At 49.0% G+C, this 53,587-nt stretch overlaps 3 protein-coding genes across 6 annotated transcripts; 2 read left to right on the top strand and 1 right to left on the bottom strand.

The window, feature by feature from the left end:
* Positions 1–17,646: 17,646 nt before the first annotated feature.
* Positions 17,647–27,597, top strand: FUS (FUS RNA binding protein). Of its 3 annotated transcripts, none has more exons than XM_065892910.1 (15): positions 17,647–17,726; positions 19,279–19,303; positions 19,395–19,549; positions 20,293–20,437; positions 20,607–20,788; positions 21,005–21,209; positions 22,810–22,844; positions 24,347–24,379; positions 25,195–25,298; positions 25,655–25,784; positions 26,029–26,130; positions 26,266–26,389; positions 26,724–26,824; positions 26,940–27,087; positions 27,397–27,597. In XM_065892910.1, the coding sequence occupies exons 1-15, from the start codon at positions 17,714–17,716 to the stop codon at positions 27,434–27,436; spliced, it is 1,542 nt and encodes a 513-aa protein (XP_065748982.1). In that variant the 5' UTR covers positions 17,647–17,713; the 3' UTR covers positions 27,437–27,597. The 3 variants fall into 3 exon arrangements, with proteins under 3 accessions (XP_065748982.1, XP_065748983.1, XP_065748984.1); XM_065892911.1 differs by having other exon boundaries at positions 17,669–17,726; positions 20,296–20,437; XM_065892912.1 differs by having other exon boundaries at positions 17,714–17,726; positions 20,607–20,782; positions 27,397–27,436.
* Positions 27,598–33,989: 6,392 nt separating this feature from the next.
* On the bottom strand, positions 33,990–35,316 carry LOC136135084 (apoptosis-associated speck-like protein containing a CARD). Of its 2 annotated transcripts, XM_065892918.1 has the most exons (3): positions 34,994–35,316; positions 34,714–34,770; positions 33,990–34,350 (listed from the first exon to the last, which is right to left on the bottom strand). In XM_065892918.1, exons 1-3 carry the CDS (start codon positions 35,265–35,267, stop codon positions 34,094–34,096), a joined length of 588 nt encoding a protein of 195 aa, XP_065748990.1. In that variant the 5' UTR covers positions 35,268–35,316; the 3' UTR covers positions 33,990–34,093. The 2 variants fall into 2 exon arrangements, with proteins under 2 accessions (XP_065748990.1, XP_065748991.1); XM_065892919.1 differs by lacking the exon at positions 34,714–34,770 and having other exon boundaries at positions 34,994–35,267.
* Positions 35,317–43,262: 7,946 nt separating this feature from the next.
* Positions 43,263–50,110, top strand: TRIM72 (tripartite motif containing 72). The gene is made up of 6 exons (XM_065892913.1): positions 43,263–43,652; positions 46,353–46,448; positions 46,537–46,767; positions 47,579–47,601; positions 48,501–48,619; positions 49,533–50,110. Exons 1-6 carry the CDS (start codon positions 43,263–43,265, stop codon positions 50,108–50,110), a joined length of 1,437 nt encoding a protein of 478 aa, XP_065748985.1.
* The last annotated feature ends 3,477 nt before the right edge of the window (positions 50,111–53,587 follow it).

Raw genomic sequence — 53,587 nt, 5'->3', positions numbered from 1 at the left:
CTTTCCAACGTCCTCTTAATTCTCAAAATGATGAGGCTCCAAGGACCTACAGGGGCTCTTCCCATACTTCCCTTTTAATCAGTTTGGAGAAACATTTCTCCAGATTGGGGATGAATTTCTTCCAGTCCTAGCTGACACCAGAGCTACTCTTGACCCCACAATTATAAAACAGCCCCTGCCTCAGAGTGCTAACACAGTTCAAATAGTGAGGACCTCTAATGAACCTCAAGAGGTTCCTGCCTCAGGGACTTCCCTGGTGGTCCAGGGATTAAGACTCCATGCTTCCACTGCAGGGGTGTAGGTTCAACCCCTGGTAGGGGAACTAAGATCCCACATGTCACACAGCTAAAAAAAAAAAAAAGAGGGGTGTTTCTGTCTCTGAATCTATTTATTTTGTTTAGGCCCTTTGAGAGATACACACCCTTTCATACTTAGTTCCTCCGCTGTTACCCATTTATTAGGCTGAGACTTCTTAGAGAAGCATCATTCAGGAATTTCTTTCTCTCAAAAGGAGGAAATAATTTCAATCAAAGTAACCAACCAGGTGAACCAAATGACGCTTTGACATTCTTTATGCCTTCCATCTCTGACAGTACTAGAGCTGATTCTGGAAACACTAATCATTTGTCCCTATTGAATCAGCTACCACCTTTCTTATGGGAAAAAATCTCCAAATGATGCTGGCAAAAGTCAAAGCACACCTCCCATCAAAATTCAAATAGAGGGCTTCCCTGGTGGCGCAGTGGTTAAGAATCCGCCTGCTAATGCAGGGGACATGGGTTTGAGCCCTGGTCTGGGAAGATCCCACATGCCGCGGAGCAGCTAAGCCCATGCACCACAACTACTGAGCCCGAGTGCCATAACCACTGAAGCCCGCACGCCTAGAGCCTGTGCTCCACAACAAGAGAAGAAACCGCAATGAGAAGCCCGCTCACCACAACGAAGAGTAGCCCCTGCTCGCCGAAACTAGAGAAAGCCTGCGAGCACCAATGAAGATCCAACATAGCCAAAAATAAAAATAAATAATAATAAAATAAATTTTAAAAATTCTAATAGATTCTTCAAAACCTCTTCTCAGAATTAATCAATACCCTGTAAGTCAAGAAGCCCTTCAAGGCATAAATTCTATAACAGAAGATTACAAGGTTCAAGACCTCATTATCCCTTGTATTAGCCCCTGTAACACTCCCAGTTTTACCAGTGAGAAAACCTGAGGGCCAAGGGTGGAGGTTGGTCCAGGACCTCCAATAAACAACATTGACAATAAACATCCCTGGACACCCTGTCATTCCTAACCCTCATATGTGACTAACACCCATTCCTGGGAAGCTAATTCTTTACTGTAATTGATTTACAGTAAAGAAATGTAGTGTATTCTTTAGTATTCCAGTTGATGAAGCTGGTCAATACCTTTTAGCCTTCACTTGGGAAGAAAAACAACTCACCTGGACAGTAAGGCTTCAAGGTTTTACTGAGAGGCCCTACTTCTTGCAAATCCTAAAGGCTGATCTACATGATATAAAGTTCCCTAGAGGTTTTATTTTGTTGTAATATGTGGATGATTTGCTTCTTTGCTCTTCTTTTCAAGCCTCCTCACAGGAAGACAACATCCACTCGCTAAAGCTTTTAGCCTTAAAGGGACATAAATTCACCAAAGAAAAATTATGGTTTGCCCAAACCCAGGTTCAATATTAGCACATTTGATAAGAGAACAAAGGCTACACTTGGATCCAGATAGGACTCATTGTGTCCTAAGTTTCCCCAAACCCAAAACTAAGAGTTAACTGGGAGGTTTTCTTGGGCTAGCTGGTAATTGCTGAAACTGGATTCCAAATTTTTCTCTTATGGCCAAACCTCTGTATGTTTTAGTCCACAATAACAACCCTGACCCAATTTTGAGCCAGACAACATAGACTTCAAGGCCTTAAAAGGAGAGTTTGATGAACATACCTGACCTTGGGAATCCCAATGCTCAGATTCACCTTTTCCTTTTCGTATATGAAAAGGAAGGGAAAAGAGAGCACTTGGGCTACTCACCCGAAAATACAAGGACCTCCATCGATCCATAGGATGTTATAGCCAGTAACTGGACCCAGTGGCACATGGATAGGTCCCTTACCTTAGAGCCATTATAGCCACTGCCCTTTTGGTTATGACCACTGAGAAAATCCTTGTGAGATCCCCTTTATCCATTTTTGTACCTCATGCAATAGAAGTTTTCCTGAATTTTCACCACACTCAATAGTTCTCAGTCAGCCACCTCACCTCCTATGAAGTCCTTGTGTTAACTGCTCCTCACATAACCCTTTTTTGCTGTAATGATTTTAACCCTGCTACTCTTCTCCACTCTGTCACTGATGATTCCTCATGACTGCTTAACACTGATGGACCACCTCCTGACTCCCTGTGATGGTCTGCAGGAAATTCCTTTGGATAACGCTGACTTCTCATGGTTGAATGATGTTTCTTATTTAAAAGGTAACAATGGCTAATATCATGCTTGGTATGCTGTGCTACTCCTTTTGATGTTGTCTTGAGGCAGCATCTTTACCGACGGCTACTTCAACCCAACAGGCTGAATTATATCGTTCTTGTTCGTTGGCCAAGGACAAAATTGCCAATGTTTATTTATTTTTATTTAATTAATTTATTTATTGGCTGTGCTGTGTGGCATGTGGGATCTTAGTTCCCTGACCAGGGATGGAACCCGTGCCCCCTGCGGTGGAAGCGCAGAGTCCTAACCACTGGACCGCCAAGGAATTCCCCCAAATTGCCAGTATTTATATTGATAGTAGATATGCTTTGGGAGTAGTTCATGATTTTGGAATGTTGTGGAAGCAACATGGCTTCCCCTCACTTCCAGTGGAAATAAAATTAAAAATGGCCCTTATATTCAGGAATTGGTGGATGCAATACTTTTACCTGCCACTTTAACTATTATTAAGGTTCTGGGGCATTCTAAACATGACTCTTTAGAAGCTAAGGAAAATCTCTTTGCTGATATTTCCACAAGAATGCTGTCCTTAATGGGACCAAGAGCAGCCAAACCTCTGTCATGGTCCAAAGGAATATTTCCCCCAAAGGATAACTTAGAAAAACTGGCTAGAGAACCCCAACAATTGGCCTCAGAAAAGGAAAAACAAGTTTGGAAATTCAACAACTCTTGGTTTGATAAAAAGAGAAGGCAAAAAAAAAAAAAAAAAAAAAGAGAAGGCTCCGATTTGGGTCAAATAACAACCCAGTCCTACTGGAGACTCTAAAATTCCCACTTTTCACCACTGTACATGCATTAAACCATTGATCCACTAATAAAATAATAGCATTCATGAATCAATATTGGTGAGGAAACATGAACAACACCACAAAAAGTGCCTACCTCACTTGTCCCACTTGTCTGAAGTATAACCCAGGGAAGCCTGTTTGTACTGCTCCTGGACATTTTAAACTACCTAATGGACCATTTGAAATCTGGTAAATGGATTTCATACAACTTCCTCCATCTTATGGGTATAAATGTTTTAGTTATGGTCTACATGTTTTCACACTGGACTAAAAGCCTTCCCTTGTAGATAGGTTACTGCCTCTTCTGTGGCTAAAATCCTTTTAGAAAAAACTACCCCTACTTGGGGAACTCCTTTTGTGTTTCATAGTGATAAAGGAACCCATTTTACTTGCCGCATACTTCAACAAGTCTGTGCTGTTTGGCCCGTTTTACAAAACTTTCACTGTACATGCCACCCTCGACCAGGGATTGAACCCACGGGTGGCCTTTGGCAGTGAAAGCATGGAGTCCTAACCACTGGACTGACTGACAGGGAATTCCCTCGATACTCTTGTTTACTTGAACACATTAATGGCATTATTAAGACTCAATTGGCAAAGTTTATAGAGACCCTCCAAATACCTTGGTCAAAAGCACTGCTGTTGGTCTTTCTAAATCTCAGATCCACCCATTTTTGGAACCCATGAAACTTATCCTTTGAGATAGTAACAGGTCATCCAATGCACTTGTCTCTTGATTCTTTTGACCCACAACTGATAAAAGCAGAGATACTCCAATATTTCAAAGGCATAATTGCTTGTATTAAAAATAGTCATTCTGGACTTCCCTGGTGGCACACTGGTTAAGAATCTGCCTGCCAATGCAGGGGACACGGGTTCGGGCCTTGGTCCGGGAAGATCCCACATGCTGCGGAGCAACTAAGCCCGTGTGCCACAACTGCTGAGCCTGTGCTCTAGAGCCCGTGAGTCACAACTACTGAACCCGAGTGCCATAACCACTGAAGCCCGCACGCCTAGAGCCCGTGCTCCACAACAAGAGAAGACACCACAATGAGAAGCCTGCGCACCATACGAAGAGTAGCCCTTGCTCTCAGCGACTAGAGAAAGCCCATGCAGCAACGAAGACCCAATGCAGCCAAAAAAGAAATAAATAAAGAGAAAGAAAAAAAAAGAGAAAAGCGTTTAAAGAAATAATAATAATCATGCTTTGGTAGAGCAATCTTTTCACAGTGTGCCCTTGGGAGATGAAGACCTTAAATATGACATCTTGCAACCTGGAGATTTAGTCTTTTGGAAAAGACACCTTCAGAAGAACTCTCTTCAACCTCACTGGAAAGGCCCCTATCAGGTTCTGCTAACCAGCCCTTGGGTTGTCAAACTCCAAGGCATAGACCCTTGGATTCATGTGACACACCTAAAGGAAGCACTGAACCCTGACTGGACCTGCACATTTTCTGGTGCCCTGAAAGTAAAGAGTTCCTAGAACTGAAAGAGACAACATCTGATAAGACAGCTTTCCCAAGATATCCAGACCAGGCCTGTTGGATGTTTGTCACCAAACTGTTGACGACAACATAATGTTTCAGATGATCTCCAATATCTATGATCTTGACGACAGGTGGACTTGAGATTGAAAGTGCCTGAGAGTTCTCCCTCCTTTCCCTCCTTGTTACCCAGATGTGACCTCAACAGGTTTCCAATCTGTGTACATTCCCTCTGAAAAGAGACACTATAACCAGGAAAGGTCCTTCCTGGTGTTGTGGGACAAAAAGCTGCTGAAACTAGAAAACCTGACTCTTGATCAGCGATGCATTCAGAGAAACAACTGGATCAAAAGGAGGATCTGTAAAAAAAAAAAAACTTAATAAAGAGAAGCCTCAATTAAATAGAGTTGGAAGACCAGAGGGGAAGCACCATACCCTGGGACCATAGTAGAGTCTAACAGGAAGAAGAAAATTCCTCTTCTTTCCTGGCAAGGACTCAGCCAACGAAAAGCCATATACTCTTTGTTTATTATAGCCTTCCCACCTTCCTTTTCCCCTCTATAAAAGAGTTCTCCTTCTTTTGCTATGTGGGGACTTGCATGTGGCTTGCCATGGTTGCAGACTCTGAATTACAATTCTCTACTGATCCTGAATAAATTCACCTTTGCTGGAGAAATATCTGGCAGTCTATTTGTTTTAGGTCAACACCCTGCTCTCTGAAAGCAGAGCATTCTTATGAAACTTTTCGTAAGCCAAAATGGCGTAAAGCAAAGAAGCAATTACTTCAGAATACATCTTGCTAACGGCTGCACAAAATAAATCCAGCGAAAGCACAGATGCTCCCAGACATAGTTCAAAGCTAAGGGAGCTTGATGTTGAAATGTTGAGTGTAGTTCCCAAGGAAGGAGCTTGGTGGTGCCACTCTCGCTGCTTGCTCACAGCAAACACTGAACACTATTTTCACTTCTTTTTTGTAAAAGCAGAAACCCTCTTTGTATACCTTTCAGTTAGCAAAGACAGGTACTAATGTAGGTCTTTCGTAAAAGTGAGTGGCATAAAGTGAACTTTTGAACAGAAGGAAAGATATACAAAGGTCATTAACTACATGTGGCTATTAATATTAAAATGCATTAAAATGAAATAGAATTTAAAATTCAGTTCTTTAGTTGCATTAACCACATTTCAAAGCCTCCATAGCCACATGGGGTTAGCGTCTGCCACACTGGACAGGACAGATACAGAACATTTCCATCATTGCAGAAAATCCTGTTGTATACCTGCTGTTCTATATCGTTTGTTCAGCTTCCAGTAGCACTTCCTCCTATCTGCTCCCCTGATCCACAGGAGTGAGGCCTTAGCTGATATTAACTCAAATTAAAAAAATGTTTTCCCCTGCTTAAAAGTCTTCCGTGGCTACTCAAGTCTCTTATAATAAAACCAGACTCCTCAGTATGGCCCACAATGCCTGCGGACACAGGTCCCTGACTGCTTTTTTCAATCTCATCCTATCAGCCATTTTGAAAGACACAACCTCACCTCCCTGACCAGTTCTTAGTCTAGGAGAATTGATTCAAGCCGGGCCCATCAGGGTGTTAGTAGGGATGGTGGTCTGTTGGTGACCCTGACTGGCCCTGCTCTCGAACGGATTGGTATTTGTCATAGTTTTCTACAGAGGGCACCTGACCCAATTGGTTAAAACAAGTCCCATTGCTCATTGGTAGGGAAAGAGTCTTCAGTTAGGTCCAATCAGAGGGTCTGGCATACAAGGTCAGTCTGAAGCCACACCTGTTTATTAGTTTCAGCTGGTTGAGATGAACTACAATATTCTCTTAGGCAAGTGTTACTGTAGATGGAAATCTTCCTTTTTAAGAGATATACCCTAAGTATATTTCCTGCCTGTCTCAATACACTATTCGTGATGCTAGTGGGAGAGCAGACCAAAACAAAAATGAGAGGGGAAGACTGTCACAGCCATTCCCCTCCTTCTTTCTTGCTACCTGGATCCCAATTTTGTTCAGCCATTGGGTGGGCAGCAATATGTCCACGGATGTAGGACCCCTACCTCCTGCCCAGCGGGTGCATGAGGATGGGTGTCAGCCACTTGGGGGCAACACTGCTCCTCTTCACCAGTGATTGGTTCAGTTCTGACCCAGGGAAACTCTGCTGGAGCTTCTGTAAAAGACTTTCTTCCACTATTTAAAAGAAAAGTTCCAGGGACTTCCCTGGAGGCCCAGTGGTTAAGACTCTGTGCTTCCACTGTAGGGGGCATGGGTTTGATCTCTGATCAGGGAACTAAGATCCTGCATGCCCTGCTGTGTGACCCAAAAAAAAAAAAGAAAGAAAAAGAAAAATCTCTTCAAGGAGAAAGGATCCTCTTCCCATGGCAGGATTGTACTTCCTGCCCCCCCTAGGGTCATGTGACTAGTTCTGGCCAATAAGCTCTGAGTGGAAATGCCATGGTGTTGGTTCACCAACTGGCCCCATAAACAAAGGGCAAAGAGAGGGCAAAGAAAGAAGCAGACCACTCCAGACTCCAGATTGGTAGATGGCAGGTGTAATAAGCAAGGGAACTTACATACGAGGCTTGTCTTGGGCAGCCACAGATGAGTAGATCTCCACACCTGCCAGCCAGTATCTTACAAGTTTATATAGAGGCCTTAACTGGGTTTAGCCATATATACTGTCCAGATGGTCTCAGCAACACCATACTCTCTCAAGGCTACCTCCTTGTAATAGCTCCCACTGTGGGAACAATGGGCAGAGAGTACATTCCAGGGACGGGGGTGGGTGTGGGTGAGGAGCCTCCAAAAGACTGGGTCCAGCTTTCTGACGTCAGCTGGTGGTCATTTCCTCTCCATGACCTCCTCCAACACATGTGCAACTACCAGGCCAGAATTTTAGTGCTGGGACCTTCTAGCACTGGCTTTTTCCCCTTGCCCCAGTAATGAGCAATGTTTCAGCCTGGCCCCAGAATAAGAATGATGTAGAGCAGAGCCCTCAGTCAGCCCTCAGTGGACATGAAGCAAGACATAAACCTATGTGTGTTAAGCTCCTGAGATACTGGGATTATTACCACAGCATGATAATTTAGCACAGCAGTTCTCAAAGTGAGGTCTGGGGACCTCTGTGGGCTCCCAAACCCTTTCGGAGGGTCGGCAAGATCAAAACTATTTTCATGATAATACTAAAATGTTATTTGCTTTTTCACTCTGGAGTTTTCCAGAGACTACGTAACATGTGATGATGTTATCACTCCGATGGCTAACGAAATGTGTTCTTGTGTTTTAAAAATTTATCAGTTTTAATTTTCAGTATAGTAAATATAGATAGATATAACCTACGTAAAGAAAAGCTTTTGGGGGTTCCTTTCTTCTCCCTTTCTTTGTTTTCATACCTATACACATTTCCCCCAAATATTTGTTTTATGACATGTATTATTACACAAAGTATACATTTAAATGATAGTGCTATGCAGAGCTTTAGCTTTCATTCATAGGGATGTATCCTTGCCCATCTATCTTCAAGAGTACTGATATAATTTTCAGAGGAGGTGGCCAGCAGGCTGTTAAAGCAGTGTGCTGGTTCTCCTCTGCTGTTCCCTTTCGGCTCCTTATGCAGGTTCCAACGGTGCTCCTAGCCAGCTCATCAGACACTTACGGCCATAAGGTCCCTCAGCATGCCAACTGGAGTTCCTGCTGTTGGAATCTATTTTTATATTATCCCATTTATAAAATCACAGGCTCTCCTGTTACAGGAAGTTCCTTGTCATTTCTTTCCCTGTGTTGCTGGGGGGTACTTACATCATTTTTTGTTTGTTTGTTTTTTGGGGTTTTTTTGGCTGCACTGGGTCTTCATTGCTGGCTTCTCTCTAGTTGTGGCACTCGGGTTTAGTTGTCCCATGGCAAGGGGGGTCTTAGTTGCCAGATTCTTAACCACTGAACCACCAGGGAAGTCCCTCATTGTGGGTATTTAAAAAATTTTTTTTAATTAATTAATTATTGGCTGTGTTGGGTCTTCATTGCTGCGCGCGGGCTTTCTCTAGTTGTGGCGAGAGGGGGCTACTCTTCATTGTGGTGTGTGGAGCAGGGGCTCCAGGTGCGTGGGCTTCAGTACCTGTGGCTGAAAGGCTCCAGAGTGCAGGCTCAGTAGTTGTGGCGCACAGGCTTAGTTGTTCCGCAGCATGTGGGATCTTCCTGGACCAGGGCTCGAACCCGTGTCTCCTGCATCGGCAGGCGGATTCTTAACCACTGTGCCACCAGGGAAGCCCCCTCATTGTGTTTTATTTTACCATTTCTATGTAATTATTCTCCAGTTTTCCACACTTTTCAACATCAGAACATGTTTCAGAACATGTTTTTTTTTTTGTGGTACACGGGCCTCTCACTGTTGTGGCCTCTCCCATTGCGGAGCACAGGCTCCGGACGCGCAGGCTCAGCGGCCATGGCTCACGGGCCCAGCTGCTCCGCGGCATGTGCGATCCTCCCGGACCGGGGCACGAACCCGTGTCCCCTGCATCGGCAGGCGGACTCTCAACCACTGCGCCACCAGGGAAGCCCAGAACATGTTTTATCTTTAGGTCTGTGCTCATTTGCACACTGGCTTTTTTTTTCTTTTTGGCCGCACAGCATGGCTTGCGGGATCTTAGCTCCCCAACCAGGGATCAAACCCACGCCCCCTGCAGTGGAAGCAAGAAGTCTTAACCACCGGACCGCCAGGGAGGTTCCCCTCCGGCCTCTTTTTGAAAGATATAGTGTTTCCAGGGAACAGAGATTAAAAATTAAAGGTCTATTCCTTAGAAATTTTAGAGGCTAAAGTAAAAGTCTGAATTATTGAGAACTACTAGTTAAAGTAGGTCCTGCACAACTATTTGCTTTTTGTAATCCAGTTGACCCTTGAACATCACGGCAGGGTTAGGGGCGCTGACCTTCCACTTGTAATTTATGGTCGGCTCTCTGTACACGTGGTTCCTCTGTATACAAGGTCTCTCCATATCCATGGTTCCAAAGCCTGACGATTCAACCAACCGCAGATCGTGTAGAACTACAGTATGTATTTATTGGAAAAAAGACAAAAACCAAAAAACTGCTTGTAAGTGCACCTGCAGTTCAAACCTGTGTTGTTCAAGGGACAACTGTAATTAAAAACTTAGGCTAAAGCTGGAACAAGGGTATCCTAGATCATCCTAAGGTTTTCCTGATAAATTCCAATTACTCTGTGGTACTTGAGTATATTCAAATGCTTATTACGTTCTTTACATAACACTGCTGAATACGAGTTGTAGAAATGAATTCAAGATGACACAGGAAAACTCTCACCCAGAGAGTTTATTTGAACCATCATTGCAAATACTACTTGCTGTCTTGCAGCAGTAAAAGGAAGTTCTGAAATAGACAAGCCCTGGTGAATTACAACCTCATAACTCCACTATAATTAGATACATTTTGATATGATTATCAGCAAATTTCCACACAATTTTGGTACTGGTTCAGAGGGTTTTTCCTGTTGTCATAGAAAAAGTAGCAGATAACAATTACGTTGAGCACAGCTACATTATTTTTCCCTGTGGGCAATAATAAACTATGCCTGTATCTCCAATTTTACACTCAATGGTGGTTAGGTTTCTGGATGACGGAAGATGTGTTTCGTCTACTGCAGAGAAGAAATACATCTCCACCTAAAAATTACTAAAGCCAAATTTACCCATAATGTCTTCTTATTTCAGTAAGAACCATCAGGTAAGAAAACCCCTGAGGACTTCCCTTCTGTGCAGTGGTTAAGAATCCGCCTGCCAATGCAGGGGACATGGGTTCGAGCCCTGGTCTGGGAAGATCCCACATGCCGTGGAGCAACTAAGCCCGTGCGCCACAAACACTGAGCCTGTGCTCTAGAGCCTGCGAGCCACAACTACTGAGCCTGCGTGCTGCAACTACTGAAGCCCGTGTGCCTAGAGCCTGGGCTCCTCAACAAGAGAAGCCACCACATTTAGAAGCCCGCGCACCGCAACAAATAGTAGCCCCCACTCGACACAACTAGAGAAAACCCACGCACAGCAACAAAGACCCAACACAGTCAAAAATAAATAAATTAAAATAATAAATAAATAAAAAAAGAAAACCCCTGAAATGAGAAGCAAATCTCTGTTTTACTATGCCATATTTTTCACACTTTTTTTTTTTTTTAAGCAACACTTTCCTAAGTTGTTTCATATGAAGCTTTCACTAAAGAAAGGAGTTGCGGGACTTCCCTGGTGGTGCAGTGGTTAAGAATCCGTCTGCCAACGCAGGTGACACGGACTTGAGCCCTGGTCTGGGAAGATCTCACATGCTGCAGAGCAACTAAGCCCGTGTGCCACAACTACTGAGCCCACGCACCACAACCACTGAAGCCTGCACGCCTAGAGCCCGTGCTCCGCAACAAGAGAAGCCACCACAATGAGAAGCCCGTGCACCACAAAGAAGAGTAGCCCCTGCTCGCCACAACTACAGAAAGCCTGCGTGCAGCAACGAAGACCCAATGCAGCCAGAAAAAAAAAAAAAAAAAAAAAAGAGGAGTTGCTAAGTTCTCTGGTTTCTAATCAGCTAAGAGGCAGGAGCCTTAGGGCAAAATTCTTAAAAAGAAAAAAAGCCGTCAAAACCTGTTTCGGTTGAAAACAGAATTCATTGCAGTTTGGCTAGGCTCATCTTGTTGACCCACTAGATCTGAAGACATAGCTTGAAAAAATAATAGTGTAAAATATCTCACTGATTCGCTTTACTTCTTAAAATGTGGCCTAGAAAAATTAAAACTACGTAAGTGGATCTTAAGGCTCTAGATAGTTCCTTTGGACATTCATTAGAAACAATTTTTTATACGTGTAGTTTTCATTTTAGGTGCCCCACAAAGAAAGCAAGGAGAACTTTTACTTGTATCTTCCTGTCGAAATATGCAAATGAATTTGAACAAAATATATTTGGAATGTTCAGGTCTTTGCATAAACAACTCAAGCATAAAGTTTTTTCAGATTTTTTGCTTATTTCTCAGGAAGCCCCTGTATTGCTACCTTTTCTCAGCCCTCCTCCTTTTTTCCTTTGTCTGTAGAGCGAGAGACCCTCCCTGACAGGCAATGATGCAGAAATGCCACCAGAGCCTTTCATGTTTCATTTTCATGAACCGGGTACCAGTATTTGGGGCTGGCCAGTTTGTTCCCCTGGGACCTCTAACCCATTTGGAAATGGATGTGCCATTTTGACAGGACAGTTGTGCCCTTTGGTGTCACCATGAACACCAAATTCCTCGCCCCGTGTCCTTTCTGTCTCCTGGCTCTGCTTCCTAGGAGGCTTTCTGCCATTTTGCTCAGACCCAGTGAACTGTGTGGTCCTTTTCTAGCCGGTCCAAGCAGGTTTTCTCTTAGCACAGCCCAGTGAGCTGCCCAGTATTTACTTTCCCAGTTCTGTTTATCATGACAACTTCCCACAAAGACACAGAAACTGAGTTAACCACCAGCCCCCACAGCCAGCACTTCCTGTACTGGGCGCTGCCCAAGGAAATAATAAAGCAATTATTTCTTACTTGAAGCTGTGCATCTTGAAGGACGGGTGAGAGAGAAAAGGACATTTATTCATGCAGTTATGTTCCAGGCCCAGTTACAGGTGATTTGCAGATGGAAATATCGTTTGATATTCACCTTAGACCTACAAGGTCGCTTTCTTTTATTCTTATTTTGACTTATAGGAAGTAGCAGAGTTGTCTTACACCTCAGGGCCTCTGCTTAGGTTGCTATGGGTTTTGTCCCGCAGAAAACTCGTCTCCAAGAGGCAAATTGGGGCTGAGTGAAATTCAGCTCCTGCTCTATTCGCTAAGCCTTGGGCCCTGCTTGGGCCGTATTGGCCTGGAGGAAGGGATGCCTTCCCAAGTCACACAAAGACACACTGCAGGCCAAGTGCCCAGGTCTGGCCCAAAGCCCCACTCCATCCCTGTCAAAGTTCCTGAGAAGAGTGATGTTGCCTGCTCTTCCCCATGAGGCCTGTAGGCAGGGACCCAGCCACAGTGTCTGGAGGACAGGCCCTCGGTCAAGCTGGCTCCTCCTCCTCCCTCAGTTCACGCCATTCTTGGGCTGACAGATGCCTTGTTTGTCTTGTAGACTCCCAGCTGCAAAGTCATCACATCTATTATAGGGAAGGCTGATCCATTCCACTGCTCACTGCAAAACTAATCAAGCTTCTTTGGTCCCACCCTACAACATCCTCTTACCACTTACTGCTATGGCACTCTGTAAGAGTCAATTTCTTTTTGGTCAATATACATTCATGGTAAAAAATTCAAATATAAAGGAGGATACAGGGAAAAGTGAGTTTCCTTCATACACTCAATCCCAAGTTTCTCAGACTCCTTCCCCAGAAATAACCACTGTTACTAGTTTTTTTCTTCTTCTAGAGATATTGTATGCATAAACAAACATATATATATATATATATATATATATATATATAAAGTAACTCTCCCCCCCACTTTAAAATCTAAATAATAGCATATTACACACATATTGTCCAGTACCTTGCTCTTTCCTCCCATTAATAATAGAGATTAGATAGTCTTTATATCTGTGCATTTAGATCCCCTCATTAAAAAAAAATCTCATGGTGTCTGTACACTTAGATCTATCTAATTTTCTTAATCTCATGGTATAGCCGTATCACAGTGGTTCTCAATCTTAGGTGACTCTGTACCCCCTCCCCCTCCAGCCAGGAGACAACTTTGGTTATTACAGCTGGGGGTGGTTACAAACATCCAATATGGGTAGAGGCCAGGAATGCTGCTAAATATCCTATAATACACAGAACAGTCCCCCACAGCAAAGAATTACCTGCCCTAAAATGTCAATAGTGCCGAGACCGAGAAATTTTGCTGTATAATAACTCAGTTAACCAGATCCCCTATTGATAGGCACTTAGGTGGTTTCTAATATTTTGGTATATAGACAGTGCTGCATTGACAATGGTATAAATTGGAGTTCTCAGTTGCAGATGATATAATCTATTTTAGTTTAAGCAGAAAGGGATTATAAAGTGGTGACTAAGTTTTTGAGAAGGTTAAGAGTCAAGTTTGGATGCTTCCCAGCCAGTAATAGATACCAGGCTGAGGGTCCAACAACACCACAGAAAATTTCTAGTGGAAATTCCAGTGCTGTTGCCTCATGCCATTGACATTAGTGATACTAAGGATGTTATAACCTGCACAAGAGCTACCCCTGAAGGACCAAAGGCTTGGGCTGCTATGTTGGCCAGAACAGCTGAATGTACCACAAATGACTGCTGCCTCCAATCCTGCGTGATGCATCTGCTGGACAAAATTGGGCTGGAGATGATCAAGAGACAGGTGTGGAACTCAGGAGCATCATGGCTGGACCTACACATCGGGGAGTTGAAGGCATGATGTGGATGAGATTCTCCAGAGCCAATTTTTAACTTGGAGTCTTTGCTAGGGGTCTGAGAATAGCATCGGGGGGTCACAGATTTGGACAGAAAAGAGTACATTTAAATTTTTACTAACCTCCAATTGACACAGCATTTTTCTCAATCGGCTGTCTATAGGCAACAAACCACAGCAGTGTCTGGGTCTTTAACACCAACAGAAATCTCAGAAATTTTCATATCACATTGCAGCTGTTGCAGGTATCTTAAAACATTTTTTACATTCCGTTCTACTTCAAAATTCAGATATTATGCTATCAGGTCTGTATATTTGATCATGAAGATGTTTTTAAGAAATATTTTGATAACTCTATTTTCACTTAATTGGTTTCCTTTGTATTCTTACAATGTTTGTTTTATGCATTTAAAAATATTCTAAGAAGGGATCCACAGAATTCACTAGACTCTGGCACAAAAAGAGGTTAAGAACCTCTCATCTGGAACTAATCACAAACTCAACTGCCTCCAAGGGCCAGGTAGAGGCCTGAAAACCAGGACCTGCTTTGGTTTCTTACGTTTGAAGGGAAGAAATATTTTCCCTTGCTTTTAATTCCACTCTAAGAACAACTACATTAAACACCTGATATAAATGGCGATTGACTCTGGCTTCCATGTCAGGAATACTAGGAAGTAATGGAGACTCTGGTCAGTTGCAAGCACATGCCCCAGCAGCTTCTTGTCCCAGCTGACCCTTGCCCTGTGGGAAAGTGGGCCTTGGATGGCCAGAGCCTCCAGTTTTCAAGAAAAGCCAGAAGTTTGGATTTTTCTCTATTTTTAGTGTTGGTAAATGGTTGAAAAAATTAAAACCAACATGTTGGCTACAGACAACCTGTCTGCGGGCTGCGTTTCACACCAGGCTGCGGTTGGGGCTTTTGAGTCTCGAGGAGGAAGCAAAGGAGGCTGAAGACAGAACTCTGGAGAGCTCTGCTATCTGCAGGGCGAGCAGAGGAGGAGAATGCAGGGAAGGAGCTAAATGGACAGTGGGAAAGGGGGGAGGGCCCGGAGCAGGGATGCCAAGTAAGGAGACTTTTAAGGAGTGAGAGGCCCCCGTGTTTCATGAGTCAGGAGAGGTTCACTGAGAGAGATAAGCCTGGAGAAACAGTCACTTGAGGTAGCCTTTCACAAGTCACAGTCTGAGCCTATTACTCCCTGCCACGCTGCTGCATGAGTGCCCTTCCCCACCCACGCCTTTGACTTTGCCATTCCATCTGCCTGTTACACCATATCCTCTGCTGCTTGGTGAACTCCTACTTATCCTGTAAGGCCTGGCTTCAATGTCACCACCTCTTTTTCCTCTTCTGTGGTTGTCTACCTGATGGATGACTTGCTCTCCCAGAAGAGTTTCCGCAGTCCTTGATTCCATATTACAGCACTTACCACATTTGATTCAAATACACTTTGGGGTTTGTGGGGTTTGTGGGTCTCACCCACATCTTGCCCACTGGCTATAAGGTCTTGTGGCTCAGGGACTGGATTTTTTTATCCTCTTCTCTCTAGGTCTGCCCCAGGCTTGGTACATATTATGCAGTGCTCAAGCGACGTTTGCTGAAGCACGGGGGTTAAGAGCCGGAACTCTGAGCCAGGCTGCCTGGGTTGGGAACCTGGCTTTGCCACTTTCTGTGTAGCCCTGGGCACAGCTTTTTACCTTTCCATGCCTTTTTGTTCATCTGTAAAATGTAATCCTCATGTCAACATTTTATTGTGAAGAATAAGATTAAACAAGCTATACTCACAGCACTCAGAACACTGCCTGAAACTTAGTAAGCCTTATCAAAGTGTTATGTTATTATAAATATGTTATATATAAATATTATTATTATATGTTAGCTTTGTTATTAAATTGCTTTATCTATTTTGTACACTAATGCATCCTCAGTACCCTGGACAGTCCCTGGAACACTGTAGGTACTTAATAAATATTTGTAGAATCAATGAATGAATGAGTGATGGACTTCACTCTTTTTGCCCTCACTCAAGTGTCACAATGCCCTCCCAGTGGGGGTGGGGTGGGGTGGGTGACAGGGTGTTCAAGGGCCATTAGGGCCTAAGTCAGGAATTTAGTAGAAGTTTGTGGGCATAGCCCACAATTATTTCTCTAGGAAAACGTGTCTAACCTACAAAGGAAGTTCTGGAACCCACATCACAGGTAAGCTGGGAAGGAAAATCCGCATGGCACATGTACCAGGAATAACCTCCTTTGTCTTGTTTTATTCAATACTTTCAAATTTCCTTCTCTAGGCAAGGCTGATTAGAGTGCAAGTTGCAAGTTAATTTGAATTTCACTTTTTGTCCTTGCTCTTATAGGGAGTGAAAAGGCTTCAGAACACTTCAAAGTGTTCGCATAACCAACATAAGGAGTGTTTTGCAGCCACACAGACCTGGATTCAAATCAGGACCCCTGACCCTTAGCTGTTCTATAATCATGGATTGCACTCAGCCTGAGTCTCATTCTTCTTACCTGTAAAATGGAGATAGCTTTACCTTCTTCATAAGACTGTAATGGGAAAGCAATTAATTGTGCATTTTGAAATCACTTCAGCTCTATACAAATATCAGTTATTATTGGATCTCCACATTGGTTCCTCGGTAGGGTTTCAGGAGAATAAAGAGTAGCCCTTTATCAGTAAAAAGGCTGGGAAATCCCTGATCTAATCTCAGTGCTCTTTGAGATCCGGAGGGTTTGGGCTTTCCAGTCCAAGAGCTAGTCAAGCCAAGCTACTCGCGGGCCAAGCCGTGAGGGTGTGGGTGGGCGATCAGTGCTTGACCAGACTGGGACCCAAGGTTCCGGGATAAACTCCATGCTTTCTTTCATGGCAAGCGTCACAATCTACAAACCCTGATAAGGACTTCAGCAGACGCAAGCCTGAAAGACGATGAGTGAATACCTACACGCAGGGAGAGGGTCGGTGTGTGTTGTCGGTGGAGGAACACTAGAGCCGGAGAGGGAGGCTGGCGCCGGAGGGAGGATGCATTTGATGCAGTATAAGGGGAACGGAGCGCAGGAGCTCTCCATCCCGAGCGAAAGTGAGGCCCAGTGAAAGGGGCCAGCCTGAGGAATTTCGGTTCCCGCCCCTCGGCTCCCGGCTTTGACTACAGTTCCGCCCGCAACCGCCCTGGGCCCCTCGCCCCGCCCCCAGAGGGTAATCGGGCTGTACCATTATGCCACCATAGGGGTGAGGGTGAAACGTGGGCTTAGTCCTGAAAAGCAAATATAACTTCTTTGTCAGAAAAACAGAGGATTATATGTATTATTTGCAAGGTTCTTAGTTAATACGCTTCCTTTCTGCCTGCTAGGGTCCTCTATACTCCCTGAAGAGTTGCAGGAGTCGGCCACCATTCCCCCTTTCCTTTACGCAGTTGGTGCGTTCCCCCGGCATGCGTAGGCGGGGAGGCGTACATAAACCTCGACCCAGGAGGCGGGGCTGCTCAGTCCTCGAGGCGTCGGTGCTGTGGTGTTGGAATCTTGCTGATTGTCGGCCTGTGCGCGCGTGCGCGGACATGGCCTCAAACGGTATGTAAGGGCGCGAGGCGGCGGTGGCGCGCCGGCCCCGGGCCTTGTTACCTTCCAGTCGGGCTTTTGTTTTTCGGTGGGACCTGGGCGACGATCGCGTGTAGGGTCTTCTCGCAGCACTGGCGGGAAGCAGCGGAGAGGGGTGGAAGGGGGAGGCCGATGTCGCCATCTTGTTTCGCTCCTCTGGCGCCTGGCGCGGGGCGGGAGGTCTTCCCTTCGCAGCCCCTTTCCTTGAGGTAAGGGTTGGGAGGGACACTTCTTGGTGATTGGAAACGTGAGGCATGGATGGAAATGCCCGGTCCCTGTAGCCTTTTCTCCTTCTCATTCCGAGCCTCGCGCTCGGGCCCGCTTTGTCGCAGTGCTGCATCCGGGCATTGGGAGCGCGCACGCGCTCTGCTGGCCCCTCCCCCCTTTCTGGCGGCGCGAACCCCCCCTCCCGCCTCGTGTCGGCCCTGCTTTTTGTCGCGAGACCCTTCGCTGGAGGCTCCGCGGCGCGCGTCCGGTTTGGGCCTTGCCCCCGGGGTCCCTCGGGAAGGGGCGGGACCGCCTCGTTCCCGCCTCGCTTGCCACGCGGGCGGGGGCGGAGGCTTGGGCCAGCTTAACGGCTGGGGGTGGTCCAACGGACTTGGGGACCCGGCCCGAGGCTTTTCCCGCCTAAATTTCCTCTCTCGGAGGTGGTTACTGAAAGGAACGGCCGCCCGAGGCCACACCTTCTCCCGGTCCTTTTGCTCTTTTCTGCGGGAGGAAGCGCCTCGTTTCCTGTATCGGCGAGACGAGTGGATCTGGCCAGTGCGTCTAACATGTGGCGTTTTAAAAGCGCTTTCTCTTTCTTCGGTTCGCCGAGTCTCCCCACAGTCCCGAGGCAGGCAAGGAGGAGATAAGAAAACGCACTCGTGGGGAGCCACGGGGCTGGAGACTTGAGTACCAGTCGACTTGCCTCCCGAGGCGACCGCTCTTTGATGGTGATCTCTGTTGTTTGGGATCAAAGAGCGCTCTTCTCTTGGTTAGCTAGCTTTGCATTAAAAGCTTCCGTTTCCTGTCTCCAAGATTAGGCAAAGGGTGAAGAGCGGCCTCTTTGGAGACATTCTGGTTTTTCGGATTGAGAAAGTGGAGGCTACGTTCCGAACAATTCTGCCTCTGGCTTGAATTAAAACCTGTTCTGCTGAAGCAGCTGTGTGACTTTAGCTTGATTTTCGGTGATATCTTTGTCTTCGAGCGGGTGTGAGAAGGAAATGTGTGTAAATTTGTGCAGTTCCTGACATCGATTGAAGTTGCAGAAAATTGGAGCTGTTCACCAAGGCTCTTGCTTTTTCCAGTACTTAAGGCTTCTTGGTCTCTGTAGAAATTCGCTGTTTCTTTACTTTTCTTTATTGTAAGAAAACTTGACTACGGTCTGCCAGATTGCTCCTCTCAACTAGGGTTTCATGTGGGAATTTATGCCTCGTTGACTTTCCTCTCTGGGGGCCCCAAAGCTAGCTTGAGTTAAGACTTTTCGCTCTAGTCTACTCTTAGGGATGGTTGAAGGTAATATAATTGTGTTTCTGTTTTTCAGACTATACTCAACAAGCAACCCAAAGGTGAGTGTCATTTTTGGGCTTCCAGAGTTTGTAAAGGGCAAGGGTGGCTAAGGTGTTTTTGTCTGAGAGCACGGTTTGTCTTTTTCTCCAGTTATGGGGCCTACCCAACCCAGCCTGGGCAGGGCTATTCCCAGCAGAGCAATCAGCCCTATGGACAGCAGAGTTACAGTGGCTACGGCCAGTCAGCGGACACTTCAGGCTATGGCCAGAGCAGCTATGGTAGTTCTTACGGACAGGCCCAGAACAGTGAGTCTCTTTTAGTGGGTCACCCCACCTCTTCCTGCTGTTTCTGAATGTTGCTTTTTTTAAACCTAAGCAGTGCTTTAACCAGTCTATGACCCTTAAAGCACTTCAGCGTTTGAGTCCTTTCAAACAAAAATACTTAATTGGTTTGTAATTGTTTCCTATTATTTTCTTTGACTTTTTACTTTTCTATTTATGTTGCACTTTTCCCCATTTCCCCTAAGAGTGAAAGTGAAATGGGAGGGCAGGGTGTGTGGGGGGGAGTATTGCCTAAAGGGAGAAAACTTTTAGATACTTAAAGGGAGAAAATGGCTTCCTTGAAGATGTTTGAAGTCCGACTGCTGTATATATCACATGATACACCAGGAGGTGGAATTTGCCCTGAGGTCCTGAAGTGTAAATAATATGGGGTTGTCTTATTTGTACTGCACACCTTATGGGCAGGTTAAAATGCTGTTAATTAATAGGGATCTCTTGGGCTGTGATTAGTGGTGGTCCTGGAGGAGGCTGGCTTTGGTGTGGGTGGGTGGGATGAGGTTGGAACTCTGAAGTTGGAATATTAAGCTTTAAGGTAAAAGAGAAGGGTAATCTCTGACTGTGAGTTGCAAGATTTCCAAGCATCTTCTAAGAGGCTGACTTTTCAAGTATGGAAAGCATTAGGTGGTATATAATGTTTTCTTCAACACATTCCCTGCCTTTTCTCTTTCATCATAGTTTTTGTGACTTCCTCTTTCTTTTTCTTCTAGCAGGCTATAGCACACAGTCAACTCCCCAGGGATATGGCTCAGCTGGTGGCTATGGCAGTAGCCAAAGTTCTCAGTCGTCTTACGGGCAGCAGTCCTCATACCCTGGCTATGGCCAGCAGCCAGCTCCTAGCAGCGCCTCGGGAAGGTAAGGAGTTGTGGGGAGAGGGGAGAGGACTGAAAGATTAGGGGTGCATGAGTGAGCATGAGGACTAACGGGGGTGGCCTCTGTTGGGTACAGAGAATGGGGTGTACTGAAAGTGAAAGAAGGTTTTGGACATGCTGGCATTATGATTCTGTATTTTCCTTTTCCCTAGTTACGGTAGCAGTTCTCAGAGCAGCGGCTATGGGCAGCCCCAGAGTGGGGGCTATGGCCAGCAGTCTGGCTATGGTGGACAGCAGCAAAGCTATGGACAGCAGCAAAGCTATAATCCCCCTCAGGGCTATGGGCAGCAGAACCAGTACAACAGCAGCGGTGGAGGTGGAGGGGGTGGTGGAGGTGAGATGTCTTCAGCTTTGTCTCATACCTGCTTTTTGTAAGGAATTGTATCCCGCTCGACCCGTTCCCTAAAAGGTTCTTAAAAATGTTGCGCTTTTGTTTCCTAGCTTCATTTTAATTTTTTTTTGTCATTTATCACCTGGTGCAGTTGAACTGCCTTGTGCCACCTCACAGTCTGTTTTGTGTTTCTTAAAGGCATCCTTTCTTTCCTGACAGGTAACTATGGCCAAGATCAGTCCTCCATGAGTAGTAGTGGCGGCGGTTATGGCAATCAGGACCAGAGTGGTGGCGGCGGCTACGGGGGAGGCCAGCAGGACCGTGGGGGCCGTGGCCGGGGCGGTGGCGGTGGTTACAGCCGCAGCAGTGGTGGCTATGAACCCAGAGGTCGTGGAGGTGGCCGTGGAGGCAGAGGCGGCATGGGGTAGGTGTCTTGTGAGCCAGGGAGTAACATCAGTGAGCATTGTGTGGGGGGTTGCATGAATCTCCCTTGAAGCCTAGTCCCTTAGTGCATGGTTAGTCTTATTCTAGAGATTTGTGGGGGCTTTGATTTAGGAGCATTGACTGTTTCTTCTTCATACATCCCCATTTTATTTTTGTGAGAACTTGGGAACCTGAACTTCTACCCACACCTCTGTATAGAGATTTGAGTACTGACATTTTTATTTCTGAAGAAAAAGAAACATGGGTGTATATGGATTGGAGTCATTGATATCCTAGGCAAGAAAAATGGAAGTAAAGGCTTCTTTCTCTGCAAGGGAAACCGATGATCCCACTCCTGGTAATAGGGAAACTTGTTACTTGTATTCCCATGTGTCCTCTGAGGAAGTTGTAAATGGTTAACCTGACTTGAGCTTCCAGGAATTGGCTACTCTCTCTTTCTGTATTCTGTAGTCATTTGAATCCACGAGCACTCATTTGACTGACAGTAATGATTTTGTGTGTGACTTGGTTCATGGGGCTATCTGAAGTGTGCAGACCTTTTGGACAAAATACAGTACGCTTGACAGTGGTATCCCACCTATTTGCTCCACTGTCCCCCTTCCTCTGGTTACTTGTCCAACTGGACCTTCTTTCCTCCCCTTCCTGCTGAAGTTGAAGTAAAACCTTAGATTTAATGTTAAGGCACTTGTCAAATCTGTTGGTAAATATGATTTGAAGGACCCTACTCTGTCTCCCTTGAGAGGGGAGGAATGTCAGTGTGTTACTCCTTTTTGGGAAAAAGTAGGTTTTTTAAAGAGTTTGTGTATGGTAAGTATTCAGAGGTGGGTGGGGGCAATCTCAAAAACCGTACAAAATAAGGAAAACTCTGTTGTGTGCGTGTGTTTAATGCAAAACTTTAAAAAGAAAAGCAACTGTTAATGTGACTGTTAACTTGCTCTGCATTTTATGTGCCACAGGTATGAAAGGTGACATTGCAAAATACTCCGCTCTTCTCACAGTGTTAGAAGGGGTGACCCCGGGGGTGGGGAGAGATCAAAAACAGCTCAGTAGTTAGGGTAGGGCTTAGCCAAGTTTGTCTCGCTTTAAGGGGAAATTGCCTTTGGTTTTGACTTTTTATGGAACAGGGTTGGGTCTGCTTGCTGCTTTCAAAGCAAAAAACCACAAAAATGTGTTCAGGGCTACCCCAGCCTGGTGTGAAATGTCTTCTGGGTAAATCGGGGGTAGGGTTTTTAAACCAACTACTGGGTTGTCATCCACTCGCGACAAGAGGAAAAAACATCTGCTACGTCGGAAGAACGACCAAGGAAAATGGGTCTTTTTTTTTTCCAGAGGAAATAGATATATAATCTTTTAAAGCAAAATCCTTAAAAATTGTGTCTGAGAAATTGCACACGTGTGTGTGACATGCTCAAAGGTCAGACAAGGGGTGGTCAGGAAGGGGAATGTATTTTAGTAGCCATTTGTATTATCATTTTCCCAAAACACCTACCCATGTTTGGGGAATGTTGAACAAAATCAAAAACCGCCCTTTTGTAGCCGTTGGAAGCTTCATGTCCTTTCTTCTAACTTGTCTTCTCCAGCGGAAGTGACCGTGGTGGCTTCAATAAATTTGGTGGTAAGTGAACAGAGTTTCCAAAATTCCCAACTCCCAGCAATGCTTTGTCTGATTGTTCATTTGCAGATGTCTTAGCGTGTTTTAAGTGTCAAAGGTTTTGGAGTGTCCAGAACCACCTCCAGAAAGGGGTGGGGTAGAATGCCACCTGCTGCCAGATGTGTGCTAACCTGGAGGCAGGCAGGGGTAAGACTCAGCAGGCATCTGGTACCAATTGGGTTTGACCCAGGTTAAATAAGAGGTGTTTAAGTAGGCCTCTGACAGGAGTGTTGCCACACCCGGCACTTAGTGAGCACTGTAATGAGAAGCTGGAGAGTGTGCTGGAACACGTGGGGCCGACTTGGCTTTAGGGTCCTTTTGATCAGTGTGTCCGAGGTTAGTGTGTGTGTGTGTGTGTGTGTGTGTGTGTGTATAACAATCTGCAAATGTTTTAATTCTGGACGAGGGATGTGAACTTTTGCCCTGCCCTGAGGATGGTGAAGTTGGTATATATTTATATATTAAATACTGAATGGTGTCAATGCGATTCTACATACACGCATTTAAACTCAAGTCAGATGGGCAAATAGAAACTAGCTCTGGGAAGGAAGGTGTGGACTACTTCCAAGAAAGGTTGGGAGTATGTGTGGCTCATGGGAAATAACCAGGTCTTAAACAGCACAAAACTGAATTCATGGAAAAATGGCAAATTTGAGAAGTCTCCCAGTAAGCTGGAACTTTTCTGGTTTGGTTAACTAACAAAAGGTTTCTTGATTTGTCTCAACATTTAAAGCCAAAGGCTTGGGTTCATGATTTAGGTGTCATTGAGTGTGGGTACAATATTTATTTATGATGAATTCAGATAAACTTTGGTCAAAGATGGTCTCTGGAAAAAAAATAGAGGCTGCATTATGGAAATAAGATTTCTGGTCTGTTCCCTGGGACATGCTTAAAAAATACAATAGCTGTTCTGTATGATTTTTATTTTCATGTGGTTTTGGGGGAAACAAACATGGTTTTAAGAATGGTTTCTAAAGATGAAATTAAAAATTGTTCTACAAGGGATAAGTGTCTTTGGTGTTAAAAGTTTGGAGAAACTGTATGGATGCATATCACATTACTGGTGGTGAGCCCATTTCTCTCTGGGGTGAGAGAACAGGGCCAAGCTATGAGTTGGTTAACTTCAAGGGGTCTCCCTCCTGGCCCTCCCAGTCTGTGCTGAGGACATTTCCCAGCCTGAGCTGGGGGAGGCAGCATTTTCTGAAATGTGGCGTTGTCCCTGTGGGGACTCAGGTTACATACAGATCTTAAGAAAGGGGCCTCTGTCTTCCCCAGACCTGCCTAGGATTTTTCTCTGGGCAGGCAACCCAGGACAGGGTTTGGAGTGAGGCTGTGAGCACTTACCTGGTATTTTGCAAAAGTTTGGATTTGGTGTGAATTTTTCTCCTTGTCTTTCTCAGCCTGTTGACTAACGGCTCCTCTTTCCTTGTTTTTTTGTTTTTTGTTTTTTTTTCATGTCACTTAAGGCCCTCGGGACCAAGGATCACGTCATGACTCTGGTAAGTCCAGAGGTGGCATGAAGGAATGGCTCAAGTGGTATCAGGACTTTTCCTGGATGTTCTTTGAAACTTAAAGGGATGTGAAGAACAGGGGTAGAGAAGAAGGAAAATGTAGGGAAGGGAGTTTAGGTGTAGCTGTACTTAACAGTGATTTATAAATGAGCCATGTATCAGAAATACCTGATGTGGTGATTTCCTCTCCCAGCAATTTAGGAGGTCTGGGAGGAGCCCGAGAATTTGCATTTCTAACAAGTTTCAGGAGATGCTGATGCATCTGTGTGTGGACCATAATCCTGAACTGCTGGTTCAGTAAGCAGTGGCTTTTAAAAATGGGGATCGTAAAAAAAAAAAAAAAAATGGGGATCGTAACCAAATTATTGAACAAAAAGGACACAGAAAGGGAAGCACTTAGTGTACTTTTTGTTTTAATTATGTTTATATACTGGATTTTAGTGTAAAATAGGTTTCTTAACTTGGGGGTCTTAACGTTGACAAACAACTGGTGTACTTACTGTGTGGTTGGGCAGTTAACTCCTGAGCCCTGGTTTCTTAGTATCAACATGTTTCAAAGGATAGTTGTAAAACTAAATTTAAATTTGTGAAGTGGCTGGCATATTGGTACTCAGATAATAAAATAGAAGGGATGGGGATTTCTTTTGTCCGACCTAAACCAAAGTATATTGCTTGCTTTAGAATTTTTCTTTGAAAGCGAAATAGCAAGTATTAAAGTTAGGTTATTAAGAGTCACTGACTTGTTTTACCTTTGCTTGTTTCCTGTCTTCAAATTCATGTTTCTTTCTGCGTTTGACAAGCAGAACAGGATAATTCAGACAACAACACCATCTTCGTGCAAGGCCTGGGCGAGAATGTTACAATTGAGTCTGTAGCTGATTACTTCAAGCAGATTGGTATCATTAAGGTACTTGTGGAGCAGAGTGGGTGCTTTCTATCAGTGCTGCAGGCTTTTGGATTTCACACCTTAGTGAAAAAAAAAAGTCTTAATGGTTGCCTGCTTAATTTGTTGAAGAAAGAACATTAGCCTTTGCCATTTTTTAAAGGGAATCACATTTTAACACAAAGGAGGCACAATTGATAAAGGGAGTGTCTAAAACTTTTGAATTTGTAGTCTATAATCTTTACTTTCATCTTTTAATATTGAAGTGAGAAACAGTTATAGTTGATGGCTTTAATTCAAGTTACGTGAAATAGAAAGGTATGGTTGTGATAGTGCTGTCTTCTTTAAGACTGATGTTACCTCATGTTGATTTTTTTCAGACAAATAAGAAAACAGGACAGCCCATGATTAATCTGTACACAGACAGGGAAACAGGCAAACTGAAGGGAGAGGCAACAGTGTCATTTGATGACCCACCTTCTGCTAAAGCAGCTATTGACTGGTTTGATGGTATGTATGCAGAGGCTGGCAGGGGTGGGGGACAGGGTAACTAGCTTTGGGAAACGGCCTGTGTTTTGAGGATTTCTGTGAGTCTTCCAACACTCCTATTTGGGCGTGGTCTTATTTTTTCTTAGGTTTCATGAGATTGTAAACATTTACAAGAAGGCAGAGTCTTCTCTTGATTGTACCAAGTGTGTTTTTGGACCCACAGGTCTTAATAAAAAGTCTCTTTATATCTCCTTTATTTCTTTAGGTAAAGAATTCTCTGGGAATCCTATCAAGGTCTCATTTGCTACTCGGCGAGCAGACTTCAATCGGGGTGGTGGCAATGGTCGTGGAGGCCGAGGGCGAGGAGGTGAGGAGCTACTTCTGCTGGCGTAAGAGGTGATGGGGAGAGAAGGGAGGGAGGATGGTAAGGGTTTGCATGGGAGAGAAGGTTAGGTTAACCAAACTTGGAAGCGGAGCAGACCTATTCTTGTGTCTACACTAGGACCCATGGGCCGTGGAGGCTATGGAGGTGGTGGCAGTGGTGGCGGTGGCCGAGGAGGATTCCCCAGCGGTGGCGGTGGCGGTGGAGGACAGCAGCGAGCAGGGGACTGGAAGTGTCCTAATCCGTGAGTGAAACTTCTTTAATTCTTTTCTCAGCCCTCTTACACGTGTGCCCTTTGGTACTATGGTAGAGCTTGTGTTTTCTGACTAATAGATGTCAAAGGTACACTTTGACAGGCTTGGCCAGGAGTCACCTAGGTGAGGTAGCTCTAGTGGGAAAGATATTGGACTGGGTTCAATAACCTGCAGTTTTTGTCTGGCTCACTCCTGAGAAACAAGCCCTTTTGCTTTTCCGAGGCCTCATTTTCCTCACGTATCTGTAAGGTAACTGGAGTGTTGGTAATTCTAGGTCTTGTCTTACCGGCCCCCGGCCCTGACTAATTGTCTTATTTTCCTCAGTACGTGTGAGAACATGAACTTCTCTTGGAGGAATGAATGCAACCAGTGTAAGGCCCCTAAACCAGATGGCCCAGGAGGGGGACCAGGAGGCTCTCATATGGGTAAGGAAGAGGCAGAGCTGGTGATATGGAGTTGGGATCAAAAGGAGGCTAGAGGGAAGGTAGGAGGAATTTGGGGGATGTGATATGGGGATATATCATATTTCTTTTTTCCTAGGGGGAAACTACGGAGACGATCGTCGTGGTGGCAGAGGAGGCTATGATCGGGGCGGCTACCGAGGCCGAGGCGGGGACCGTGGGGGCTTCCGAGGGGGCCGGGGTGGTGGGGACAGAGGTGGCTTTGGCCCTGGCAAGATGGACTCCAGGTAAGTAAGACTCTAAATTGAAATGAAAGTAGAGCAGTTGAACAGAGGTCATGGGATTGCAAGGTTTTGGGACAGTGGTTTCATTTTGAGGGCTAGGTTGGAAAGCTGAGACTGTAACCATAGTGGGTAGGGAAGGAGGGAAGGAAGATTATCTGGGGGAGCTAATCTGTAGACTCCCACGTACTCTCTATACCTATAGGGAGATATGAGCTAGTTCTTGGGGTTGGGTAGCAGGGGCAGATAGGATTTCTGGGGTGGGGTGGGTAGAGAGGTTGGTAACTCAGACCTAATGGATACTCTTTCTTGCAGGGGTGAGCACAGACAGGATCGCAGGGAGAGGCCGTATTAGCCTGGCTCCTGAAGTTCTGGAGCAGCTTTCTTCCTGTACCCAGTGTTACCCTCATTATTTTGTAACCTTCCAACTCCTGATCACCCACGGTTTTTTTGTGTCGGACTATGTAATTGTAACCATATTTCTGGTTCCCATTAAAAACCATCATTTTAGTTAAATTTTCTTCCTCTTCCCCCTCTTCACTGTCCTGGAGCATTGATGTCCAGGTCAAGAATGTGGGGAGTTTTCCTCTTTCAGATCAACCTGCCTTATGGGAACTGGAATAATTTGTTTGTTCCCGCTTAGCAGGAACTGGAATAAAGTGTTTGATACTTGTTTCAGGGAGAAAAGGTCAAGTGTATCCTTGAAAGTAGAGATTAAACTTTTCTGTTATGGTAAAAACTAGATGAATGAAAGTGGTAAATGAGAAACATGTGGTGTGTTGGCCCAGAATTGTCCAACCATTTGGAAGTTTTTCTTTTACCATGTTTATTCACATGCTGGTTTTAGTGAGTTTATTATAGCAGTTCTATTCTTTTTTTAAGGCCTCTTGGCTCTTCTGGCACTTTTCTGAGTGGGGCTCAAACAAATTAGGTTGCTTTGGGGGTGGTATTCAAGCTTGATCATGATTGGAGCACATAGTTATTAGCCAGTTGGGTGTTTTGAAGGAAGGAGAGTAACTGAGCACCTACTTAATGGCAGGTGTTCCGTGGCCTTGCTCACTTCATGCCCAGTGCGTGGGTGATGTGGCTCTCGTTTCTCAGGAAATGGTCGACCCCAGGATGGAGTCCCTGTCTGATCACTTCATTTTCATTTCTTGGCATTTCGTTCTGAAATCATTGTTCTGAAGGGGACAGACTTCTATCCCAAACGTTGTTTGCCTAGGCCTTAAGAGGATGCTAAATTTTAGGGAAAGAGACTTGGGAAGGAGAGGAGATGGTAAAGGGGGGAAGGTTAGCTGGGAAAGTAAGGTAGAGGCAGTTCTTTATCTTTCAGGGTGGCTCCCCAGCATTAGTTTTCCTGAAGGTGGGGCTTTGGTAGGTGTCTTTAGGGAGACAGTGGTCTAGCTGGGTCACGTTTACATCCTGCCTATACCCAGAGGGCTGAGGTCATTGATAATTTTAAGAAAGGCAAAGGTTGGGGCCGATGAGTTGAAACCTCAGACTCTAGTGCCTGTCAACCTTAACATGCCTTTCCTGACCCCAAAAATCTCCCCCCCTGCCTTTTTTCCAGCTCAAACTGAGTTTAGAAAACTTGCCCATCCCTGCCAAGCAGTTGAAAATTATAGCCAACAGCAACAGGCTTCTTTGCTGTCAGAAGCACAGCTCGTAGAGTGCCTGGGACCCCTGTGGGAAGTGCTTTTTCTCTTGGTTTAAAATTGTCAAGTATGCTGTAAGTGTCCTCTTCTTAGGAGTTGTTTCGTCTTCCAATCTCTGGTAACTTGAGACGGAAGCTGTGGCTTTGTCAAAAGGAATAGCTGCTTTATCCTCCCTACTGTGTGGAGGTGCTCTACCAAGAGTAGGTGGAGAATGGCTGAGCTGCCCCAGGCAGTGCTTTCCTTTGGCTTACTGAACTTGGTACGCTTGAGAAACCCTCAGAATTAGAGCCGAGGATATGGCATCGTTTCTCTCCCTGGTGTGTTCAGCTGCCTCTGCTTTCTTAACAGTGATGCTTGGTTTGAGTGGCACTGCCCATGTCTCTGAGAAGTTTATTGTGTGTGCTTCACCTGGTAGGGTTCTGGTGTTAGGGTTTGGTTGTGGTTCCTTCATCCCTACTGCTAGCAGTGAAGGAGGTTGAAGCTCTGGGTGAGACCCAGTTACTGACTGGGACTGTTAGTATTTAGTTCTTGTCCTTTAAAGGGCTTCAATGATTGGCTTTGCTCTTAAGTAAAAGAAAATAGAGTCTCAAGTGTCTAGTGGGTAGATCCAGTTTGGAGTCCTTTTCCAGGAGAAAAGAATGGATGACGACAGAACTAGCAACAGAGGGAATGTTGTTGGTTCTGGTGCCAGCTTATCCATTGGCGAGAAAATAGGAGTGAGACCTCAAGGGGGTTGGACTTTGGGCCCTCTGCTCTTGGCTGCATTCCCTTGTAAGCACTAGGCCAGTAATAGCCAGTCATATTTCTCTGATGAGGATCTTAGGCTAGTCCTTAGAGATCTAAAGAATACATTATTACTGAATTATGGAAAATGGCCTGCAGTCTGGAAGCACTTGGGTGCCTGGCTTTTTGAATTGGGACAGGCTGACTAGGGAGAAGTGAGGAGGGTAGGTTGTGGTGGGGAGAAGTGTGCTGCGGGTCTGTTTGCTTCCACTGATTTAGTTCTCAGGCTTTTCACCTTTTCCCCATCACATGCTGGATTTCAGTAACTTGGATATAGGGCTGAGGTTAAGTCATTGCTGGGTCCAGCTCCTGTGACACTCAGCACATTAACATCTTTATTTAGGCATGTTGCTTCCCACTTCCAGTGTCCTGTCAGTCTTCCGCCAGGGGTTTTGTAACCAGGTCTCACTCCCTCTACTAGTCTGTGAGAGGCTCAGCTCAGTGTGAGGTCCCATCTGCAGCCATTCCTCTCCAGTCTTTTCAGAACTCAGACTCCCTTTTCTGCCTTTGGGCCCTCAATACTTAGTCTCTTTCCTTTCATCTTTAACTTTTATTTTGAAATAATTCAGAGTTAGGTTTCCACAAAAATTATCTTGTTCAGCTTCCCATGCAGACGGTAATCTTCCTGGTGCTGGGGGTATTAAGAAACGAGGAAGTAGTGTCAAGTGGATCTTGCCAGCAGGTTTGACTTTTGGGCTTGTAGAAATTGTTTGGCCCTCAATCCTATGATGTTAGCAGTTAGAGCTTTAAGAGACCATTGAATTTAAAATTCCTAAATTTTTTTTTTTGTGTGTGTGGTATGCGGGCCTCTCAATGTTGTGGCCTGTCCCATTGCGGAGCACAGGCTCCGGACGCGCAGGCTTAGCGGCCATGGCTCACGGGCCCAGCCGCTCTGCAGCATGTGGGATCCTCCCAGACCGGGGCAGGAACCCATGTCCCCTGCATCGGCAGGCGGACTCACAACTACTGCGCCACCAGGGAAGCCCTAAAATTCCTAAATATTTTTGAGGGAGGAACAGAAGTATGTCAGAGGAGTTTGGGTCTGGAAATAGTGCTCTGTGGATGGATTGTGCTCTCTCAGCTCTTTGGATTGTCTTGGGGTTGTAGTGCTAGCATGAAGGGCTCCTTTAACATGAAGGATAATTGAGAGCCACCAGTGTGGGGATTGGAAACAGGAAGGGAGCTTGGACTACGTGGTCGAAGATAGGGGATTCCTTGTGTGTAGTGGGGAACTGACCTTTAGGCCATTCCCGGTAGAGAATGCCAAGGAGGGTGGGGTGGGTATGGGAAGAAGAAACTGAAGGGAAGCAGGAACCAGGCTTTCCAGGTAGCATTCTGCATGTGCACCTCAGGGTGGCAGTGTTGCACAATTGCACTGATTCCTTGTAGCTGTTCCGTGCAGGATCCTTAGGGCCTCACTGCAGCCTGCTTGAGGTAAGAACCTGTCAGATTTAGCTTGATGGCTGTTTTTTTTTTTTTTTCCCCTCCCCTCTTAAACCAGAATTTGAGGGGAAGCGGGCCCATCCTGTATACTCTTTCCCTGAGTGAAACGGCAGATCCCTCTGTGAGAAGGCTTCTGCAAACCTGTCACAGGCTGACTGAGGTGGCAGAGCCACATTCTCTCTATAGCAGCGTGTAAGTTGAATACGTACCTGAATTGCTTGGCAACGTGGTTAGCACGTCGGTTCTAACTCAGTGTGTATAGGTCCTGGTGGGGTGCTGCCACCTCTGGCGATGCTCTGAAGTTCTGCAGAGACTCCTTTTCTGCTAATTCCCCCCGTCATGTCTGGAAAGGGGAACTCAGTTTTGTACAAAACTGTTCATGTAGACAGTTTAAGCCAGGAGCTAAGAAAAAGGTCACTCGTGGAAGGCTGGGTCCTGGATGTGGGTTTTTGTTCTTATTAGCACAGGCCCAGTGGACATTACCTGTTGATCAGCTTGTTTTTTTTTTTTTTCAGTCTTGTGACGCTTAGAGGTTTGAGCAGAAAATGTTGTTTCAGACTGAGGAGCCTAAGCCATTGAGCAGCTAGGAACAGAAACATCCTGGAGATCACTGTTGACACCAATGTGTGCTCACTGTGAGCCAGTTGATTTTAGGTGATGAGCTGTGTCCTGTTATCCCTACTTTATAGATGGGATGCTGAGGTACAAACTGGCCTTAAGTCTCATAACTGGTGAGTGAGGTAGAGCAGGGATTTGAATCTGTCCTTTGGCTGCAGAAGTGTGTCCTTAACCAGTATGCTGTGGCTGGTAGAACTCTGAGCCTCACCCTTCTCCCCGCCTCCCCCACCAAATAAAAAGGAAAAAGAAAGCCCCCAAGAAGTCTTTCGACTTCGGGGAGCTGTTTCTTAGAACTGTGTCTTTTGCCTCAGGCTTGCACTAGTTTTTGTAGCTGCTCTGTTTGAGCATCTGTGCAAGGAAGTGTTATGGCTCCATATCATTGAAGCATTAGGTTCCTATGAAGTGTAAAAAAAAAATCCTCTGTTAAGACAGTAGACATACACAGTAACTGATGTTATTTTTCACATGCAAGGCACTGTACAGAGGTTGAAAAGATGTCTTTTTGTGGGGGTCTAATGGGAGAGTCCTGTGTGGAAGTAGATGTGACAATATGGTTTGCTCTACCACAGGGAACCTAGGTGAAAATGCCACTGGAGCCCAGAGGAAGGCCCTCTCCGGGCATGCTAGGACAGGTGGGTTTCAAGGTCTCCAGAGTTGGGATCAGCGTGCGGTAGGGCTGGGTGTATAAGTAGTGTTGAGATCTGGTGGTATGTGAAGAGGAAGGTAGGAGAGTTTGGATGGGGTTATTCAGGATCAGGTTGGAAGCGGGGCTTAGGTGTGCTAGTGTTAGAAGGGAGTCCATTTCCATCATCAGTTTTCAGTACTCAGGCCCTTTAAGGTGGTTGACGAGAAGCAGGGAGATCAGGAGGCCTGTTGTGGTAAGACATGAAGGCATAACGCCAGATGGGGGCAGTGAAGTTGAAAAGGAAGGTGTTTGGATGTAAGTTGGAAGACTGACTAAACTTTATGGAAGGTGCTGGTGTTTCTTGATTTCTGGTTAGGCTGCTGCTGTTGCCATATGTCGAGATACAGGGATAGTAAAAGGAAGACAACTTCAGTTTGGGAAATGGCAAGGTCCTTCAGAACATAAGTGAGCAAACACATCTCGGGGATTGGATGAGGCTTGGTTTATAAGATTTAAGAAGACTTGGTAGAAAAGGGCTGAGGGTAGAATGGGGAGCATCACTTATTTTATGGGGTATTTGGCCAAAGAAGATGAGCCCACGGGATCCTGAGTATTTGGGCTGATTCCCACTTTTGGGGAGGCTCAGTTTTCCTCCTGGAGTCCTAAATGGCATTAGGAGCAGTCCCATGTCACTGTAGCCTTGACAGTGGTCATTAGCTTAGCTTTTTGGTAGCTTCCTCCTGCAGTGAACAACTTGTTTTCTCCTGTTGCTCTGGTGATCTGGTCATCAGAACAGGGAAGTGTTAGACTGTGTGGGGTGGGGGGAGGTGGATAAACACTGCATCTGTCAATTCTTTTGTCTAGGGAGGGTGTTCCAAGTGAAGCCTTCATAAAGCTTTTCCATTCTGTGCTGGTCTATCATTGTGAACGGCACACTTGGTACCCTCGTATCTGGATCGCCGAGTCTGATGATCTGACTCCTAAGGATAGGATATCTGGCCTCCTTGGGGCCTGCCTGTTGCTTTGCATCCACCCCCTGCAGGCCAGAAAGAATTTGGGTGCAAAATGTACTCAGGATGTGGTCCTAGAACTGGTTCCCTAACAGCCTCTGGAAAGGCTCCCTAAGTGCTGTTTTGTGGAAATAAATACTCCTGTTTTCTTTTGTGGGCACAATTTCATCAAGAGAGGGAACAGCTAGTAGAACTCATTTCCTGAAGTTGCTTTTGTGGTTGGCATGTTTTCTGGGCAGGGTGTAACCTGTAACCTCTTGGAGCGGGTGGGAGGGAGCAGAGGGAGTGACGCCTGCTGGTGTCGTGCCAGAAGGAGCCCTAGGGACACTCGGTGGCTTGTGCTCTTCCCTGCTTAGACAGTACTCTTGTCACTTCCCCTGAAAATTGCTCTCATTTTGCAATTTTTTTTCCTATGAAAAAGCGAAAGAGAAGCTTGGCAGACGAGTCTGTTTCTAAATGCATGTCAAGTCTGGCCCCCCACAGTTCCAGGCCCTTTGTACATATTTCTATTTTAATTTTTAGACCTTGGCCACAAGACTAACTTGTGTTCACAGGTCTCAAGGGCAGACCCTGTGGGGTGGCATTAAGGGAGCCACCAAATGGTGAGTGAGGGACCATTCCTTGGTGACTGAGGCAGGAAGGATGAAGTGTTTGGGGAGTCTGCTGCCCCAGGAACAGGCGGAGGCTAGAGCTTCATCTGAGCCACTGCGGCACTTGGATATGTAGCTCAGCTCCGCATGAGCTTCCAGGCTGGAAGTAGGAAGACACACCAAGTACAAGCTGGATTTTCATATGTATATTAAAAAAATCAGAGACTCCAGGTAAGATGGCTGGAACTGCCAGGGGTTGTCTGTGGGACCGCTGCTGGGGAAGATGCCTCAGCTCTGCTCCAGGTCGACCACCAGGTAGGGCTGGGTGTCCCTCAGGGCCTGGAGGAGCAGATCCTTGCAGGTCAGGTTCCAGGCTGGAGCAAAGCTGAAGAGCTTCCTCATCTTGTTAGGATTGGTGCGCTCCGCCCGCACTGCCTGGTACTGGTCCTCTGTCAGGACCTTCCCGTACAGGGCGTCCAGCACCCCATCCACGTCTGTGACCCGCGCAATGAGGGCCGCCCGATGCTGCTCCACAAAGTGCAGTGCTGGGGCGGGAGGGAGGGGAGGGGATGAGCTGGGACCAGGGTGGGTGCTGGAGCCTGTCCCTCTTGAACACTAGGCTTTCTTTAGAAATTGCCCTGAATGCAACCCTAAGTGGTGGGGTTCAAGGTGGGCATGCCACCAGGACTCTACCTATAGTGGGATGAGTTTAACTTTGTCTCCCTTTTTCCTCCCAACCAGGCTCGGGCCCTGGAGGTGTGTGAGTAGGTGGGTGGGAAGGGTTGGCCTAGCTTTGTGCTCTTCAGGTGCTCCTGGCCTTGGGACAAGAGATAGGCTGTGCCAGGGGTACGGTGGGGCGGGGCTGGTGAGGTGCCCTGGTAGGTGAGGTTGGGCGTTGAAGGCTTTACCTGGCTTGGCTGCTGTCTGGGGAGGGGCCTTGATCCCGGCTGGCGTGGTTCCGGGGCCTGTAAGAAAATGTTGTGGTGTCTCCCAAGTGTTTCTGGGTTCGGGGGTCTCTTGGTCCGGAAGCCAAGGTCAGTACCAAGCGCGGGAAGCCTCCCCAGCAGGAGGATTTTATTAAAGGGTAGGAGAAACGGGAAGCGGAAGCTCCGAGAGGCGAACTTTTGGGTTGGGAGGAGGGTGTAGAGGGGATACTGGTCTGGACCTGTGTCCAGGGGGCGCACTCACCCTTGCGCAAGGTCTCCTGTAGCTGCTCCGCCACCTCCTGCATGCCGATGTTGCACAGCACGAGTACCGTGAGCTCGGCACTGTACGCCTCCAGATAGTAGCTGACGAGCTTGTCGGTGAGGTCCACAGCATCCATGGGCAGCAGCGTCCCCCGTGGGATGCGTCCGTAGCCTTCGCGCAGCGGCACTGAAAGCAGCTTCATCTTGAACTTCTTGAACTCGTCAGCGGTCAGGTTTTCTAGCGCATCCAGGATGGCATCACGCATGCACCCCATGGCTCCTGGGGTCCCCTGCCGCAGCCGCCGCTTCAGCTCGCTCAGGCAGTCTGCCAAGCAGGAAGCTGCTCTGGGGCGGGGCCTGGAACTCCCCGCCTTCACTCCTGTCCCTGCCTCAGAGCTTTGCCCTTGGGTGTTAGGCTCCTGACTACCGCGTTTCTTCCCTTTCTCTCCTGGCCACCGGGGGGCGCCCAGATTGCATCCTTTGGCTGGTCTAAGAGGTGGGACCCAGGAGACCCGGTGGAAAAGGGCTCGTGGGTGGTGCCTGCCTCTCCAGGCTTGGACTAGGTAGCACAGATCAGGAACCTGGTTTATCGGAGCGCTAAGGCTTAGATTCGTGGAATTTTGGAACCCTGAAATCTCCATGTTTCCTTAAACCTTAGCATCCTCTCTCCCTGGCATAGGGTCAGAATCATAGAATCCTAACAGCCACATAGCTCCCCAAATTCCACGGGTAGAGATTACTGTGTGTGCATTCTCTCTCCAAGCCTCAGTTTCCTTATCCATGAAATGGGGATAATAACACTCATTCACTTAGTAAATATTCCAGCATAACATGGGCTACCTGATGGTGCCTGAAACCTTGCCAAATGCTTCCTGGGAGAGCCAGGATTTGGTCCCCCAGGGACTGAATTTCTTGGGAAGTGATGACAAGAGACACTTGGAATGGTTGAGAAAATTCTTGACTGGAGGGAAGGTCATGGGAAGAGAGCTATTCTGGGGTCAGGGGGCTTGACCCAGAAGAGCAGATGAAAGGTGGTTTGGGTTGGTGTAGGTTGGAGTGGGATGGCGTGGGTTGGCGTTGGAGGCTAAGCTGTGCCCAGAATCCTTAATTTGCCCTTAACATGGCTGGGAAGGCCCTGCTGGTCTGCCCCTGTGCACCTCGCCAGCCTTGTCTTGCACCACACCCTGACCACACTCCATCTCTGAGTTCCAACCACACTGGCCTCTCTCAGTTCTTCAAATGCCAGGCTCCTTTGCTTCTCCAAGCCTTTGCACATGCTGTTCCCTCAGCCTGGAGCTCTCTTCCCTCACTCTTTGCCTGACAGACTCTCAAGACTTTAGGTCTTAAGTTAAATGCTACTTCCTCTGGGAGACCAGGTTTAGAATCCCTCCAGTTCAAAACACTTGCTACTGATTTGTAGCTCTTACAGCAATTGTGACTAAATTGTAACTGTGAGTATGTTTAGGCACCCACCTCCCCACTAAAACATGAGCTCTATGAGGGCAGGGACCTTGTCTGGTTCATTGCTGAATCTCCAGCATCAAGAGTGCCTGGGACATAGTAGGTACTCAGTGAAGGTTTGCTGAACGAAGGAATGACTGAGGCTGTGTTACCTGCAACATGTGTTCCAAAAGCTTCCAGCAGAGTAGCAGGGCCCTGCTCCCCATCCATGTGCGTGTTGCCCCACACAGGCTGGGTAGTACTATGTGCCAACATCCTTACCATGGGTGGCACTTGTGGCCCAGCGGCTACTATTCCCTGGCTCATGGCTGTTTATTATTGTGCCTCTTCACTGGTCTTCGTCCTTGCAGATTCTCCATGTCATTTTGTGCACTGTGGCCAGAAGGCTACATCTTCCTAGCCCACACATTGATGCTGTCCCTCCCCTGCTTGAAAACCTCCTGTGACCCCTCAGTGCCCCCAGAATCAAGTCTAAGCTCCTTGGCTTGGCCTTTTAAGTCCCTTGCCAGCTTCCTCGGCAGCACCTTCTACCCTGTGGGCCTCTGGACCTCGGCACGTGCAGCACCTGCTCTCTACTTGGCCTCTCTTCCCTCCTGGTCTGCTTGATGAGTTCCTGCCTGTCCTCCAACATGCATCAGGAGTCACTTTTTCTAAGAAATAGAAAAACTGAGCCCCTATGTGTAGGCTGTGATCCTTCACATGCCTTATTTCTAACCCTTACAACAGTCCCTTTGGGATAGGGAATAGTAGCCCTGTTGTACAAGTGAGAAGATTGAGGCTCAGAGAGGTTGAAGGACTTGCCCAGGGTCATATAGCTGAGGGATCATGCAGGTTGTCTGGTTAGCTTCTGAGTCTGGCCGCTGTCTACTCTTCCCAGTTGGCTTTACTGTCCTCTGTGCAAAATGAATTATTCCTTGGCCGTGTCGGCTGGATGCCCCTATGATGCCTTTCTCACAGTGTTTACCACACAATGTGTCTGGTCACTCTGCTTTCCTCACCAGACTGAGGACCCTTTCGGGTCCACAGCACCCAGCACAGGGCTTGGCACAGATCCAGCCTTGATAAGCTTTCATGAAATGACAAAAGAATCCTAGAATCTAGAATCATAGAAACCTGCTCTTTTCACATTTGTTGGAATCTTAGAAGCTGTGGGTGTTTGATCCATGGAATTTAAAAAGCGATTGCCTGATTCAAACCGCACCTCCCCAAAAGAGCAGGGATCCCCTTGGCCGTACATATGGCCATTTGACTGCATCTCTTGAATTCTTGTTTGGATGGGGTGGCCTTGGCTTTACGTAAAACCAACGTAACACATCTCAATGGAACTTTTGGGGCTGCAGGAAATTGCACACTGGGGAGTGTGTGTCATGACTAGGAGGTCTCCTCCTCACACCTGGCTTCCACAGGGCCCCTTCCCTTGTTCCTGCTTATCACCACCCAGGGCCCTTCGTCTTGGGCCCAGCTTGGCCCCTGGCACCTGACTCAGTCTCATTCCTGCTCACACACATTCATACTGAGACACAGAAGATCCGGCTGTGATTTTTCGCCTGACATGCCTCAGAGCACACGCTAGCACTTTGGTGTGATGTCACAGGGAGCCAAGGGACAAGGGGCTGGAAGTGCAGGAGCATCCTCTACTTGCAGTGGAAGCCTCACTCCTGCAGTGATTTCAGGCTGGAGGTCAGAGAGCACAAGTGACACCTTGTCAGGTGGACATGCTCTATTGAACCCACTGTAGACTCTCAACTCAGAAGGAGAATCTGTTTGATTCTAAAAAGATGTACTAACTATATATAAAATAGATAAACAACAAGGACCTACTGTATAGCACAGGGAACTATATTCAATATCTTGTAATACCTATAATGGAAAAGAATTGGAAAAAGAATATATACACACACACACACGTATAACTGAATCGCCTTGCTGTACACCTGAAACATTGTAAATCAACTACACTTCAATAAAAAATAAAAATTTACAAATTAGAAAAAAGATGTCCTAAGAACCTACTAGATGCCCAACCTCATGATAAGTGATGTGGGAGACTAATAATAGTAACGACAGCTTCCCTTTTTCAAATTTACTGTTCCAGGCACTGTGTTAAGCACTTAACATGCATAATCTCACTTAATTCTCCCAACAACCCCATGAGGTAAGTGTGTCTATCCTACCTCACAGAGGAGGAAACTGAAGTTTTCAAAAATTCCTCTGGAAGACTGCACTGGTAGTACATGAGGAAATACAGATGGAGCCACCTGACTCCTGGGCCCAAATTCCAACCTCCGTCCTCAAAGTCCCACTCTCTGGCTTCAGAAATTGACAAATTGCTTGGAGAGATAATGTACATGGAAATGTATGCCTCCTCCAGACTGTCCGAATACTCCCTTAGGAGGGCAGATGTTGCAATACTAGGAATGATAATGTTAACTTCCTCCTCTTTGCAGAATGCTCAAGAAACTTACAAAGCACATTCAGAAGACTGTGGAATAGTGGGAAAAACAGGAGATGAGGGGTATCAGACCCACTCAGGTTTGATTCCCTGACCCTCTACCTCTTAGCTGTGTGACTCAGGGTGGTCACAGCCCTCTTCCGGGGTCTGCACTCGCCAGCGCATAGGAAATGAATGCTCTGAGAAGGACAGTGGCTTCTCTCGGGTACCCTAGGGAGGTAGACTCAGAGCCAGCTCGTTCTTGGAGACTGCAGGGAGGTTTCCCCCTGCAGAGGTGGGGAATAGGAGCCCTGGGCAACTCTCTGGGAAGCTGTGGTAATCCCTTCTCCCTGGGCCCCCCTTTTCTGGGGGAAGTACTCCGAGTTCTGAGCTTTGACTCCTGGCAGGAAAAAACCTCCGGGTCTCCCCTCGGGCCCACCTTCTTGCCCCCTGGACTAGGCCAGACCAGTTGGTGGTGGTAAGATGCTTCCTGGGTGTGATCCGACACCTCTACCCCCCCCAACGAGAGTAACTGATTGCTGGAGCCAGATTGCACCTCCTGGGGTCAGAAGACCATAGACTGCCAGGACATTGGGCAAGTCATTTAATCTCTTTATGCCTCATGACTTCCTGTTAAGATAGGGAAAATGGTGGGGTTGTTATGAGGTTATAAATGAGGTTATGAGGCTATAAATGGATTGAGAATTGTGAAGTGCTTGGAACAGGCCTGGCACAGAGTAGGTGCTTTGGTCATTGTTAAAGTTTCTTAACATTCTTCAGTTTCCGAATCTGTGAAGTGGGGATGATGTTATTGACCTTATGGGGCTGTAGGGAAGGTTCGTTGGAACAATTAGTAGTAATAATTGTAATAATATCAATCTCAACATTTATTGAACATTTTCTACGGGCCTGGCATTGTTCTAAAAGCTTTCTATGAATTAGCTTGTTGAATCTTCCTAACGATCCAATAGTCTCGATAATAATCCTGACATGATCCCCATTTTCCAGATGAGAAAATCAGGTTGATCAAGGTCACACGATGAGGATAGAGCAGTCAAGATCTGAGCCTCGTGGTGGCAGTCACTGCTTCCGAAGTCCTTGGGTGCCAGCATGCGGTCCTTGCTGTTTATTTAGTATATTATCTAGTTTCATCCTCATAACAACCCTACAGGGACGGTATGATTAGCCTACTTATCCTTATATTGTAGCTGAAGATGCTGCAGCCCAAAAGGGTAGGTGATCTTTCTGGGGACACCCAGCATGAGTTTGTGACACCAGCATTCAGATCCTGCATCTGCAGGGGCCCCGATCGGGGGATTTCCGGCTTCTCTTTGCATTTATCTAATACAAGGAGTTCTCACCTCCCATGGCACTTATCACTCCAGCCGTTGGGAAGCTCTCCCTTAGGACAAGCTGAAATCTGCCCCCTCTGAGTTCTGGGCCTCAGCAATACTAGTCCTCACCTCCTCCTCCCCTGGACATGGTTTTGGGCCCCTTCTTGTCCCCCACCCTGCTGTAGATGATCTATGTCCCTTTCATGGGTCAGAGGTCAGATCTGGCCCATCTACAGAAAAGGATTGAGTTGAGTGTCACCTCCCTTTCCTGGGCACCCACTCCTAGTGACCAAAACCTTCAGCCCTAGACTGGTAGGGGTGGAAACTCCAGGTGAGATCTATATTCAGGATGTTGACTTTTTGAACTGAAATGAAGTGGCTAGTGGTTTCAGAGACCAGCTCCAGATGTGTTCTCATCTCCACCTGCCTCCTGTTTGGGGAAGTGGAACTTCTCTGGATTTCTCAGGGTTCTGGTAAAAAGCCCTATCTTCCTGAGACTCTTCATATAACCAGAATCCTTCATATAACCAGGATTAATTGCTCTAATCCTAAAGAATGATAAAACCTCACTTATCTCTTCCCGAGAGGCCCAAATCATTACAGCCTGAACAAAGTTCCTAGGTTAAGACCCCCAGGTGCCAGGGAGCCTGGAGCAGCTCCCTCAGCGGGCCAGCATGAAACATGCAAGAACTTCAACGGTTCAAGAAGGAATGAGCCCCAGAACTCAGAGACAAGTCATAAAAGCAGAGGTGTGCTAGGAGCTATCTGACTTCTGGGGAGATTTGTTTACTTGCCAAAAAGTTGGAGTAAGAAGATCTTTAAGGGGGGCTTCCCTGGTGGTCCAGTGGTTAAGACTCCACACTTCCATTGCAGGGGCCATGGGTTCGATTCCTGGTCAGGAGCTAAGATTCCTCATGTTGCAAGGCGTGGCCAAAAAAAAGAAGACTTTTAAGGAGGGAAGGGGGACAGCTGCTTCCTTCTCCTTTATAAGCAGGGAAAATAATTCTTCCTTGATTCTCACCTACGGGGTGTCTGGCTACTCTCATGGGACAATTGACCTGGCTCTTGTCGAAGCTCAGACTAACAGAGATGGAGAGTGGTTGAGGGAGAAATGAACAAATCCAGGAAAAGGCTGAGAGGCCAGAAGAGGACAGAGTGAGTCTCTGTGTTTATTCATTCACTAAGTATTTACTGAGCACCTGCTGTGTGCCACAGACTTTGTTCAAAGTTGGAGATGAGCAGTGAACAAAATTTATATTCTGGTAGGAGGAGACAGACAAGAAACCAACAAGTAAAATATATCATGTGTCAGATCGTGATAAATGTTATGGAGAAAAATAAAAAGGGGAAGGGAGATGTGAGATTTAAAATCAGGGAGGTAGGAAAAGCCCCACTGAAAAAGTGACATGGGGTAAAGATCTGAGGGAGGAAGGGGAGGCAGCCACGAAATAACTGGGGTTTGAAAGAGTGTTCCAGGCGGAGGGGAGAGAAATGCAAAGGTCGAGGCGGGAGTGAGCAGAGGGAGAGGTGAGTGATGACTAGGGTGTGAGGACTTTGGTTTTTTTTTTTTTTTTTTTTTTTGGTACCTGGGCCTCTCACTGTTGTGGCCTCTCCCGCTGCAGAGCACAGACTCCGGACGCGCAGGCTCAGCGGCCATGGCTTACGGGCCCAGCCGCTCTGTGGTATGTGGGATCTTCCCGGACCGGGGCACGAACCCGTGTCCCCTGCATCAGCAGGCGGACTCTCAACCACTGCGCCACCAGGGAAGCCCCTAGGACTTTGGTTTTTAAATTGAGATTCGAAGGATAAGCCTTGAGGCTCTCGGCTGCAGGCTCTGGATCTAGTTCATTCATTTATTCAGCTGTCCCTCTATCACTCATCTTCGAAGCACTTAGGGAGGTCCACTTTGCCCCACAGCTTGTGCTGAGCACTGGAGACACCAACAGGGAAAAGGCTCTCCCCTCAGCCCTGCAGGAATAAAAACTTTCAGGGTTGGGGGAGGTTCTATTCTCCCGAATGTGGAAATAATACTGCCAGTGTGACTTTGGAGAGCCTTAACCCTGGGGAATAAGTGGGTGACAAGCTGGGGAGGGGGCCACAGGCAGGGAACGGCGGAGGCTGGAGAGTGCGGAGGCTGGGGTGAGGGAGAAAGAGGAGACTCCCTTCCATCATGTTTCTGTCTTTTCCGTGGTATGAGAGGCCCTGTCTCTGCTGGCTCTGAGCTCTGGCTCCAGGCTCGGCAGGGGAGAGGACAGTGGGATGGGCCAGGACAGGTGGCCTTGACATGTGATGCTTGTCCGCTGACAGCTCAGTCCTCACTTTTAGAACGGTTTCCAGAAGTGATGGAAGGGGATGGGCAGGGCAGCTAAATATAGTCCTGGGGCCAGAGCTGTCTGGGAGGGTCTGTCTGCTATTCAATGCGGGCCCATCACCCGTGGTGTCCGTTGTCCTCGGTCTGAGCTCGGTGCTTCCTTCTCACCTGTCTTCAGACACAGATCTGACCCACCTACAGTTAGGCCTGACCTTGACTGGGCCTCTTGCAAGTCTCTTTCTGTCCAAGATCTCCAACCAGACCTGTGAGTCCTGCGGGTCCTGCCGGCCTGGGGATATGGAGGAGGGGAGGGCTGCGGGCCCTGGAGAGGTGAGAAGAGGGGATGGGGGAGGGGCGCTGGAGAATCTGGGGTTGGGGCTGAGGCCTGGGGCTAAGTCGGGGGAAGGACAGTGGGTAAGACCGTGTTTGCAACCCAGCCTCGTGTTTAGGAACTGGGATTGAGACCGGGTCCCTGATAGGGGCTATTTGGGGGGCCGGGGCTGAGAACCGCAGTTGAGGCTGCCTTTGGGACTGAGAGGGAGTCCCCTTCCCTCCCTTGGCCGGAACCAGAGTCCCTTCCTGTTTGAGATGAGAGGCTTCTATAGGCTGGGGCTCCTCCCTGCGGGGCTGCCAACCCGGCGCGGGGCTGCCAACCCGGCCTGGGGCTGGGGCTGGCCCGGGATTGTGGCTCCGCTGAGCCTCCCTGACCGACACCTCCTTACCCAGGCCCGCAATGTCGGCTGCACCCGGCCTCCTGCACCAGGAGCTGTCCTGCCCGCTGTGCCTGCAGCTGTTCGACGCGCCCGTGACAGCCGAGTGCGGCCACAGCTTCTGCCGCGCCTGCCTGGGCCGCGTGGCAGGGGAGCCGGCCGCGGACGGCACGGTGCTCTGCCCGAGCTGCCAGGCACCCACGCGGCCGCAGGCGCTCAGCACCAACCTGCAGCTGGCGCGCCTGGTGGAGGGGCTGGCGCAGGTGCCGCAGGGCCACTGCGAAGAGCACCTAGACCCGCTGAGCATCTACTGCGAGCAGGACCGCGTGCTCGTGTGCGGCGTGTGCGCCTCGCTCGGTTCGCATCGCGGCCACCGCCTGCTGCCCGCCGCCGAAGCCCATGCGCGCCTCAAGGTGCGGGGCCGGGCGGCCTCCGGTGGGGGGCGGGGGCGGATGGGGTTGTTGGACGGGTCGGGGCCGGGCCGATCGGGCCTCTTGAGCTTCAGGGCCCGGGGCGCCTGGAGTTGCCAGGTACGCGGGCAGGGCGGGGCGGCTAAGGAATGGGGTTGCTGATGAGCTCAAGGCGGAGCTTGGCGGAGACCCGAGCCTTGAAGAGGCGCTCGGAGACTGGCCTCGGCGAGATAGGCGCGCCAGCTGGAGCGCGCCGGAGATGCGGGGGACTCAGCCATAGGGCGGAGTCTGCGGAGCCGGAGGCTGAGCGAGGACTGAGTCGGTGCCCGCGGCCCAGGCGCGCAGGCTCTGCTGCTGGGCACAGGCCCGGGTAAGAGGGGCGGGGCTGGCCGGGGGGGGCGTGGTGCTGGGCGGGGCGGGCACACAGCTGCTGGGCGGTGGCCCCCCCTGCGCCCCTGGAGCAGCAGAGCTTGTGCGGGCCTGACCGTCATCAGATGTGGCCTAATCCAAGGGGACCCGGGAGGCCAAGGCACGCCTGGGGACGCACCTCTGTGCACAGGCCCAGGTTGGCACCGAGACCCAAGTCCAGGCTGTTATTGTGATTGGAGCTGGGAGTTCCGAACGCTTCCAGAGCCCACACACAGTTGTGCGCCCCGAGGTTGGCGATCTCCATGGAAGCCCAGCAAAGACACCCAGACATTGGCAAATGGGGACACAGGCACACGCTGGCTCAGCTGTCATACGTATGGCAAATCACACGCATGCAGCTACGGGAGGGTTTAGGTATACACAGGCCCGAGGAGGTCTGTCATGAAGCATTTATAGGGTCGTTGGAAGAATAAACGACAGGTGCAGGGGCGGGAGGAGGCGGGGTCTGGAGGCGTGGAGCGGTGCTCCGTCGCCGTCTCCGCGGTGCAGGAACTGCTAGCGTCTTCTCGCGCTGCTGTTTGGGGGGGTGGGGGGGTGGGTAATCTTTGCCCACAAACATCAGCGTTGCAATGCACTTCTCCTTGGCTCCAGACTCCTAGAGGGGGTAGACCCCGCCCTGAGGCTGGTATTCGAGGGCCCCATTCTCTCCCAGGGGCCCAAGTTCACCGAACCTCCGGCTTCAGCCTAGCACAGTCCAGCTCGGTGCTGGCTGGTGGTCCCTAACCCAGTGCAGGAGCCTCCTCCACCCAGGAGCCCTCCCTACCCAGGCTCACCTCTGCTGATAACCACAGAACTCCCATCCTTATCCATCTTTATCTGTGAAGAGAGAACAGAGTCTGTGAAATGGGACAGGGCAGCAGGCAGCCCAGGAGCCTCCAGGGGGCAGATGGGGTGGGATACAGTCTGCCAGGGCCTGTACCAGCCCAACCCTAAGCCGCAGAGAGGGGCTGGCTGGAGGTCTGAAATGGGGATCCCTGGAAGGAGCCTGAAGGAGAAGCGGGGCAGGAAGCCTGGGGTGGGACTGAACACCTGGGCCCTTGGGGAGGAAGAGGGGCTGGGTCCAGAGACCATGTGCCAGACCCAAGTATGGTTGAATGGGATCTGCCGGGTGAGGGGGACACTCACACCCCCCTGAAGCCGTGCTGCCTCCTCCTGCACGCCTCGGAGTAGGAGACAAGCCTGTCGGTAAGATCCACCACACGCCACGTCGTGGAGCACTGCTCCCCACACCTCCTCACTGCGGGATGTTCCGAAAGTCTCTGTGCAGCCCCCAGCTTCTAGGGTGGCATTGTGCTTGGTCCCCATGGCTCAGCCCTTCTGCCCATGAACCTCGGATGGCTGAGAGCCACCAGGCCCACCCTGTCCTGCAGCAGGCAGGGCTGTGGCCCTGCAGGACGTCTGGGGCAGGAGACGGACCTGGCGGCTGGCCACGGGAGCCCATGGTACAATTCCAGTGGGGATTCATCAGCAAACAGTGCTTAGAGGGTCTCCCAGCTTCCTTTAGGGGGAGGTGGGAAGGAGGCTGCCAATTTGTCACAAGCAGAGGTGAGGTGGGGATGACTGTTCCCATTCTGCAGAAGACCAAACTGAGGTTGGAAGCCATGGAGGCATGGCTGATTCCAGGGCCATGGGTCTGATTCCAGGGCCGTGCACTTCCCAGCAAACAGTGGCTTTGGCTGGAGGTATAGGAACTCCCCTACACCTGCATTTCAGGAATCACAAACTGACAGACCTAGGGTAGGAGCTGACCCACAGATATGTTTGGTTCATTCATGCAGAAGACATTTTTATTAAAATGTCTACCCCAAGAGCCCACCGGTGTGTGGGGAGGCTGATTAGGGCGTTTTGCTAAGGTTCTGCTTTTAAGGATAGGGTGAAGGCCAGGAATAGGAGGAGGCTGCATTTCTTCTTTTCACATCCTCTGCTCACCACTGAAACCTGCTGTGTGCAAAGCCCCTGCCCCTCCAGTGGAGGAGACCAAACCACATTTGTGATTATCATCCTCACAGAGACCTGTGCTGGGGGGCTGTCTGCTGAGGGGATGGAATCAGGGAAGGAAGGCAAGGCTAGGGAGGACTTACCTAGCCAGACCACAGGAGGGTGAAGCATTCTAGACCTCAGAACCAGTACCGGCAAGGGCTTGAGACCAGCGAGCGTGTATGGTAAGATGCCAGCCTGGCTGGAAGAGAAGCTGGCGCTGAGGCTGAGCCAGAGGGAGCAGGTTAAGTGGGGGAGGTGGGCAGCAGCATCACTTCTTTATGTCTCACCCCCCAGACGCAGCTCCCACAGCAGAAGCTGCAGCTGCAGGAGGCATGTATGCGGAAGGAGAAGAGCGTAGCTGTGCTGGAGCATCAGCTGGTGGAGGTGGAGGTGAGGGGCTCCACGCAGCAGAGCCCGGGGACTGGGGGTCTAGGCTGGGGGTTCCCGGCTAAACGTTTCTGTCTGTCTGTCCCCACAGGAGACAGTGCGTCAGTTCCGGGGGGCCGTGGGAGAGCAGCTGGGCAAGATGCGGCTGTTCCTGGCTGCACTGGAGGGCTCCTTGGACCGCGAAGCTGAACGTGTACGGAGTGAGGCAGGGGTGGCCTTGCGGCGGGAGCTGGGGAGCCTGAACTCTTACCTGGAGCAGCTGCGGCAGATGGAGAAGGTGCTGGAGGAGGTGGCAGACAAGCCACAGACTGAGTTCCTCATGGTGAGCGCTGGGTGGCTTTCCTCTCTGCCCCTCAGCCAGGGTTCAGGTCTCAGAGACCTCATTCCATTGTCAGGCAGGGACCCCTGAGGTCCAGAGAGGGGCAGGGGAGAGCCAGTGTCACACACTGAGGAGGGGTGCACCCCAAGATGGCCATTATGGTTGTTTACGTTGGGCACTGCACAAGGACACTATATCTAAGTGGGCACCATTCATATCATAGATATTGTAGGTCTGCATGTTTATTAGGACAATGTTTTTACCAGGTGGAATTAGTTTCTTGAGGAAGGGGGTACTTTATTCATTTTTTAAATTAAAAAAATTATTTGTATTTATTTTATGTTTGGCTGGATTGGGTCTTCGTTGCTGCATGCAGCTTTCTCTACTTGTGGCGAGCGGGGGCTACTGCTCGTTATGGTGGGCGGCCTTCTCATTGCAGTGGCTTCTCTTGTTGCTCTAGGCATGTGGGCTCAGTAGTTGTGGCTCGCAGGCTCTAGAGCTCAGGCTTAGTGGTTGTGGCACACGGGCCTAGTTGCTCCGCGGCATGTGGGATCTTCCCGGACCAGGGCTTGAACCCGTGTCCCCTGCATTGGCAGGCAGATTCTTAACCACTGGGACATCAGGGAAGTCCCAGGAGGGTACTTTTTTCTAATTCACACAGAGGTAAAAGGCTAAGGGCGACCTTGAATTCTGGGTTTCTTTTGTCTTCTCTTCCTGGTCCCACACTTAGCATTTCTGTGGTCCATCCCACCCTCAGAAGTCCCCAGTGTCCCCACTGCCTGCTCAGCTCCATTCTCTTTTTCTCTCTTTCCAGAAATACTGCCTGGTGACCAGCAGGTGAGATCAGCCTGGCCCTGCCCCCTTTCCCACTTTGCCCTTTCCTGCCAGGGACACTGGCTGGCTCACCCTCTACTCGCATTCAGTCCACTGCGATTCCCCTGCACTTTGTGTGGATGTAGAAAAGAACCCAACCCGTCCTTCTCCTCAGGGACCTCCCAGACTGGTCCTGGAGACAGACAGGGACACAGCACACAGGAATCACTCAGTGCTGCTGTGGAGGGGAGGGGGTGGCCAGGGCAGGTTTTCCGGAGGTGTGCATTGTAGAGTTGGATGCTGAAGGAGTGAACAGGAGTTGGCTAGGTTAAAGAGTTGGTGGAAGAGCATTGCAGGCAGGGGGAACAGCGGTGCAAACCGCTAAGAGGGAGAGAAGATGAAGCTGGTGAGGCAGGAGGGGCCCAACTGTGAAGGGCGGAGGAGCTGGACCTTATCCTAACAGAAGGCTTTAAAAAAATTCTAGTAAAATATTCATAACATAAAATTTACCATTTTAACCTTTTTTTTTTTGTTTTTGGCGCGGCTTGTGAGATCTTAGTTTCCTGACCAGGGATCGGCAGTGAAAGCACAGAATCCTAACTACTGGATCACCAGGGAATTCCCCATTTTAACCATCTTTTTTTAGTGTACATTTTAAGTTCAGTGGCATTAAGTACATTCATGTTGTTGTGTAACCATCACCGCCATCCATCTCCACAACTTTTTCATCTTTCCCAACTGAAACACCAACAGAGGAGTTTTAAGCCAGGATGTGATGTGGTGGGGCTGGTGTGGGGGGGACCCTGGAACTCCACCGCAGCACGCATCCTCCTCTTTTCTGGGTACTCCCGCTTGCCCTCCCCCAACCCCGTGCCTCCTCCAGGAAGTCCCTTTGCACACACCTCCCCCCCCTCCCCCACCAGGCTGCAGAAGATCCTGGCAGAGTCACCACCACCTGCCCGTCTGGATATCCAGCTGCCCGTCATCTCAGATGACTTCAAATTCCAGGTGTGGAGGAAGATGTTCCGAGCTCTGATGCCAGGTACTGGGAGGGTCTCGCTCTGGGTTTGCGTTTGTAACTGTGTGGTTGATGGGAGGCTCCGGCCACATGCAGAGAGGCCTCCCATTCCCAGCTGGGGAGGTCATCCAAGAAGGGCCCACTGCCCCTTTCCCTTGGGGTTTCCCTGCACCTTCATAACCTGTGCTCAGAGAGGGATCTGAGAGGGCATGGGGTTTTCAGGTGGGTGACTGACATGGTGAGGACACTGCTTACTGAAAGGATGTTGCTGCCGGCAGCAGGGGAGGCTGGGGCCCGGGTTTGAGCCCTGCGTGATCCTTGGCCCGTCCCTGCCCCTGTTGGCCAGTGGAGATGATGATCCCTGCTAACTGGGGGCTGAGGACCTGCAGCAATGGAATCCTGCGGTCAGACACTGACTCTGGCCTGTGGCTGGGGAGGCCCAAGGGCTCAGCCTCCTCTCCCCAATAGCTAAAGCACATTGGGGTGCTGCAGGTTACAGGCTCCAGGACACGTACACAAGGCTGGTGCAGCCCTCACTTGTGGGAATGGAGGGACCTCCATTTTATCCAAGAGAAGACTAAGGCCCAGAGACTGGATCAAGGCTGAGGTCACACAGTGGGGCGAGGTAGGGACTTGCCTAGGACCGGGCTTCCTGACCATCTCCTGCTCTGGGGCCTTAGACGGCAAGTGACATGCCTTGTATCAACTTACTCCTGCCCACAACCCTGGAAGGAGGCAATTACGGCCTCGTTTTACAGCTGAACTGTCTGAAGCCCTGAGAGGTGTGGTCTTTGGCCCCCACCAGTAAGCAGAGAGGGGCTCACTTCCCAGAGATGCCGGGAGGATTAGAGGAGACCAAGCTGGCCCACAGGTGGGTGGGCAGAAGGCTCGCGGGAGCCACACCCGCAGGGCCTGACCCTCTTCCCTCCGGTGGCAGCGCTGCAGGAGCTGACCTTTGACCCGAGCACGGCCCACCCAAGCCTGGTGCTGTGTGCCTCAGGCCGCCGTGTGGAGTGCTCGGAGCAGAAGGCGCCGCCGGCCGGAGAGGACCCGCGCCAGTTCGACAAGGCCGTGGCGGTCGTGGCGCACCAGCTGCTCTCCGAGGGCGAGCACTACTGGGAGGTGGAGGTGGGCGACAAGCCGCGCTGGGCGCTGGGCGTGATCTCGGCCCAGGCCAGTCGCCGCGGCCGGCTGCAAGCGGTGCCCTCGCAGGGGCTCTGGCTGCTCGGGCTGCGCGAAGGCAAGATCCTGGAGGCTCACGTGGAGGCTAAGGAGCCCCGTGCCCTGCGCACCCCCGAGAGGCGGCCGACGCGCATCGGGATCTACCTGAGCTTCTGCGATGGCGTCCTCTCCTTCTACGACGCCAGTGACCCCGACGCACTCGAGCTGCTCTTCGCCTTCCGTGAGCGCCTGCCCGGGCCTGTGTACCCCTTCTTTGACGTGTGCTGGCACGACAAGGGCAAGAACACTCAGCCGCTGCTGCTCGTGGGGCCCGACGGCGGTGGCGAGGCCTGAGCCACCCGCCGGGTTTGGGGAGGGGTGCGGGGCCCTGCCGGCCTGGAAGGAGAGACGGGTCGGGTTGCCGGGCTTGAAGGCAGGGCGGAGGGGGTTGGGGACGGGGGACTCCAAGCGTTCTGAGAACTTTGGGGTTGACATGAACAGGGGACTGCCAGCCAGGGGTTGGGGTGGTGGTGGGAAAGGGAGATCTGAAGTCAGGTCAGTGGGGGAACTCCACTTGGGGAACCAGGAAAGCCCAAGGGTTCCGGGAAGAAACAGATTGGGGAAGGGTCAGGGCGCTTGGGGAGAATGGCGGGGAGGAGCTGGAGAACTCTGTAGAGCAGCGGTCCGCAACCTTTTTGGCACCAGGGACCGGTTTCGTGGAAGACAATTTTTCCACGGATGGGGGTTGGGGGCGGGGGTGTGGGGGATGGTTCAGGCGGTAATGCCAGCGATGGGGAGCGCAGATGAAGCTGCGGCTACTGGTCTGTGGCCCTGGGGGTTGGGGAGCCCTGATGTAGAGTAAGGAGCCCCTGCAGGCTCACACTCCGCTCCCCCTTGGGGGCCTCCACTGCCAGGGTCCAGACTCACTGTAGCAATCACTCACTGTCCTTCCACTTAGTGATTCCCCACCTGGAGCATGCATCAATATCACCTTTTCCAAGCACCTAACAGTTCTGGTTCAGTACACCAGGGCAGGTCAAAAATGTGCCTTTCTAACAAGTCTGCAGGGGGTGCTGATGCTACAGGTCACAAGCAGGATCACACCGGAAGCATTGCTGACTTAGGTAGCCCTCCTTCTGTTCAGTCAGCTCTCTGTTATAGAGAGTCAGTTATCACATAGCTATCAGCTATGAGGCATGGAAGACCCAAAACATATTCCTCCATGCAACAGCTGTTTAAAAACTGCAAGAGGGCTTCCCTGTGGAAGCCCTTAACAGTGGTTAAGAATCCACCTGCCAATGCAGGGGACACGGGTTCGAGCCCTGGTCCGGGAAGATCCCACATGCCGTGCAGCAACTAAGCCTGTGCGCCACAACTACTGAGCCTGTGCTCTAGAGCCTGTGAGCCAGAACTACTGAGCCCGCGCGCCTAGAGCCTGTGCTCTGCCACAAGAGAAGCCACCGCAATGAGAAGCCCACGCACCGCAACGTAGAGTAGCCCCCGCTCGCTGCAACTAGAGAAAGCCGCGTGCAGCAACGAAGACCCAAAGCAGCCAAAAGTAAAAAACAAACAAATAAATAAATAAATTAAAAAAAATAAAAATAAAAACTGCCAGAGCCTATGTTGGGTGAATAAACTGACCCCCAATTTTTTGCCCTTTGTCTCTGGAATATGTGCACTGAGTGTCTAGGACATGGAGGAAATCCCCCAAGTTGCCAACGAAGAGAGAGAGCCTGAAGCTAGCCCTGCCCTGGGCCCTGCTGCTTGTGGAGGATAGAAGCTCCCACCTCATCACATCCCCCACCCCCCAGTTGCCTCCTCAAAAGCCAACTTTTTTTTTTTTTTTTTTAACTCAAAGCCCTGTTTCTTGGGTTTTGGAGTAACCACTGAAGCCAAAAGTGGGAGTCCCTCTTCCCTGGAGGGAAAGGTTTTTGGGGACTCAGGCAGGTGGGACAGGTGGCTGCTGCCTCTCTCATCCTAAGGGAGGGTGAAGGCCTGCAGCCATGCATTGTCACCAGTGGGCCTGCTGCTGCTGTGTGAAAAGGCCTGGGGCCCCCTGGCAACTGTGGGGATTTTCTGGGGGTGGGGGGAGAGGAAGGTGGGCAGGGTAAGAAAGGCCTCAAGACCTGGCTGGGGGTGCACTCCTGGCTGCGTCTCACAGAGGAGGGCCTCTTGGGCCCTGGCTCTGGGACACAGAAGAGAGGATTCATTTGAGAAGCTCTTTCATGCTAGAAGGTAAAACCATAAAGTAAAGGGATTCTTTGGTTGTCGAATCCAGCAGCATGAATAAACGCGATTATATTCCGACTCCTTCCTCATTGAATCTGTGTGAAGAGATGAATGACCTGTTGCTAGGCAGTATCCTCTCATGGCCAGCCCAGCCTTCAGTCTTGACTCATCAAATCTTTTTAAAAACACAACTGTGGTCATGTGATTCAGTTGCTCAAAACTTTCAAGGACTCCTAGTTTCCTGCAGGAAGAAGCCCCCAGTTTTCGGCTTGGCTGCCCGCGCGCGCCGCTCGGCTTGTGCGATCTTAGTTCCCTGACCAGGGATTGAACCCGAGCCCTCGGCAGTGAAAGTGGAGTCCTAACCTCTGGACAGGGAATCCCCCCTCCAGCCTCATCTTGTGCCTCGTGTACACATACGCCTACACTCTGGCCCTACTGAACTCTTGGGGTCCCTGTACACCCCATATTATGCAAGTCTCCACTAGGAATGGCTTTTCCTTCCCCCACTCATCCTACAAGTTTCTCCAGAAACACATTTCTTAGCTTCTCTTGATCCCAGCACCTCTTTACAATGTGCAACCACTGCACTGAATCCCCATCATGGGTGCCTGGGGAGGGCTGGAGGCTCTTGGGCCCAAGAGCCTCCAGCCCTTTTCTAGGAAATGGGTACTCTGAGACACAGATGCCAAGACAGGATTAAATGTGCAAGGATTTTTTTCTGAGGGAAGGCGCCTGTGAGAGAGAAAATGGGGCCGTCAGATTGTGATGCCCGTCTGACCCCTAGTGAAGGAGAGAGGGAAGGTTGGGTGGATGTGTCCTTGACTGTTGTGGGGACTCCTCCAGAGAGCTGCCCCCGTGAGGGGCCATGGGTGTCCCTGCCTTGCTTGAGGGAGCAGACTGCGGGGATAGGTCTCATGGCTCTTCAGCGGCTGCCCTCAGACACTTGCTCCACGAGTTGGAGTTACAGCGGGCAATTTTCTTTTGTTGGAATTACAGTGGGAAACTTCCTTTTCACAGCCTTCACAGGTTCTTTGTGTGTAAAGTTAGCCTGGCTTGGCTGTGTGCATTGAGCGAAATGACCCGGTGACCTTCCCCATGGCTGACTGAGTGAGAGATGGAGTCCCTGAGCCAAAGGCAGTCGTGATGGGACGAGTGTGTGGGAAACTCTGTGTGATCCTTGTTGGATAGAGGTCACCTGTTTCAGTCAGAATCTCCCTGGGGCTGGAGGAAGGGGAAATGGGAACAGAGACGTGGATCCCTCCAGCAAAGGATCAGAATCTCCTCTTTTAGTATTAATATTTCCCCCTTTGTGGACACTCTGGGAACCCATTGCAACTGGCTGCAGAGAGGTTTGCTATGCCTCCTGACTTCTGTGTGTCCAAGAACAAACGGTCATGCTAAACTGCAGGCAGAAGCATTTATTGAGAGCTTGTTTTGTGTCAATAACTTTGTATTCAATATTTCATTTATCCTCATAACCCTAGGCCTCACGACCACTAGCATCTCACTAGGCTGCCAGGTTCGGTTGCCTCTTTCCCGGGGTTCGAGCATCCCTGGGAACATGATGGTCTGACCCTGAAGGATGTACCACAGGTGCATGGT

The sequence above is a fragment of the Phocoena phocoena genome, chromosome 15, assembly GCF_963924675.1.
Source record: "Phocoena phocoena chromosome 15, mPhoPho1.1, whole genome shotgun sequence".
NCBI classification, from domain to species: domain Eukaryota; kingdom Metazoa; phylum Chordata; class Mammalia; order Artiodactyla; family Phocoenidae; genus Phocoena; species Phocoena phocoena.
Note: the sequence above shows the minus strand (reverse complement) of the source record. Positions and strands in the feature narration are given on the sequence as shown.

Excerpts from the sequence above, each read along its gene's own strand:
- FUS (XM_065892910.1), top strand. Across the intron at positions 25,299-25,654 it reads AGCAGATTGGTATCATTAAG|ACAAATAAGAAAACAGGACA; the intron begins GTACTTGTGGAG and ends GATTTTTTTCAG. Across the intron at positions 25,785-26,028 it reads AGCTATTGACTGGTTTGATG|GTAAAGAATTCTCTGGGAAT; the intron begins GTATGTATGCAG and ends TTATTTCTTTAG.
- LOC136135084 (XM_065892918.1), bottom strand. The coding sequence starts at position 35,267 with ATGGGGTGCATGCGTGATGCCATCCTGGATGCGCTAGAAAACCTGACC. Across the intron at positions 34,771-34,993 it reads ACAGGAGACCTTGCGCAAGG|GCCCCGGAACCACGCCAGCC; the intron begins GTGAGTGCGCCC and ends ATTTTCTTACAG. Across the intron at positions 34,351-34,713 it reads CCAGACAGCAGCCAAGCCAG|CACTGCACTTTGTGGAGCAG; the intron begins GTAAAGCCTTCA and ends CTCCCGCCCCAG.
- TRIM72 (XM_065892913.1), top strand. The coding sequence starts at position 43,263 with ATGTCGGCTGCACCCGGCCTCCTGCACCAGGAGCTGTCCTGCCCGCTG. Across the intron at positions 47,602-48,500 it reads TACTGCCTGGTGACCAGCAG|GCTGCAGAAGATCCTGGCAG; the intron begins GTGAGATCAGCC and ends CTCCCCCACCAG. Across the intron at positions 48,620-49,532 it reads GTTCCGAGCTCTGATGCCAG|CGCTGCAGGAGCTGACCTTT; the intron begins GTACTGGGAGGG and ends CTCCGGTGGCAG.